This window comes from Nematolebias whitei, chromosome 2 (genome assembly GCF_014905685.2).
Source record: "Nematolebias whitei isolate Nwh7 chromosome 2, NemWhi1, whole genome shotgun sequence".
NCBI lineage: Eukaryota > Metazoa > Chordata > Actinopteri > Cyprinodontiformes > Rivulidae > Nematolebias > Nematolebias whitei.
The window spans coordinates 8,345,807-8,399,387 of record NC_056499.1 but is presented as its reverse complement, the minus strand read 5'-3'; the positions used below and the strand labels follow the sequence as shown (position 1 = coordinate 8,399,387).

Sequence of the window (53,581 nt, the reverse complement as noted above, 5' to 3'; positions counted from 1 at the left end):
TGGATGGATGGATGGATGGATGGATGGATGGATGGATGGATGGATGGTCCCAGAGTCTGGAGGAAGAGTGGAGAAGTCCAAAATACACGTTGTTTGAAGTCCAGAGTGAAGTTTCTGCAGTCATGTCAAGTCAAGGTTCTTTAATGTCATTCGCACCACATGTGGTACATGTGGTGGAACAAAACTGGGTACACAGGGTCCCAGTTACATCCAACAAAAGTATAAAATGTAAAGAAAAACAATAATAAGCTCTAAGATGGTTTAGGTCCACATCCTCTGCTGGTGTTGGTCCACTGTGTTTTCTGAAGTCCACAGTCCACAGCATCTAGTAGGACATTTTAGAGACTTCATGCTTTTTTCTGCTGATCAGCTTCATGGAGATGATTTTATTTTCCAGCAAAACTTGGCATCGGCCCACAGTGACAAAGGTACCAAAAGCTGGATGTGGGATATTCTAATCGAGTTTTTGGTTTGTCATCATCTGTAAGCCCAAATCATCAAAATCACAAGAAATAAAGTCTAGAAGTATTTTACTCTATGTCTAATGAATCTAAGCAATATATGAGTTCACTTTCTGAAATGAATGACAAAAAATATATAGATTTGTTTTCTGGATAAAATAATGTATTTTAGATGCATCTATAAAAGTATAATGTACTGAGTTTAACATGTACTCAGTGCATTTAAAAATTATGACTAAAAAGGTTTGACCACCTGCATGTTTGCTTTAAAAAACATGTTACAGTTGCATTTTGTTACCGTTCGCCTGAAAGACTTTAATGAAACTCTCAGAAATCGTCTGTACATCTACAACAGCTAAGTTCATGATGGCTGCCACAGCTAACCAAGACATTTACAGGAAATGAGCCAAATTCTGGTGTGGTACCTGAGATATAGCATGAGATTGTGCGTAATTTTACTTTTAATGCTTGACCAAAATTGGCTTTAAATTTATAATTGCTCAACATAAAAAAAAAAAAAATCTTAAAACTCTGGCATGAAAGGTGACAAGAGTGCAAAAACATGAATAAAATAAGAAGAATAATGAATAAAATAATATATATATTTTTTTTAATTACAGATAAATATGATGTACAGAGTTCTACAGGGGAATTAAGTTGATGAGCCACACAATGACGATCTGGGAGAGAGTTGTGGAAGCAAGACTTTGACGAGCGGTGACTATCTGTGAGCAGCAGTATGGTTTCATCCCAAGTAAGGGCACCACAGATGTTATCTTTGCTTTGAGGATGCTGATGGAGAAGTACAGAGAGAGTCAGAAAGAACTCCATTGTGTCTTTGCGGATTTAGAAAAAGCATATGACAGGGTGCCGAGGGAGGAGGTGTGGTGTTGCATGAGGATATACTGAGTGGCAGAGAAGTATGTTAGACTGGTACAGGACATGGATGAGGACAGCAGGACAGTGGTGAGATGTACTGTAGGAGTGACAGATAGCTTCAAGGTGGAGGTAGGACTGCATCAAGGATCGGCTCTGAGCCCCTTCTTGTTTGCTCTGGTGATGGACCGACTAACAGATGAGGTCAGGCAGGAATCATTGTGATCTGTGGTCAGAACAGGCAACAGGTGGAAGAGAACTTGGAGAGGTGGAGTATGCACTTGAAAGAAGAGGAATAAAAGTCAGCCCTAGTATGACAGAGTACATGTGTGTGAATGAGAGGGAGGCTGGTGGAACAGTGAGGCTACAAGGAGCAGAGGTCACAAAGGTGCAGGACTTAAAGTACTCGGGGTCCACTGTCCAGGAAAATGGGGAGTGTGGTAAAGAGGTGAAGAAGAGAGTCCAGGCAGGATGGAGTGGATGGAGAAAAGTTTCAGGAGTGATTTTTGACTTAAGGGTTTCAGCAAACGTCAAAGGAAAAGTTTACAAGACAGTGGTGAGACCAGCTATGTTGTATAGTCTGGAGACAGAGACATGGACAAAAAGACAGGAGACAGAAAAGGAAGTGGCAGAAATGAAGATGTTGAGGTTCTCCTTAGGAGTGACAAGTATGAATAAGATTAGGGATGAGATCATCAGAGGTGCAGCACAGGTTGAAGGACTGGGAGGTAAAGTCTGAGGCCAGACTGAGATGGTTTGGACATGTCCAGAGGAGGGACAGTGGTTATATTGGTAGAGGGATTAGAAATGCAGCTACCAGGAAAAAGACAAAAAGGAGATATATGGATTAAGTTAGAGAGGACATGGAGGTAGTTGGAGTGAGGACAGAGGATGCAGAGGACAGAATGAGATGGAGGATGACTCACTGTGGAGACCCCTGAAGAGCGAAAAGCGGAAAGAAGAAGTTTCCTAAAGAAGAATTTTTACGTGATATTGGTATTGAAAATATTATATACAAAAGTGTTTTTTCTTTTGTTGTTTTTAAATCAGCCTAAGCGTCCTTGAAACTCCCTCCCTTTGGTTATTTCTGTGGTTGTGATGAAATGGTGCCAGTGGAAACACATTGTGCAGCATTTAGATTCGATCCATCACACTCCGCTCACACTGCTACACTTAAACTGACTCCTTTTTTTTTTAACAATGAAAAAAGTATTTTCACTGTTCAGATAGTCTAATCTTTTATTCTGGTGTTGGAGTCACTTTCTTTTCATTTCTTCTGGAATATTTTTATTGGATCTGGAGCATAATGGGAAGCTGATTAGTTGTTGATGTTGCTGCTGACGACGACTGTGATGATGGAGGCTGTAATTGAAAACTGAGTATTCCGCGGAGAGAAGCATCACATTACTCTTCACCTCGCTGTGGACTGGTCCCAGGGGGACGCAGAAATGGAAAATATGGGAGAGAAATGCTTCATGTGAAGGCAAATCAGATTGTTGTCAATGTCCGTTTCCCTCTCAACCCAAGAACAGAACAGCGTTACAGCAGCCCCTACTGGTCCTAAAGAGGAAAAAATAAACATCTCACCTCTGATGAGGGGATGGTCTAAAAAAAAAAAAAAAAAACACCTTTCCACGAGTAAAATAATCATATTTCATCTCTGTGTTGTGATGTTTTCTTTTCTCTTTCTTTCATTCTTTTTTTTTTTTTTTTTTTTTTTATTGTTGGACCTGTTGCCTCAGAGAGGAGACAGCTGTTACAGAAGAGGCACAGCCAAAAACTTAAAATAAAACACTTCCCTTTCATTTTAAATTATGAAATATGTACGTGCACACAGGGCACAGAGCATTTGTTTTGCATTATTTGTTTTGAAAATCAATTAATTAATTGATATTTTAACGTAAAGCCATATGAAATTAAAGACCAAGCATATATTGAAGGAACGCATGCCAGAGTTTTACTTCAGTGTTTAGAGTAAATGTACACTATCTTAGTATTTGATATGTTGAGTAAATTATAGCCAATACTATGTCAGCAGGAACAGTATATTAGCAGCCATCTTAATTTGGGATGACTTTAAATGTTATTCAGCTGTTGATGTATCCCAAATGATTTGTTTTTAAATGTTGATGCTGAGCAAAGAATAGAGCTTACTATATGTGTTGAGCATGAGTCTCAGCTACTACCACAGTAACTTTTGTCTGAATTACTGTACAGCTGTTTGTGTGGTTTTAAGTCAGTTGGCCATTGTAGCCACCTTGAATTGGAACGACTAATATTTAATCACTTGTTAAGAGAGATTAGTTTAATGATTACTTTGAGTTTTACCACATCGTCGGATGGCTTTTGAGATATTTTGCTAACAGTTATAAGTGACGTGAAAAGTTGAAACAGAAGTTATAAGTTAAGATCTTACCTAAAGTTTAGTGCTCAGTGTAAATGTGGAGCATGACTCACAGCTATTACTACACTAACTAGTGATGTGTCCTTCTGTGTCGAGGCTTCGAAGCATGTGTCGAGTAATCCAGGAGGAACTATGTGGAGCGTTTATCGAGGCGCGTATTGATGACGCATGTAGTGACGTTCGAGGTCTCGTTAGCGGGCCGTACCCCGTGACTGATTCAGGAACTGGCTCGTTTGTATGCGCGAGATTTGAAATATAAGGGGCAGACAGAAAAATCCATCATCACCATCATCATAAAGACATATTAAGATCATTTGCAGATCAAATTTAGACTATTTGAGGTCCTCACAAACATGATTTCTTTTTTCTTTTGTTCAAATTACAGCTTCGCAAACTAGTTATGTTATTATAATCCATCTACTTGTTTTACATTTATAGTCCACTTGATGGCACAGTAGAGCAAATGAAGCACCATGGCACATCGGATCATGAGTCGAGCTGTTTAATGGAAATCCTCAGTGCTTCACGAAGCTTCATCTCGCCATCACTAACACTAACTCAATATCTGTTTAATTGGATCAGTTGTATTCATGTTTGTGTTTCTTAAGGTAAGCTGACTGTGGTGGCCATCTTGAATTAGGTCCAAAATTGTAATCAGATCTAGATGTACACCCAATGAATGTTTATTATTAGTGGTTCATGAGATATTTTGCTAACAGATAGATTTACTGATAAAAATAAATCTCACACATTCAATTAGCTCTGTGTCGTAATAGGGCTGGTGGAGGTAAACCCGGTGGTGCAGGCAGGCAACGTAGCAGACTCAGGAGATTATAAAATAGGGTATTTATTATCAAGAATTCAAAAAGACTGATGGTGCAGCAAAACTTACATGGAATCACAAGCAGCAGCTGGGACATCACCAGTGGACAGTATTCAATGCCAGGACAAAGGACTAACATAGAGACACAGACTTATATACAGTGACTAATGAGACAAAACACCTGTTAGGACACACAGCTGAAACACATCAGGGAACATGACAAACCAGGAAACCAGGGAGTGCGGGAACAGACACACAACACTAGATGGAGGTATACACTAGGAAAACACAAACCCTATAGAAAACAGAAACTGAGGATAAGAAGGACGCAATACATAAACATGGGGCAGCAAGGTGGCACAACTGGTAGAGCTGCTGCCTCTCAGCATGCAGGTCCTTGGTTCAAATTCTGGTCCGAGGGCGTCTCTGGGTGGAGCTTGCATGTTCTCGCTGTGCATGTGTGGGTTTTATTGGAATTCATCCACTGGTTCATAAAATATTCTGACAACAGTACAGACATATATAAACAAGGACATGGTTGGCGAGTGATAATGTATCAGTTTGAAGGACAAACGTGAAGCAGAATGTCCACCTATATATCCATTCTATGTATCTTTGAATTCTGATGATTTCTTGCCTTTAAGCTGTTATATTCATACCCATCTGCAATTGTGGTATGTGTTAGGGAGGGTGAGGAGGGGGAATACAGGGGTCTGGTGAAGGACTTTGTTGGGTAGTCCCAACAGAATAAGCTTTTGCTGAATGCCACTAAAACCAAGGAGGTAGTGCTGGATTTCAGGGCCATCTCTTGAACTCGGTCTTCTCTCATCAGCAAAGTTCAGTGAGCACCAGACTCCATTTGTTGAGGTGCTCTACTGAGAGACTAAATAACTTGTTTGTCCCTTGTGCCATTAGGCTGTATAATTCGGCCACTCCTGGCAAGAACTAGAGAAGCTAGCTGGTCATGTCCCCTAACATAGTTGTTGCTTGACCTCCACTTTTAGTGTTGTTTTATTTATTTATATATTTTTAATACTCCGTTTTTTTTTTTTTTTTAACTGGTGGGTTGTTATCTTATTGTTTGTATGAATGGAAGCTACAGACAGCCACATAGTTTGCTTCGGGATCAATAAAATATCTTTCTATCTGATCACAACAGACTCATGTTCAGGCTGCTGTTTAATACACAGTATCATATTATATTATTATTGTTTATCATATACCTTGATTCCTTGTTTACTGTTTCTTTTTTATACTTTATATTATTGCTATTTTTGGGGGTGTAACTGGGACCTTGAGTACAGTAGTCCCTCGGTACTTCATGGTTCGACTTTCGCGGACTCACTGTTTGGCGGGTTTCCAACGTGAGATTGTACACGACACACGATTGGCTGATTGATGGAAGGCGACCAACCAGAGTATTGAGCTCTGTATCCTGGGCTCAGTAACCATAGCATCAGTTTGTCTGCTCTCTTTCGCTGTGCTCTTTTAGAGCGTTTAAAGCGTTTAGAATATTCCAACATTTTTCAGTCAGGTCATCTGGAGTTTCTATTTTTTTGTGCTGAAACGTTTCGCCTTCAATCCGGAAGGCTTCATCAGTCAAGGAAACACACAACACAAAACTGATTCTTCCCCCAACAGTTTACTCCAAAGTGGAACAAACCAGTTATGTTGGTGCTAAGATGGTCTCTTTGTCACGCCCCCTCCTCCATTGCCGACCCTCTTCCTTGTTGACAGTCGTGTCAAACTGGTTGCTTATTGAGCATGGACTTTGTAATTTCGAATATTGTTAAAAAACATTGCAAGCCGATTTTCACCTATTGCAGGGATGTATGGAACGTAACCCCCATGATAAATGAGGGACCACTGTACACAATTTCGCTCCACCACATGTACCACATGCAATGCAAATGACAATAAAGAACCTTGAATGGTAAAAAAAAAATTATAATAATAATAAATAAATAAAAATGCAGTTTTGGAGACGTCATTCATTGACATCAGTCTTAATTGTGCATAATGAGCAGACATCACACCACCTTCTAATCATTCTGGGTGAATCATCTCAGGATCTGTGATCAATGTTGTTGCTGAGTTGTTCCCCTGGGTCTTACTTCCACTAATCTTGCTTTTTATCTGATCAATACCTGAGTATGTGTAGCAAACCCTCAAAAAAAACAAAACAATGAACCATCCCTTTTCTGAAGTCTGTCCCCCTTAAGATCCATTTTGAATCCAACATGTAAACTTTTTTTTTAAGTATTTTAAACAACAAACACCACCGAGGACAAAGTCGTGGACAGGGTGGGACAAATGCACAATATTGTCATATTCTAACAACTCTAGAGCAATTAAAAATTAAAAATACATTTAAAAAATAACCCTTTTATATGTGAAATTATTATTTTTCTTCAATTCAACCATTATTTATACAGGTTAGTCTCACAGAGTCTCGAGGACTCATTTACAAGAGATACCTGTTTTAAACAAAGAATGATGACAACAGTAGACAATTATTTTTTTTTTTAAAAAGCTTATAAATTGAAAAATAAATGGAAGAAATTATTTTAAAAAACAAAACAAAAACAGCTACATTATAAAGTGATATAAAATACTAAAAACAGGAACATCTGGAACATTCCCACATGTGTTGAAACGGAGCAGAATGGAGATGGCTAACTGTTTTTTTTTTTCAGTTTTCATAAATAAAAACAGAATTTTTATCACCAGAAAGACAAAGCAATGAGGTTTCTGCCCGTCTGTGTGTCTGTACACTGTTAGCAAAATATCTCATGGGTCATTGAACGTATTTTAATAAAACTCACAGAAAGTGATCATCTATATATCTTTTTATGTAAGCTCAATTCAAAGATGGCTGTCACAGCAAAGCGACCTTATCAAACACAAAAATGTCTTTAGATCTTTGTTGACATGAAGCTAACTTTGGATGGTAGTAGTTGACAGTCATTCACAACAGATGCACTGTCAACTAATCATAAGGAATGTGAGAAATTATATGCATGAAACAGCATGATGGTATTTTTCTGACTACAACTACAACCCTGTCATTCATCAGAAAAAGACTATTTTAGTTTCAAACTCTAACATGAAAGGTGGCGGGTGATATGCATTTCTTCAAGGAATTGGCCTTTAAATTTGAAAATGTGTTATGCTCTTGTAAAGTCTCATAACCTGATGAAAATCTGAAAATAGTTTTGAAGCATGTTTTCATAATAACAAGTCCAATTTTCTTTGCTCATAACTCGAAGGTGCATGAAGATTATTGATTATTCGTTAAATTTGCATCTGTGTCCTGCACCTAATTTTACTTGACAATTATGGGAATCCATCGTTGCCTTTGTTTCCTTGGTGAAGCAAATCCTCGGGCATTCGGCAGGAAATTGGATCGGAGTGAGCATGAAGTTAATGCAGGATGAGACTCGTCCAGCAACTTCTCATTATGCTTTCTGGTGTGTGTAGCATGAGATAAAAACACTTTTCCACTGATACCAAGGGGGTTTATGTGTGGAAATGAAATTGTCACGAGCCATCCTTCATCTCCTCAGAATAAAAGATAGGAAATCCACCTTTGAAATACGCCCTCATTTCTTTCTTCACAGTTCTTTAGATGCAGATAGGGAATGTGAAGAAAATAAAACTAGGAAAAGCACATTTTTTACACCTTCTTTTTTTGAATGTTTGATTTGCTGTTTGTGTATTTAAATGTTTAAAATTGTTTCAAACTGAGGATTTCCTGCCAGATTTTATGAGAACAACTTATTTCCTAACATTCCTTAAATAAATGCTTAACTTCTGTTGTAATTTTGCTTAATATCAGTAAAAATGGCTGAATTAGAGCCACTTTTGTGGGTGCTAAAGTAGCTTTGCTGTTTTGGCCATCTTGATCAGACTCTAAAAGATAATCAGTTGTAGATTTATTTTGATTGTTACATTCTGAAAGTTTCGTTAGCATTCATCTTTTGGTTCTTAGAGATAATTTAATAACATACAACGATCTGCCTTTATTCTTTTGCAGCAGGTGATAAAACACAGAGGAACTGAACTGAGGAGGATCATCTGTTGCATTTCAAATAATGTGTAGAGACTTATCTGCTGCACAAACGTCACTGAAACAATAGGTATTCAGGTTTTTCTACTTGTGGACAGGCCTGTAGCTATGGAAAATGTGCTATGTCTATACTTTGTTTTGTTTGTTGTACAATTTTAGTCAATTTTAGTGGAAAAATGCAGCTTTTGGGAATTGATTTGATCAATATTCAAAGTATTTGTTGTTGTTTGGAGCTTAAAGCATCTTTATTGAAGAATATAAATAAAAAAAGCACATATACTATAAGGATTTTGTTAAGCTGTTTGTCATTACAAGGAAAAAATAATCTCACAATTTGTTTATTGTGAATTTAATTTATTTGTATTCATGTTTAATTAATTGTGTATATATATATATATATATATATATATATATATATATATATATATGAGCATACTAATGGATCAGCGTCAAGTAATCTCAATTTATATTTGTATAAACTCCATGAGTATTTCAGAAGTCCTTTAATATCTTATTACAGTATATTGTTTTTCAGCCTCACACATTCAGTTTCCATTAGATGTTTTTCTCTCACAGACCACCAGGGGCTTGTAATCAAACTTTTACTTCCCTTCAAAAGTTTGCAGCACTTTCATGTGGGCGTGGCCTTTTCCTCTTCTCTTCAGCTGATAAGTGACAGCTGTCAGAGGTGGGAGTCAGCAGCAGGCGTGTTCCCTGATCAGACAGGTTTAGCTGCTGCTGTGGAGCTGAAGCTGCCTCAGGTTGGACTTTATTACTTCTTCCATGAAACAGAAAACACTTTTTCCTCATGTCTTCTTGCTTCGGTTGAACTTCTTTGAAAGGCTTGCTGCCTGCACTCTGGAATTAATGAGCTGTTGCCTGTTTTTGCCCTTTAATTAGAGCTGCTGGGTCTCTTGCTTGTTGAGGAGATTGAGATGGAGTGGCGCCGGCAGAGCAGCCTCAGCTGTGCGGAGGCCTTCACGGAGGCTCGACGCTGGATTCAGGTCTGTTCACTTCTCATCACTTGCTTGGATTCTCTGCAGCTTCCCGTGCTGCTGCTCACTTTGTGTCTGTGCAGACAGCTGGGATGAAATGGCTCAAGGTTTATGCAGCTCATTGTGGAGTCAGGAAGTGAAAGCTCACATGAGTCTTGCTGCTTTGCTTCAAACCTTTCAGCTGCAGCTCTTCAGCTCTGTTTAGCTCAACACGAGCTCACTTTGCACACTTATCTTTGAGAGCAGATGCAAACCCCCTCATGATAAGACTCAATTACAAGTTTGACAGAAAGGCCTCAGTGTGTTTCAGATAAAACTGATTTGAATGCAGGATTCAAATGAAGAGAAGGCCAATGTTTAAGTAAGAAAATCCATTTTCTGTTGTATGAGTTGCTGAATGAAGCTGAAACTGAGTTGCTAAATGTAAAATGAGCAACATATTAAAAGCTAAAAGCAACAAAGGACTTTGTGAACTCTTTAATTTGCAAAACAGAGGCTTAAACCTAAGCAAGCATGCTGGAACAGAGTTTAAATAATGCATTTGAAGGAATCTAAATGCATTTATATGGGGCAAATGATTATAAGATTATAAATTAAGTTCCAGCCACCAAAAGTTACATCGCCCATCTTGTAAACGAGCCAAAGGTTTTTGATTTTACGATTGACTGAAGTAGCACACGCTTTACAGAAGTGGTTAGATTTGTAAATACAACTTAAAGGAAAGATATTAAAACAGGAAAACATTTTGTGTGAATGCTGAGTGAGCATTCACACAAAATGAAGTACCAATTTGATACGTCGTGTCTTGATGTCTGCCTGTGAGGGACGAGCAGAACTTGCAGAGGAAGCTTGTACAGGATCTCTGCACGCTCTCGTGCCACACATCATTAGGTAAGATGTGACACTCTTTGGAGGATGTGGTTTATTTTATTTTTTTTACAGCAAAACATTCATTAAATATTTCAGCCTGCTTCTGCTCATTCATTTCTGAAGTTTTGTCTTCCTCCAAAATATAACCAATGCATGCAGAGTATGGAGCGTAGATGGCGGCGTGTCAATCAGCCCTAAATGGAACCATTAACGTCACTTGTGTCGGAATAGATCATGAGTTTTTGTCCAGGGCGCTCTTGGCAGGGAGCCATGCCAATTTTACCCGTCTATTTTCCTGCTCTGACAGATGAAAGGATGGGGAACAATGATGAGAGCTGTGTGTTTGACAGGAGTGCAGCAAGGCATGCTGATTCTCAAATTGTTTCATACGTTCCTGCTTGTGCCAGATGACAATGTAAATGTGGTATCGCAGATATCCCCAGCTACAGACAGCAGGATAATGGGCCTCCAGAATCCATACATGCTAACTATTTATCGTTAGCGCAGCTGCGAGTATGTGGAAATGTTTGCACAAGGACCTGCTCCCCCTCAGAATTAGACTCGGTCTCTGATGCGTTCATATAAAAAGACGATTTGGTGAAAGCAAAGTGTTCACCAAGTGTTTCCTGCTGTGCAGCGGTGCTTTTCTTTTCAGGGAGAGGAAACATCTTTCATGCAATCCTATGATTTAATCGGGCAGAAACTAAATAATTATACTTTTTTATTTTATTTTTTTTTTATTAAACAAAACAAAATGACAACCAAAAGGAGAGTCAAAAATAAATAAATAAAAATTAAACGGCTAGATTATAAGGCTGTGTAGAAAACTAAAAACAGGAACATGTCTGCATTGTTTTTTTCAGAATAAACTTTATCATTGTATCGAGATACAACAAGAACATGTATGTACAGTCATCCGAAAGATGGGTGGAGAGCACGAAGCTGCAACTATGAATGTGCTTATTATTCAGAATAATATTTTGCTTGGATGAGAAAAGTGAACTTAACAGATGTTTAAAAGCCACTTGGAGAGGTCAAGGTCGAGAGCTTCAGATCTTTTTGCAAGATATTCCATGAAACGGGAGCGGAGTAGGAAAAGGTTCAGTCCACACACTGAGGGAACACTGCAGGTAATAATGTCCTGAGAGCGCACGCTGTAGCTGCACTCACGCAGAGACATGTAGGAGGAGATGTATGAAGGCAGCAGACCAAGAAGTGATTTAAAGATGAAAATGTACCAGTGGGAGAGTCTGCGTGAAGTTAATGATGTCCAGTTAACCAGTGAATACTGGGTGCAGTGGTGGGTACAGTAGTTACAGCCAGTTATGAATCTTAAAGCACCGTGATAGACGGCATCTGCAGGGTGCTTGTAGGAGCGGTCCTATAGATGTCATCACCCTAGTCAATGGAGGGAAGGAAAGTCATAGTTACAAGGTGTTTCCTAGTATTCAGCCAGCTGAATTTTAAAATGGCTGTCGCAGCCAAGTGACCTTCAAAAATGCACAGTGGCTCTAATTCACATTGTAATTTGAATTAGTTCTACAGATGTGCTGAAATTGGTTTACATCTGGTAAGTGCCATCACTTGACAGGAAGTCTCATAGTTTGGCATGAAGTTGTGCATATAACATATTTTATAAAGTCTGACCAAAACCCCTCCAAGTATGTTCCTTTTCACCGTAAATTTTGAAGATGGAGGGTGATATGCATTCCTTCAAAGAGTGCAAGGCCTTTTGTCTAAACTGCGAGTGTTGAAATGAATCTTTTGGAAAAGCTGACTTATGGCATTTACTGTATTTGTAGATGAATGTTAAGGAATGGTTTGTGTGTGTGTGTGTGGGGTGGGGGGGGGGGGGGGGTGAAACCATCCAAAGTCTGGCTGTTCCACAGTAGCACATTGTTTAGCTGCGTTAACCTTGCTCTACATTGTTTGACTGATTCCACAGAGAAGCATCCATGTATGCCCAGTTCAACTAAAACTGAACTGTGATTGTGGATTCCTGGGGGGACTAATTAGTGAGAAGAACAGCCTTTTGGGGCCCTCGGATAGTCGTAGAAGCAGACTTTAATAGTCCCATTTTTATGTCCTCATTACAAAGCCCTTTCGCCCGGAGTTTGCTCTTGATGAAATAAAATCATGGTGCCTATTTTTATTTTATTTTGCCCAAAAATTTTTTAACGTGTGGCTATGATCGTCTGCATAAATGTCTTTTATTCTTTTTGCCTTGCAATCGTGTGGGTTTTTATTTTTATTTTTTGTACCTAAATGAAAATGTTTCTTGTTTTCCAGCTTTTTGAGGTAAAACTCAGAGGTTGAGTTACTAATTGTTTTTCAGATGATAAAGGTGTGTAATGACTGAGCTTCACATCATTCTCATCCTGTCTTTGCTAGTAACAGCACATTTGATGGGTTTGCATCAACTGTCCCAGTTGGTCTGTATAAACTAACATCTGGTTCTTGATACTAGTTATCATTTGCCACCACAAGGAAAATTTTGTCAATTACCGAAATTATCTTGTGAACCATTGGATGAATTTTAATGAACTATCGTAGAATAGGAATTAGCTTTATCATTGTACCAAACTACAATGAGATTGTTCGTACAGTCGTCCGAAAGATTGGTGGAGCGCATCATTGCTGCTGCTGCTACTGGTTTGCGGCCCCTTATCCACTTTCAGAAAACCTTTTTATTTTTATTTTTTTTAAGATGGAAAAGTGGAAAACGCCATGATAGGATAGTGGTATTACAAAAAAATATATCTTGTCATATTAGGACACGATTTAAGACCTCAAAAAACCTCTACCAGCAAGAGCTTTTTTTTTTTTTTTTATAAACTCATTACATATACGTTTGACGATGGTGTGATGTGTCCATGAAGCACTTCCAGATAGTCCTGATTAAGATGTTGGCCAGCTGGCGCAGTTCTGATGAGCCTTCACAGAAGTTCTGGGGGATGCAGTAGACAAAGCTTTTCTTTAGTTTACACAAATCTCAAGAGAAACTTGATAAGTTGGCCTGCTTCCAAGGCCAAACGGGGGAGTCAGATAAGATGGATAGATAGATAAATTTTATTTTTTCCAGCCTTGAGTCCTGCTGGTACTTTCAAGATCCAAAAATGGCCAAATTTGGGGGCATTCCACTGGTCCGTGCTTATGAGCCCCCTCCAATGTCATCTCCAACATGCTGGCGAGTCCTAGAAGCCACAGGTGGCCTGCAATCCTCACAAATGGCTTCCATCTTACGTTTTAGCTTGTAAATCAGCTGATTTTGAGTACTCTAAGCGCAAACCAAAATAGTTTGCTTTACTGTACAGCTGCAACTAGTTTAATTTTGAGTTCAACTCAATGCAAGATGGCTGCCACCGCCAAAAGACTCTTTTGAAATCCCACTAATGCCATAACTTGGTGAATTTTACGGACGTAAAGCTAAAACCTGTGGTGTGGCAGAAGCTGAGGAAGCTTGAGTTTTATTCAGGGTTTGACCAAAATGACTTCACCTCATTTCTTGACACAATTTTACAATTCTGGCATGAAGGATAGCAGGCCATGTGTGGTACTAGTTTTTTATTTTTATTTATTTTTTATTTATGCAGTGGAGGGATTGATTTTTCCCTTTTCTAGTCAAAGAAACTTAAACACAAACTGAGATGAAGGGGGTTTGGATTAAAGTATTATCCCTTTTTTATTTTTATCTTGTCTTTTTATTAGGAAGTGACCGGGAAATCCTTCGGTTGCAATGACTTCCGTGCAGCCTTGGCGAATGGAGTCCTTCTTTGCGAGTGAGTACTGCAACTCCAGAAAATTGCTGCAACTCGCATCTGAGGTGCACACTTAAAGAAATAAAATGGTCGTACAGACCCTTAGATTAGTAACTTTTTTTTTTAAATGTATATTTATTTGACTTGCACATATGAACCAATGTTTAAACTATTTATTCAAATTTGCACTCTTGTGTTCCTGAACAATGAGGTTATATTCTACTCTTTTTTTTTTTATCCTCTCCGGTGAATTAATTTCCAACAAATCACATTCTAAATTAACTTTCATAACATTAACTACAAAAAAAAAAATCATACAATAAACATTACGTTGGTCCAATCCAACCCTTGTTGGCGGCAAATGGTTGAAGAATAAAAAATTTGAATTAATTCTGTACAGGCTCTGAACATTTGCAGCTGGAAATGTTCTGTTTGGTAATGGTTTGTTTTTTCTGTGAAGCCTAATCAACCAGTTGAAACCTGGCCTCATCAAGCGGGTGAACAGGCTCTCCACTCCAATCGCTGGCCTGGTGAGTGACACTTCTTCTTCTGATGTGTGCGTCTGCAAATATAATCACAGCGAATGGGAGAAAAGCACCTGCTAGCCAGGAAGTGTTGACGCATTGTGTGGTTTCCTGTTAAGGCACCAAGAAACAAGGTGCCTCTAGTCTGAATGAACTTTAAACTGCATTTAGTGTGATAACCATCCAAACTGCTGAACATGGAAACTTATGTTGAGCATTAATACAGATGGAGATTTTTTTTATTATTATTATTTTGGATTCATGCTGCGTTTCAGTGGTTCCATACAAGCATAATTGCCAAAACTGCCCAAAGCAAGAGTAGAGGATCAATTTCGATCTCCCCAAAGATACCACAAACTACTGGAGCATAACGGTAAATGCAGACGAGCTGACTGGGGTGGAGACGTGGGAGCTGCAGATACTGCTGACGTTTTACAGGACCACACCAGTGGTTCACGTTTTAATAATTTATAAGTGGGTGCAAATTTTTATTTTTTTTTTTTCAAAATTTTTGAATAGCAGTTAATGCATTTGGCAAATTGGAATTTGTTTTGAAACGAGTTTAGATTTATTTATATTTGGGTTTTGTGGAGAGGTTGTGAACAGTTAATATCTTACCTGTTGCGGATGGCTATTTCTAGTTTTAAGTCTGATCAAAATGAAAAGTTAATGACTAGTCTGACCACTACCAACACATTTTGTGCAGGAAACCCTTTAAAGATACTTTAATACTCGTCAAATTGGAATATTTGACAGTCAAACTCTGAGGCTCGTGTTGCTAGTTGGAGTTCATTTTCTTTTATTCACCCATCCAACAGATCAATGTAAAAGAGGATGCCTGTGTCCTGACGGTGAAGTTGAGCCATCATTTGCATTTTACAATCTTTTAATAATAATTTATGATGGTGTAAAGCCACTGATCCCTCGATGTGTTTCTTTTCATTTTAAGGGGGTGGGGTTATAGATGAATAGAAAATGAGGAAACAACTTGGCATGTCACTACTTGGAGCCAGTGTTTTTTATTTTATTTAGTTATGGTTGCGTTGGTCTTGCAGTTTACACATTTTAAGTAGACTTAATTTTTTGAAAATTACTATTTAATTACTAATTACAGTAATCTTTAAACTGTTTTTGTTTAATTTTATAGAAACTTTATTTTATAAACCTTTACATTGCTGTCATTTTCATAATACATTTATTTTACCAGAAATTGTATTAAAATCCTGGCTAAACCATAAGTGCTACAGCTAGCTGCTGCTGTCATCACATGCCTTTTCAAATAAACAGAAGTCAGTGTAAATAATAATGTAACATTAAACTGGCAAAGGTTTGGAAATGTTTTTTCTAACTGAGGTTGTTCAGAGCTATCTACAACGGGTAAGACGTCTATGATTCTATAAAACCAGTTTCAAAAGATCTGAACTACCATACTTGCTGCCGTACACGCTGCACTGCCGTATAAAGTCGCATCAGTCCAAAAATGTCGAATAAAGTGTGTGTGGGGGGAAAAACATAAATAAGTCGCTTCGCCATATAAGTCACATCTATTGTCACCACTGACCACCTGGAAACGTGGGCCGGTGTTGTGCCAAAAATCGATTGGCTGCCAAATGGCAGGAACGTGCACAGGAGGACTTTAACAAGAATTTAACAAGATCAACACTTAAAAACAGTTATTTGTTTGCTCGAAATTATAGCAAATGTTTTTCTCAGTTGACTTTTTCCTTAATAAATGCACTTTAATGCTCAAATTAGCTGCATTTTGCCTGGGTGGCGCGACATAATGCAGCTGATTTGATGTTTGCTCCAGGAGTTCAGAGAGACGAAGGTGTCTCACATGGCAAGTCTCATTAAAAGCCACGTTTACCTATTAATGAGACACTTGGCTTGCCATATAAATTGGCCATCTAGGGGCTGCAGATGTTAATGTTGAATATTTTTCATGCCAGAATAAATGAAATGGTCAGATCTCATCATCCAAAAATTGTTATAAATATGGGGGGTGGGGTGGGGGTGGGGGTGATGTATATTAGTCGCGTCAGTGTATAAGTTGCAGGACTTGCAAATTTATGCAAAAAGGTGTGACTTTTAAATCTGCAAATATGGCAACTTTAAGTAGTTGACCATCTCCATCAGCTGCATCCTGCTTCCGAAAATCTAACAATGGCTCAGACCCACATTATTCAAGATGGCAATGTTTTATGTTCAGTTAATCTTTACTTAAGTTTTCTGTTAAAAGGCGAGTATATTAACCAAAAAATGTTTTTTTTTCTTCTAGAGCTTTTTGTTGTGTTGACACTTTTTGAAGTAAACTAAAAGATCTGTTCTTATTCCGTGCCTGGAGCAGAGTGAGAGGAATTTTTCAAATGGCCAATTTTGTCAATTCCTAATTAATGGTAATTGGCTCTGTGTTTAAAATCTGCTGTGTCTGGCGAACTTATAATTACAGATAAATCAGTATTTATTGACAAGTGCTCCCAGTCCTAATGGAGCTGCATTTAACACGACTCGCAATTTGCTTTGGATGATGCAGATGCAAGTGTTCAGTTTTTGCTGTGGGCATTTTGCAGCCTCACTCAATATGAGCTCATTCCAGCTGTTCTGCAGCCATTTTTTTTTTTAACTGTTTTTTTTTTTTTTTTTTTGCACACTTTTTAGGATAACGTGAATGTTTTTCTGAAAGCCTGTGGGAAACTTGGCCTAAATGAGTCTCAGCTGTTTCATCCAGGTGACCTTCAGGACCTGTCCACTCGAGTGACACTCAGGTGATGTGGTTATCAGTAGAGTCAACATGCTAATACATGTGTAGGAGACAAAGGTCCTGTGTTTAGGGATTTTAATCTATAAAATGCACAACTTTTTTAAGAGCTCATAAAACTGACAAGATACCTGAATGTAATGACGAAACACTTTTTGGTTTTAGAATTTTATTATAAGGCCTGTACTGGTAAAGGTAAATAAAATGAGCTGCTTTGCATTGATAATGGTATTTGCCTGACTGCACTTTTATCTAAAAGTTCTTTTCTATAAAACCTGATAAATAGTTGATTTATTGGCAATTTGCAAATGAGAAACACACAGCTCTATTGCTCAGTGTTTAACTGGATGCATATTTATTGCTCTGTAAGAGAGCATTTGAAATCAGACGTTATAAAGAGAAGTGCCATACCATTTTTAAATCTTTAATTTTTTTTTTCTTTAGGCGGGATGAAAGCCAGAGACGAGTGAAAAATGTAAGTTTCTATGTATTTTTCCTCCAATTTGGTGTTCTATTACAATGTTTGATGATCCAGACTTCCTTGTAAAAAGTTTTACCATTGCACTGCACACAATTCTACTGCACTGTCAGCTCTGCACACCAGGTGATGCCTCAAGGTGGTACATGCACGTGTGTGTATATGTTGACGACACTCTACATTGTTGTTGTAGCTATAGCCTCAAGTAGAGCGTGTCAATACACCAAAGTTCAGGTTCATTAATCCAGGTAAAAATCCAGCAATGTTCAGTCGGGTCATCTGTACAGTTTCTTTTATTGCTGAGCCGTTTTGGTTTGGTGGGCTCCACAGACTGAAGTCCTTTTTGTATGAAGGACGAAACGTCTCGGCAACAAAAGAAACCAGATCCAGATGATCTAACTGAACATTGTTGGAGCGTGTCAATAGTTTCTCAAGGTTTGTGATGGAGATGAAGAGGAGATCACTGAGAGGACATCTCATAAACTAATAAATACAATAGTTGCCGGGGTTTTTTAACGCAACTTAAACTTTTGCTTTGCTCAAAAGTTTTGAATCTACTTGAGCTGTGCAGGGAGTTGGTGCTGCTGCTACAGATGCTGGAGAATCTGGACAAAGGTCCAAACTAATCAGATTTTTCTTTGTGCATTTTCTGCTGCCAGCTCAGACATTTGAACTCGTCCATGCAAAGCTCAGGCTGGATGTGCAGAAACACTACCGCAGCTTTTAGATGTATGCATCCAAAGTAAAATAACGGTGGTTAAAAGATAAAAGGCAGAGAACCATTTTCAGTACTTTTTTTTTATTTTTTTTTTTTATTTTTATTTTTTATTTAAATTTATTTATTTTTTGCTAATTATTATCACTATTGCTTTGAGCCACAGTGTTTAAAGCAACCTTTGATGCCGTGTTCTTCTAATTGCTCAATTTTTGGTCCTAAAAGCATTATTTGCTCGGGGAAAGACGAACATTCTTCACCTTTTACATTATTTAGGTTTTTTTTATTTTAAATTGAAAGTGTTTGTCTTTAGTTTTCAGGATATTTTTACTTTTATGTAGAGGAAGAAATATTTGTGGTTCAATGCGTTGACTGAATGTTCTCTGGTCTCGTAGGTGCTTATCACCATATACTGGCTGGGTCGTAAGGCTCAACTAGACCCAGTTTACTCTGGTCCTCAACTTGATTACAAGTCCTTCGAGGGTCTGTTAGGTTTGGCTTTGTCCAAGGTGAGACACTTTCTGGCCTTCAGTTTTTTTATTGTATTGTTTGTTTTTTTTCCTGTCTGTATTGACCTTGTCTTCTAAAACCAGGCTCTAGAAGAAGGCAGTAATGTGTTTGTGAAGGATGGGGGATACAAAGAGTACCACTCCTCAGAGGGAGAGTTATGTCAGGATTTAAGACCGAGTTCTGTTGGAGGGAACTCTGAGGACTGCTTCGAGTCTCTGGACACCCGCGCTCTCCGCCTAAATGAAGAAGGTGTGTGTGCGTTCTGTTCTTTTTCCTCGTAAATAAGCTGTCAGATCTGTCCTTCAGCATGAGGCCTGAAGTCCTTATGGTGGTTCTGCAGTGAAATGAAACCACTTCATGTTGGTCAGGGTGACACATTTGTCCGTTTTTTAAAAAATTGCTTCATGTTTAATGTGCTTAATTTAATTTTAAGTCATTATTTTATATGGCAGTCCTTTTTAGCTCAGTTTATCATTTGCCTGCATGTAACTGTGCCAGGCTCCGCGCACGTCAGTGTTTCATTGTGGCAAGTTCCACACTGGGGTGCTAAAAATGTGTAATGGGAGAAGGTATAATACTTGGCTTGATGCTCCCTGGAGGCTCAGCTGTGAACCAACTGATCCAGAAAAGGTTTCTTTCTTCAGTTCTCTTTGCTTTTGGATTTCCTTCCAGCTTTCGCATTATTTTTTATTTTTATTATTTTTTGTATGTCTGTAATTTTCAGGTTGTGGAAGTGACGCTGAAGCTGAGCAGGTGTTCAAGATGGATAATCCGTGTCTCTCGGCCCAGCAAAACAAAGGCATCATCCCACCTCCGCTTGGAAGAAAACAAGGACGGGAGGAGGCTGCAGGGGCCACTGCGACTCCACTCCCCAGGTACAGAAAACGTGTTCACACGCTGCTGCGAACTCGCTTATCCAGAGCTGACCTTGCACCAGAGAACTGGCTGCTGTTTGCTTCTTTTCACTGCCTGTATTGGATTTGCTGCTGGTTTTACAACCTGTTTCAACTGTGTGTGTGTGTAACGGCATGCTTGTGAGTGCAATGATTAACAAACTGTTTAGTGTTTAATCCTGTTGACGAATCACGGCTTCAGCAACTGAACGAGCACAAACTCACCTGTTGGGCGTCGTTCTGTGATCAGAGGTCTCGTTTACGGTAAATTTAGTTTAGCTTGGTACTGGCTCACTTTGGGACAGGTTTTTTTTTTTTGTTGCTCCCTGGTTTAAAAAAAAAAAAAAGCTTTAATTTATTACAAGCCTCTTTAGTGGCTGCTTTGAATCAAAGTTAACGGAGTACGTTGGGCTCAGTTCGGGCTTTTTAAAGTTGGCTCTTAAGTTTTGTTTATCCTGTGCATGATTTTTAGTCGTCTGTATTTGTCAGTTGGAAGCTGCGGAGTGGTGCTGCGGAGTGGTGGTGCAGAGGTTGGCGAAGGTGGGCCTGTGATCGGGAGATTGCCGGTTCAACTCCCTGTACTGACATCAAAACGTGGGTGGGATAGGTGAAGCACCCACACCTGCCTCCACCCTCATTTGCCCCATGCTGGGCCCTTGAGCAAGGCCCTTAAACCCCACAATCTGCACCCAAGATAACGGCTCTCTGCTCCACACAGAGGGCTGTGGTTGCGTCAGGAAGGACATCTGGCGTAAAAATAATCGCCAAGTCTTCGTGTGACTTAGTTCGCTGTGGTGACCCCTGAAGAAGGAAGAATCTGGGGGGGTGGGGGGTTGTCAGTGGGACTCGTACCTGATCCCTCCACAATCTGCTCAAATGTGTACAGTGGTACGATGTATAAAAAGAATAATTTGCAGCCCGACTGACAAAACTGGATCATTGGGTGGAAGTTTCTCCATTTTAAGCATCAGTTGGATGCTCCACTCAAATCCACCTGCAAAAGTGGCGTCTGCTCACTTTGACTAAAGAGAGGTCAAAATGAGATGAATTCAGTGAATCCTCTGATTATGTTTAGTCTTTGGTTGTTACCAGTTGTTGTTTCTAGTATTTTCCCCGTTGGGTCATGTCGGCAGGTCGGATCTAATGGGTCCTTCTCAGTTTAAGGTAAACCCTTTACCCTCCATTATACCCTCGGTGCTCTCTCTTCTAGCTGTGTCATAGCCGGACTGGAAGAAAAGAGATGCGTCCAAACTGTAAACATTGAGGGGGAAATAAGACTGTATGTTCTGAGGAAATGTAAAAAGACTGCTGTCATGCAGGCACCAGAGGGCCACAAATATTGTTGGAATTTTTGCTATTATTTATATTGGTAATAAAAATAAATAAATTTAAAAAAAAAACAGTGCATCATTGCCACTTAAGTGGCATTTAAAATAATGGACCTGGGAATCGATTAGACTGTGGTGCCGCGGACATAAACTAACAAGTGTTTAGTGCACTTGGAAGGCCAGCCAAACCTAAAACTAATACTTGGGAATGAAGAAACAAATGTCTATACATGTAGATCACACTGATCAAAAAACAATTACTTGTTGTGCTCTTTCTAGAATAACTGGCATCTTTGGAAGGATATTAACATTGATGCTTCAGGCTTTTAACCTCGTTTGACAGCCATTTCTTAACCTCAGATCCCAATACTCTACTACTTTAAGGCAAAAGAACATTATTTAACCCTAAACTCTTCCGTAACACTTGTATTCCCCACATTTAATAACCACGCCACCTAACAACTTTGAGCTCTTTCTTTCGGCTCATTAAGATCTAAATGCAAGCCTTCGTGATCAGACATGAGGTGTACCACTCTATACTGCAGAGCTCTAGATTCCCCGTCGTCTCCATCACCAAAGACTCCCGAGAGCGCCATCAGCGAGGAGCTTTTTCTGGAAGCTCAGTGCGAAGACGATTCAGATGATCAAACGGAGGCAGACCCAATCCTTGATGATTTGTATTTCCGGCGCGTCCAGCAGACCCTCCATCAGACGTCCTTCAACCCCGACTTCGACCGCTTTTTGCCTCGATACTGGACACCCGAAGAGGAAAGTCGAGTCCGCAGGATCTACCTCGGCTCCCAGAAACGACCCTGGTATCGTAAAATGCTTGGTCTAAGGTCTGTTATTTTTAAAACTGACGTGAAGCTAATACGAGACAAAACTGGAGCTACAGTTTTGTTCTGTTTGGTTAAGGGTTACAAATTATATAACAAGTTGGGAAGTGGCTGCATTTGCAGGCTAAAGTGTGAGCTAACATGTTTGTGTACCCATGGCGCATGAAGTTCTAATTTTGTGTTTTTATACTAAAATGACCCATGAAACCGTGGCATGCTTTATGCATCCTGTTTTGTTAATGATTGTGTGTGATCTTGTTAAGAAATTGTGCTTTACTATGCTAAAACATTCAAACTAAACTAATTTGCTCATTCAATTAGCTAGTGCAGTAATAGAATGTAGATAAACTTGTCATTTTAATTTCTTCATGTAACATTTTGTCATGTACTGTTAATTATGCTGCGTTTGTTTCATGCAGATCCTCTTTTTTTTGTTTCTGTTTTTGACTGTAGCCAGAAAGCGTCGGCTTTTGAAGAGTTGGGCTTGATTTCCCAACATGCATCACCTGCTACATCAGGAGAAGCTCAGAACCCTGGACGTCTCTCCAAGCCTGAACTAAAAGTCCCTCATGGGGCCCATATTCCTAATTACATGCCACACATGACGGCGGCCTGAAGCTGCGACATGTTATCTCAGTGTCTCGTTTTTAGGAAATCACTCCAATTCTTTGCAGACTAAAATATTTTACGATTAGGTTGTTGTTCCTTCATGCTGCATGTTTTTATTTATACTTTCACCTTTTTGTGCTGATAATGTGAAAGACATTTTAACAGCGACATGCTGAGTGACTCACTGCTTCCTAATTGTTAAACATGACTCGTGAATCGTCTCTGTAGCCATAACAGAAACACGTTATTTATAACGGCTTTTTTTTTTCCCCCCCTTGGCACTGTTTTCCAGTTTGCTGCTGTGAGACATTGAGTGTTAAAAAATAAATTTGTCACTGCAGGCTAATAAATTGTCAAACGGTCTAATATTTATGCTGCACAATGTTAAACAAATCCACCAGCCTTCATATTCTGGTTTTAAATTATGAGGCCCTGAAGCATTTCACAGCTGCCATAAGGTGTGTGTGTGTGTGTGTGTGTGTGTGTGTGTGTGTGTGGGGGGGTGGGGGGGGGGGTTTTATCTTTATACTTGTCTTGCATTTAATGATTGTGATTCAGTTGCCTCAGCTTCTTGGTTTTAAATTGGTGTTTGTTTGCACTGATTCATTTTTCTGGTTCTGTAGAACATATGAAATCCAGGTGAGACCGGTTCCGGTCAACCCTGGCTGGATTTGGTGAGTCCTACGTGTATTTGAGGTTGCTTTCACTTTCAGCGCGTCTGCTTTGTTGCTGCTTCTTCTGAGGGGTATTCTATGAAGCAAAATTACCAGAACTGTACTTTTCTTCTTTCAGCCTGCCTTGACAAAACTTAAAACACGTGAGATGAAGGGTACTACTATAGTGGTTCTGACTGTACTTTCAAATAAGCATTTTGACTTTTTTTTTTTTTTTTTTTTTTTTTTTTGACATCTCTGAGAAACGCTTCATCCCCCATCCAGAGGACTTAGTTTGCAAGTTGGTCATCAGGCCTAAAACATTTGATTGTTGTACACGATTGTTTTAGATTGTGTTTTAAGCCTCCCTTTTTAGAGATTACAGCAGGAGGTTGGCTTGAAACGCTGCACTGACTGCTACCTATGGGACAGATCTGATTGGTAGACTGAGGAAGTACTCTGGATGGGGGATGAAATGTTTCTCACTTAGACTAATCCAGATGACATAATTAAACTTTTTTTTTTTTGTCATCTACCTGGATGATGAAGCTTAACACTTTTTTATTTTTATTTTTTTTTTACATTTATTTAATTTTGTGACTAAATTTTAGACACTCATCAAAAAGCGAACATCCGTACGTCTGTCTGCACATCCACACATTTTCTCTTGTCCCAACCATAATTTTTGATCTGCAAAAGATAATGTAAAACTTCACACACACATGCATCACCAGACGGCGTGTTGCGCACACATTTCATCCACACCGCTCAAAGTTAAAACAAGGTCTTTGCGTGTCCCGACCATTTCTATAGGTTGTCGACGGGCGTATAATGTGCCATATATGCTGTACACTTGTAAAATAAAATGTCAACATTTAACTAACGACTAATGTGGTGCACTGACTTGAGATTTTTAATTTATTTGACATTTTTATTTTTAAATTCTTGCAGAACTAGTAACAAACGTGTCTGATTCTCAGCCTGTAAAGAACCAAATCAGTGACTGGACTCTGAACTCATCACCAGCTTGAGTGGCCTGGACAACTCTAAAATTGATTCTGAACTTGGACTTGAAGCTGGACATGGTTGGCAAAGCAGAAAGTCTTTCTTCATAGTATACCCCTCCCATGTTTTTTTTATTTTACATTACATGCACCACAAGAGATTTTTCCTTTAAACTTTATTTGGCTTTTCATAAAGATGTGAGTGCCCAATTAGTTTTTTTCTGAGCTGCGACTCAACAGAACAATTTCCAGCAGACTTCAGCATTGTTTGCAATCAGTCTTGTGTACTCAACTTGTTACTCTTTGTATTATACCTCCTGCTGAACACTGCTGTTTAAATGTCACACCTGACATCGTCTGTTGCCCACATCTGTGCTGTTATCTGTTACTGTACAAGTTGTGGCTGTTGTTGTGCAGACAGCAGCATCTGTTGCCATTTATCCTGCTGTTGTGCTTGACTGGCATGTTGCTCGCTGCTTACACTTAGCCGAGGATTTTGGTGTTTGAATGCAAAATATGCTCTCTGAGCTGTGAGCTTGCAGCCTGTTTTGTTTGTGAGTCAGACATGGAGCATGCAGAGCATCAAGCATGTTGTCTATGCTTGTGCGTACAGTTGTGCAGGGAAACCATGGATCATGCTTTGCTTCGTTGTGTTGGAGTGTCACTTTTTAGGCAGTATTGATCTGCAATATAAATGTCTTTGTGGTGCAAAAATAACAATTTGCAAAATGCCAAGACCTCTTTATTTAAAAAAAAAAAAAAAAATCATTTTGATGTTTTTCCCAACATGCAACGTATCATTTGCTTTTCTTGTCAATGCATTTTGTAGAAACATGCTGGCCCAGAGGTGCAAAACCAAAGAGCAACGTCTTTTGCCCTCTGTCATCTGCATTTCTGTGTTCTTTCCTTTTGTTTTTCCCAAACCAGGAGCAAATCCCTCAGTGACATCCCGATGGTGTACCCTGTGCGTAAAGTTTCAAATGGAAACCCCATTTATAACAAAGGACAGGACGCCGGCCTGGCCAGGGGCTGGAGCCAAGACGGTGAAAGGAAGCGTAGTGTCGCTGCCAAGGACGGTGAAGCTCAGTGGCAGGAGGCAAGTCAGTTCTGACAAAACGGCTCATTATGAGTCTATTTTTGTACTTCAGGACATCTTTGAGGGTATCCTTTCTCTCTGCACACCAGAGCAATTTCTTTTCAGGTTTTAGCTGTCCTCAAAGTAAAATTTTGATCCATAAACCTATAATTGGTGTGGTATTGGCAATATTTAAATGTGCTTCTTTCAGCAACACCCCCCACCCCACCCACGCACACACACGATCTCCAATTGAAATATCTGAGATTAAATTTTAAGATTTACAGGAGAATTAAAAAGTATATTACTATGATGTGACTGTTACATTCTTGCAGGCAGCAGTGTTGGATTAAAATTTGTTTCAGGATTTGACAAAGTGGAAGAATCGTCGCAGGAGCACCAATACTGAGCACTACAGGAAGTCCCAGCACAGAGAGCACGTCATTAATCAGATGGCCAATGGCGCTGTGACGAGCCATGAGACATGTCGAGCACAGAGCTGTCCAACAAAGAGGTGTGTGAGATTGAAAATTAAACTTGAAAACGGTAATTGTGGTGTTGCAAAGGTGTGTGTGTGTGTGTGTGGCGTACAGTAGTCCCTCGTTTATTAAGGGGGATCCGTACCCTGAAGACCAGCGATAAGTGAAAACTACGAAGTAGGATTAGTAGTACAAGTAGTTTTTATTTTGGTATTTATAAATTAAGGCACTTTAAACCCTTCCCACACTCCTGCAATATTCTAAACAATGTTTCTAAACATTAAACGCACCAAAACGTCACAGGATATCATGACTTCAGCTCCCTGCCTCCTCTGCTCTTTGTCACCTGCAAGTGCTCTTGGCCACGCCCACTTCTCCCCTCTGCACGGAGAACAGCTGATCAGCTGCAGCAGGAAGTTTATCCTGCAGTATGGGCAGCACAAAGGTGCAGCAGGTACTAAATGATTTTAAAATTATTTAAAATTAAATTGCCATGCCAATCGTGCAGCTCAATCAGCCAATTGTTATGTCCAATCTTGTTTTGAAAAACCGCGATAGACCGAGTTCGCGATAAACGAACCGCGAAGTAGCGAGGGACTACTGTACTGCCACGGCTTTAGAAAAACTCTAGTAAGATGAATCCTTCCGTGTTTTTGGTTTTAATCACAAGGTCTCCTCTCTTCAAAGCTTCTCCAGAGACCAGTTGCCATGGCAACACAGTGCTGCTCCTCGTCTTTACTCCACCTCGTCTCCATCAAGACCCCAGAGTTCTGATCTCAGACCTCGCAGTCGAGCTTCGCTGGCCTGCAGCTACGCCATGGAGGACACTTTAAGCTCCAAGACCCACACTCGGGTGCCATTAAATAATTCCTGTTTTTCTTCTGACTTTCAGTGGATACGTTAGTTTTTCTGCAAGTGAAGTTTTATGAAGCATCCAAGTACAGTCCGTACTTTTACACAGGCAGTCAGAAGAATTGTAGACTGAACTTGCTTGGCTGATCAGGCTGTCGTTTTTGCAGAAGAAAAATTTAAACGTTTTGATGCTTTTTCTATAGCTAATCTTTATTCTGTCTTCTCAGGGATCTCCTGTGGGAGCCGTGCCAACCTCTGCTGGGAGCATCTTTGAAGAAAAGACCCACTTTGCAGCTTTGGCCTCAGATGGATCAAGAGTTGCCACACCTTCTCTGAATCACCCTTTCACTTCCCAGACAAAAATCTTCATCCATTCTCCACCTGAGCAGGCCCAGACACGAAACATTTTAACTAATAAAGTCCCTTTTGTTGTTATGGAAAATTCAAACGTCTGTGGACGATCAAACGGCAGCCTGGATCCTGCTCCATCGATGTCGAGTCATGAAACACATCCAGCCAAGGAGTTCAAAGGGAAATCTTTTTGTCCAAATCCAGTTAATGAAGCAGAAGTTGATGCAACTGAGCATTTGAAGGATCAGATCCACAAAGCTCAAGAAGAAAGCCAGAACTTGGATTGGGATTCAGCAATGGCTTACAGAACCCAGCAGGCTGCAGAGGGCTCCAAACACGTGTCCAGTCCTGTGTCCTGGTCCCGTTCAGCCAGTTTTCCCCGTGGTTTCCGTCGGTCTGAGGGTTCCCCCCGCATCTCTTCTGCAATCACAGCCAGACCGTTTGGGACCATGCAGTCCAGGATGTCCTTGGCACCGAGACTTTACAGCGTGAGTTTCTTGTTCTTGTTACCACGGCAACTGCTCTGTCACTACAAGCATTAAAGATGTGTCAAAATGAACACAAACATTCTGAGCATACCCCTCAAAGTTGTAGTTTGTCACCATTTCCTTCCAGTAATTAGCATTTTCGCTGGTCATGTCTTTGTACCAGTATCTGTATCAGGCCTAATACCAGCCACAAGTACTTTTTACTAGTATTCACAAAAAAAAAAAAAAAAAAAAAAAACCTGATATTTGGGACATATATAACTTTTTTTTTATTTTTATCTTTGATGTCCTTTTCTCTTCTGCGTTACAAATAATCTGGGACAAAAAAATACTTATTATGCAAGGACTAATTCTGCCATATTCATTCTCTATATTTGCAAGTACTCAAACTGAAGTATTTATACCCTGGAAGAAAAAAAAAAATTAGTATTGAGACATGCCTAATTTTCAGCACATGCATAAATTTTAATTGCAGAAAGATCGTTATGAAATGAGGAAGATGTGGAAATGTCTATAAAAGCAGCCATTGTTCTGGTAACTAGATTTGGGGAGTGGTGGAGCAGAGGTTGGAAGACGAGTCTGTGATCAGAAGGGCCGCCGGTTCAACTCCCAATACAGACGACATCAAAATGTGGGTGGGAAAGGTGTAGCATCCACATCTGCCTCCACCCTCATTTGTCCCACTCTGGGCCTTTGAGCAAGGAAGGCCCTTAAGCCCCAACATCTGCGTCTCGGGGCGCCCCATAGCAGCTCTCTGCTCCACACAGAGGGCTGTGGTAGCTCGGTCTGTGGTTGTCAGGAAGGACATTCAGCGTAAAAAAATATTGCTAAGTGTTTGTGCGAGTTACTTTTGCTGTGGCGACCTCTGAAGAAGGGAACAGCCGAAAAAAGAGGGGGGGATAAAAAAAATGTTCTGCTGACTAGCTCACATTGAATTGAGTGTTGCAGACAATTACATCAACCTTTTTACAAACATGTCAATTTGCCTAGAACACATGGTGAAACAAGGTGTTTTTTTTTTAAATGTTCACTTTAGTGAGAAAATTAGATTTTTATTTTCTGCAAATGCCTTCTAAACAAAAAAAAATGCTCTTTTCCTGGGGATGAAAGGTGCAACAGAAGCTAAGGGCTTAAGGGCCTTGTCATTCCCCAATCTGTTGTGGAACCTGATCCGTAGTGTAGCTCATTTGCACATGCGCTTAAAGGACTATTTCAGGCCCCATTGATCGCTTTTGAATACGCTAGATTAATAAGAGCGGTCTTAATTTACTTAAAAAAGTATGTGCTCTATCTCTGCCGATTTTTCATGTTGCTAATTTACGCCACTCGTATTTCCGTTAAATATGCAGCTTCAACACAGAGTGGCACTGTTTCACTTTGGAAATAACTTGTTCTGTATCTTGCAGGGTTTTTCTCATTCAGCTCGGGGTCGGGTCAAATGTGTCGCATCATCTCAACCAATGATTTGTAACAGAAATACGAGTGGCATAAATTAGCTACATTAACAATAGACGAGATGGAGCACGCAATTTTCCTAGTAGATTAAGACAAGTTTATATTCATAAGCAACCGCGATCCGTGCGACCCGGAAGTACACCATGGATCGTGCTCCTGTAATGAATTGGGAAATGACGGGCCTCAAGTAAGGCCCATACCACACCCCACAAACATCTGCTCCTCCAGGTGACCTAGATGGCAACCCTCTGCTCCACATGTGGGCTGTGGTAGCTCGGCTGCATCGGGAAGAAAACATTTGCCTAAATTGTTTGCTTTTGCTGACTGTAATAACTCCTGAAGAAAAAAAAAAAATCAGTATTTGTAGCGACATGGCTGTAACCTCCACAAAACCTTCTTTACTGGATATATTAATAAAATGCATCTAGTATAAAAAATGGCAAATTCAATGCATCAGTTGAATATTAAGCATATTCTCATTTTTAAAAAAGTTTAATATCTTACATATTGTGTTTATTTTAGTTTTACTGGATGGCATTTTATAACTCAAGATGCAGAAGTGACCAAGCCATCCAAATGATTGAGTTTAGGTGTGGTTGTATTCGAGTGAAGTTGTTGCCCTCTTTCAGCAACACAACTTTTCTCCACAGTGGAGTCACAAGGATTACACTCGACTGTCTTATTCTCACTCTGACTATTGATGTTTTTGAACCAGCTGTTTTTCATCAGCAATGACACATTTTAGTTCTGGTTGTGCAAATCAAACATGTCGGTCTCTCTGCGTGAGCTCTCCTCGTTTCTGTTCATCTCCAGGTTGACAGTCCGGGTTTGCTGTCAAACGGCGAGAAATACTATTCTCTTCCTGAGTCTTCAAAGTCGTCAATCAAAAGACAGACTGCAGCTGCCAATCTGAGGGACCAGTACCAGGCATCGATCCGACGGAAGAAGGCTAACCAGGCCAGGCAGGACAGCTCAGAGAGGAGACGGGAAGTCCACAGGTCCTCCCCCCAAACCCAGACTTTACTTCAGCCTCGTTCAAGCCTGCAGTCCTTCCACAACAAAAGCTCGACTCTCTCATGTAAAGCAGGAACTGACTACTCTAAGGTATATTTATGCACCACGCGTCATCTCTGCACTGTAAAACTTTTAAAATGAGCAATGTTTTAAATTGGTTTTGGTTGATCAAATTGCTCTTGTGGGCATTATTAAATTTTTAATTTTTGTTACGATCTCTGCTCATCCCCCCCAAAAGAAACGACACCTGCACGCACGGAGAGAAATATTCAAGTTTAATTACTAAACCAAAGTGTTTTTTAGCAGATGCACCAATTTCACTTTTTGAAATGACTATCTGAAAAGAGCAGTAAAAGAAAATGGGGGCGGGGGGGACTATTAGGGAAAAAAAGATTTTTGCTTCATTTAATGAGTGCGCAGTAAAAAAAAAATCAAAAAAAAAATAAATAAATAAATAATAAAATAATAATGAGTGCGCAGTAATTGCAATAAAAATCAGTGTTTTTGCAAAAGTCACAGCAGATTACATTCCTGGGTAACTGCAATTCAATGAAATACACACATTTCTCTGGGATTCTGAGTATTTTCCAGATACACACTTTTATTCTGCAGTAATAAACGAACTGTTTAATGTGACTGTAATCCAGCTCCAAGCCTGCTCACAAAGTTTTCAGAATGTGCACATTTGACTGAAACAGTGACTCGGTGCTTAAAAACTGGGGTCACAATGTCAAAATGCTTAACATCTGTTGAGCAGTGAGGCCATTTTTGTTCATCTTAACTTTGGCCAGCAGGGGTCGCTCTCTAAGCCACGTTTCTTATCCAAATAGTTTTCTTTACATGCTCTGTATTCATAAATCTAAACGAACTGGCTGAAGCAAAATGTGATTTCCTCATCATTTCCCACAGTTGGAGACTCGATGGCGGCCCTTTTTCAATGACCTCTTGCTGTGCTCCATTTTAACGGTTGTGCTTTATTGGCACCTGAGTGGGGAAAATTAGGTCTACTGGCTCTTTATCTTCAAGCATATTTTTATTAACAGCCACATTTTTGATAAGCATCCACTGATATTAAGATGGTGGATGTATCTGCTGCTGCAGGTACATTTAGATTTTAGCCTTAAAGTAGTCTGAGAGCTCAACAACTTTCAGGGGAGTTTTTACTGCACAAATGCAGCAGTCTGAAGCAGTAATGCTTTCATTTAATAAAAATAATAAGACGCCCTCCTCACTAAAATTTAGAGGATTTCTTGCCGGAGCTGCATTTTATGCTCTGAACAATTTTGAGTTCATAAAACCTGAAGGGCAAAAGGAAATGTCAATTTTATTGTTTTTGTGTTCTTTGCTGCAAACGACTTGTCAGTTATACTGTAGACCCTATACTACAGCCTTTTATTTTTAAGCTTTTAAAGTTGCATACATTCAGACAAATGATCGGCTATAATGAACAAACTGCCTCTGCTGCACACCTGAAAGAAGAAAAGTCCTTAAGAGTCTGTGCTGCTGCTTTAACGAGTCAAACTGAAGTCCTCGTAACCATTTAACTTGTTCGGTTCTATAGTCACATCTCTCCTTACAGCATCATTGATGCACCTTCACCCAAATAAAACAAATATAAACTTGTTGACTTTATTTTACTGTTTTTCTTAATACATTACATGATTTATATTCAGGCTGTGCAATTAAATAATTTTTTAGTTTATTTCAATCATGTAAAATTACTACAAGAAAGATGAATATTTAAGATTTTCACGTATTCCACTTTACGAGTGCTCCCTTTTTTGCCTTACCCTAAATAAGGTGCACCCCCACGCCAAATAACGCACACACTTAGACCTGTCTAAAGCTTTTGACACTGTAGACCATGACATAAGATGTCATAAGTTCTCGGAAATTGGTTGTTCAGTATCTTTTTAGATTGGAGGCAATGTGTTCAACATAATAGTACTACTTTCACTTATCTGTTAACAATGGTGTACCACAAGGCTCAGTCTTGGGACCCACCCTCTTCACGGTCTACATAAGTAATGTAGATCAATGTCAGATCATTCCTGACCTAGCCTTACATTTTTATGCTGACGACAGTTGTTTACTGTCAAGCTAAAACAGTTAAGGTTTTCCGGCTTTTGCAATCTGCTGTTGACATCATCCAGTCAGATTTGATCAGTCTCAAACTTGTGCTAAACGCTGACACAACCAAAGGGATGTTGTTTTCAAACAGGAAGTCTGTCCCAGCAGTCCTTCTGTTTTCTCTTCGAATCATGTTCCTGTAGAGTTTGTCAATTCTTACAAATACTTGGGCATTTTGGTCAATTCGCATCTCTTTTAAGCCCCATGTTGAAATTTATATGTTTTTTATAATGACTATTATTATTATTTGTTTAAAAACCGATATCTCTTGTAAATGAGTCCTTGAGGCTCATTGAGGCTAACCTGTATAAAATGTTGAATGAATTAAACGTTCAATAAGATGACGCAAAAAAATCATTGTAAGGAAATTCTCTTCACTCTTTGAGTAAATGAAGTGTTGAGAGGATGTTGATTTGTCGTAACCTAAATCTACAGACGTGTTGCTGAATGTGCAACATTGACAAAGGAAAAAACTGAGATCATTCAACGTATTGGTTACTACACGTATGTAGTGGGTTTCTAATTTCTACCAGGAAGTAGAGGACATCAGATCACATGGTGGTGTGTGTGTGTTTCAGGTTGATCATAGTGACATGAGGGTGAGCCTGACTCTTAAACCCAACAGTGTTCCAGACTTCGGTTTCCAAACTCACTGGGACTCCTCAGGGTTGAGGGTAATATGCATCCAACCTGGTAAGAATATAATTTTATAAATCTCCAGAACAATATTGGTGAAATGGTCTTGAAAATGATCAGAATAAAAAATTGGTGATTTAACTGTTTCTTTAGAACAGCAGGAACATGTGATGGGTAAAAGCGGAGTGGAGAGGCACAGGGAATGTTTGCGGACCAGTTTAAGACTAAACTGCCTTGCTTCTGAAAAGGACTAACTACATTTGTATATTTTTTTAAGAGGCTCAATTTGAAAACGAGCTCAGCTGGTTAGAAGTGTATCGTGTACAAATGACTCTTGAGCAGTTTTCAGGCATTTTGTGGATCAGAAACCTAATAAATGTTGCCACTGACCTAAAACTCACCCATAAATAATTTAGAAGCTTCAGGGGTGTCACTTACTTGAAGCTTTGTAGTTTGCCTCACTGGCCTGCTTCTCAGTTTAGACCAGTAACAACCCCCCCTCACACACACACACACACCCCCCTTCTCTCACATTTCCTGATGCCCGTTTGTTCCACAGCTAGTCCAGCAGAGTGTTGCCAGCTGTGTGTGGACGATGAGATCGTGGCAGTCGACGGCGTTGCCGTGGCACACCTGACCTACAACCAGTGGAGGAATAAGATGGCCTCTTCCCTGCAAACTGGAAGCCTGACCATGGACATTCGACGCTATGGGATCAAGGGTAAAAATTTGTTTTCTCGAACATCATATCCGTGTGGACTAGTCTTAGTTTTACTTGTGTGACTCAGATTGGAGCAGCAGCACAGAGTCTCATCCACACCAGCCTGCTCAGAGCAGGATGACTCTTAACTTGACGTCTGCTGCGCCCGTTCTAATTGGTTACCCTGATCTTCACGCCAACACCGCGGCTTCCACAACCACACAACTGGAAAAGTCTAACTGGCAGACAGCCGATGTGAGTTTTTTTTTTATGTTTTTTAAATCCAAATCAATACCAAATGATGGCTCAAAGATTATTAAATATTTTACGTATGCAGGTAACTCAAGATAAAGTCCTGGACGGGGTTTTCTCTGAGAGCTCTGGGTCAGTCAGGAATAAAGGTATAATGATTTAAAAACTGCCATTAAAGAGTTACTCATGTACTTAATGATTTTATATTGTGTTTTATCTTTTTTTTTATTTATTTTTTTTAATGTAGAATCTAATGCTACCAGGCAAAATCAGAAAAAGAGAGAAGAATTTTTTAATGAGAAAGGTAAAACCAGAACCACCAGTGGCTTCTTGTATGTTTGCTTTAGTGGCAGGAGCTTGGCCTGGTTGAGGTGGTATTTCACTGAGCTGTGACTGTTTGTGAACTAGTTCAGGGGAAATTTCAGAATTTATTTATTTTTTGTTTCTCCCCCTTTACAGCCTCACTGAAATGTTTACAACCATCTTTAGTGGTGCTTGAACGTTTGTGAACCCTTTTTATAATTTTCTATATTTCTGCATAAATATGACTTAAAACATCATCAGATTTTCACACAAGTCCTAAAAGTAGAAAAAGAAAACCCAGTTAAACAGATGAGACAAAAATATTATACTTGGTCATTTATTTGATGGTTCACAAACTTTCCAGCACCTCTGCATGAGCAGTTTTGAAAACTGCAACCTATTTTTGTGCAAGACTTGCACAACTATTTTCTGGCTTTCACGTTTCTGATTAAATCTGCTGGAATACACTGTAGAAATTAATTTAAATTTGGATGTTTTTTTTTTTCTCTAAATATTTCAGCGTGGCTTTTAGGCTTGGACATTTGTCTCAGCTGTTTTCTGTTTTTAAACTGGAGCTGAATCCAAATCGGCTTTAATGCTTTGGGATGGGCTGGAGAAGTCGACAACATTTTAAAAGGTTTGAAACGGTTTCTAGAGGCCTTTGACGTTTTCTTAAGTGGTCAAGTTGTTTCGGAGATTTTAACATGTTCAAACTAGGGCTGGGCGATATAGACCAAAATTAACATCTCAATACTTTTTAGATAAATCTCGATACACGATATATCTTTTTTTTTTTCTGTCCAAAAGTATTAAAAAAAATCTTTTTCAGAGTCGAAGCTTTGTCTTAATTGTCACACAGGCACATTTATTAAACAATTGTAACTGTACAAAACGTCTAAAAAATGAACTATTTACATATATTAATAATAAACCTCTTCAGCTGTCGCATTCATGACGTGGGTAAGCGTGTGTGAAGCAGCACGTGTGGGACTGTTTGTATTCAGTGAGGGAGAAGGATGGGCTGCGTGCAGTCTAATGATACTCGACGGTTGCGATAGAGCCAATTTAACCATCGTAAATTGAAAAACTTGCAATACATAAAGTATATTCGATACATCGCCCAGCACTAGTTCAAACTAGAGCTGCATTCGGGCCTAAAAAAATCCGGCCTGCCCCGAACTTGTAGTTCCTCCCCCACCAAACCCAACCAAGACCCGATGAATTAACTGTAATTATCGGCCCGAACGCAGAAAAATAACTTTTTTTTAATTATTTTTATTATTATTAAGCTTTTACTACTTTTGTAAGCGAATCAGTTTGACATGATAGTTTTTAAAAACATATTTCAAAGAAAGGAAGATATGAGGTTTGTTTCACCAAATGGATATTAACATACAAAATGAATAGCCTAAAAAATAAACTCTACAGATTTTACAGAATGGTATTTCATGCATTATTTGGGAAAAATATAGAACAAGGCTATTTTACTTGAATGTGCTGCTCGCTTCAGATTTTGTAGATGCTGCTACTTCATGGCAGATCAGGTGCAGAGACGCACGCGGCCGGTGACCAGCTCATCCATCTGAGCTTAACTGGCCTTTTTTTTTTAACCTCCTTTTTCAACTGGCCAGTTGGACCTGCCTCCTCCTCTACAAGTACATTAACAGTTTTATATTGCGCATTCTTGTTTAAATTTCTTTGTGCTGTATGATTCGTAAAACCGTATTAAAAGCCCAAGACCGGCCCGTCCATCCAGCACATTAGTTTGACTCAAAACCCGGCGCGAATTTCGTGACTGGTGTGGGCCCGGGTTAGAAATTACAGCTCTAGTTCAAACCTCGAGTGACTCCTTCATGAATATTGTTCACAAACCATTCACTGCTCAGTGAGATACCGACTTTAGCTTTTGTCTTTTGAAAAGTGATGGTTGCTGTGATAGGCCTACAGGTGCGCTGCTTTAAAAAATGTGTTAAATAAAGCATTTAAAAAAACAAGCAGAAGATCCAACATGCTGGTATTTCATGCAAATTCAAGCAAAAAGCAGCTTTTGCCTTTTGTGCAGCACTTTGAGCCAGCTTCCCAAACAATTACAGAGCTGACAGCACTGATTACCATTAATAGGCACCCCCTGATGTGTGCAATAGTTGCCTTGTTTACGGTCACTTCCTATGTTCACTGTGGTGTGCTAATGTTCATGGTAAACGGGGGTTATTTGATGGATTTTTGTGGTCTGTGAGAGTTTCTGGGTCTAACGTCTGTCCCGCAACGGCTTCTCTCTCCAGGCTCTGCAGGAATCAGCTCATGGGTTTATTTGTGTGGTAAATGTTTGCTCGGTGTGTCTTCTGTTTGCTTGCAGCAGCTTGCTGGCTATTAGTTTGCAGAGCACTGTTTGTTGAGTATCAGCAAGTGAACAAACAAGATTGGTGTTTGTCAAAATGCTGCATGGATACTTTTAATTTGTTGTTGCTCTTTAGTGAACAGTTTGCTTTTTCTTTTTTCTGCATTTTCCTTGTGGCATCTCTGAGCTGGATGATGCATGAACCAGTGAGCTGATTCACATTAAGCCTGGCTGTTAGGATTATAATCCTAAATCACATGGAGTGAATATCACCTGCTATGTTTCTTACCTGTTTTTAATTTGTCCATTTACAACATAAGAAATAAAATAAACAAAACAAATTCATAAAAGAATGAAAAGGGTGCAGAGAGAAGAAAATTCTTATAAGATCTGCCCCTTATTTAATTTTTTTTTAATATAAAATCAAACAACTCAGGCTTGATCAATCCCCAAAGTGAAAACAAACATCAGGCATCCTTGACATGGCACCATACTTTCCTAACAATTTTAATATAATCTTTTTTTTTTTTTTAAACGTATAAATTGTTTTTAGAAGTTTTTTTATGGTGATATCAAGGCAAGGACTTTTATATTTATTTTTTTAAACAAATATTAAATTAATATTTGGGGATAATTTTTTAGCTTTATACATGACTTGCAAAAAACTATATTCAACCTAATCATGAAATTTTAATGTCAACTGATGAAATTTGTTGGTGTACCACAGCACTTCCTACTAATTCTTATAGCTCTTTTTTGTAAACTAAAAATAGGATTTGTAATTGCTTTGCACGCTTTTCTTTGTCATTCAAAAACTATTTTACTTTATTCACTAATGCAATTGATTTTTGCTATTTTTAAGTAATTTCCATGAGCTTTCCATGTCAGCTTCTCATCAATAATGACAACCCAAACTTTTATTTAACTATGAATTTCAATACTGTCTATTTTAAATGGGACTTCGATCATTTTATTTCTATTACTAAATATCATGTAGTTGTTTTTTTTCTCCATATTTAATAATAACTTAGACGTGCACAACTGATTCCAACTTGATACTTTCTGGAAGTTTCAGTCAAATGGGATTTACCTGTCTAAATAAAGGTTGAATGAAATTCATGCAGTGAGTTATGGTACAGAGAAGCAAACGCAGACACGGTCACGTCAGAGTTTGTGGCGGGCGATAACTACGGTCTATAAAACTCTGCTGCTCAACCAGTTTTGAGTTTGGGCAACAATGGAAGATGCAAGACAAAACTCAAGCGTGATCCGTGTTCATGCAGTGTTCTGCTTTTTCCACAGTTTGTCTTGTTGCTGTGTCTCCCTGATCTTTGTGTGAGGGATGTTTGATCAGCAGTAAATGATGTCACTCAGCTTTTACCATCTTTATTTAAAAAAAAAATATTCAAAATTTCATTTTACTGACTGATCTTTCCTTGCAGGAGGCTCAGAATCTGCCATATCGGATGTAAGTTGTCACATTACTGGATCAGTGTGTGGATCTCTGCTCATATTTAACTTCTCTGTGTGAGTGTGTGAACTTGTGTGTGTCAGCTCCAGGTGCCCTCCCTGAGCCCCTCCACCTGCAGCTTTTCATGGGACCTCGACGAGGATCGCAAGCGTCAGGAGAAGTGGCAGGAAGAGCAGGAGCGCCTCCTGCAGGTCTGCACCTCCACACCAACACTGGCTGCCACAGTGAGCCACATGTTGGTGAACAGAACTTGTTTTTCGTTTAGGAGCAGTACCAGAGGGATCAGGAGAGGCTGGAGGAGGAGTGGAGACGGGCGCAGCAGGATGCAGTGGAAGGCAGGACGCTGCAGGTAACGAAAAGCTGCCTTTCTATAGACGGTTGCTTTTTACTTGCAGAACTTGGATCTTGTCTTTATATGTTCTGACTCAAACATCTGCACAAACATATTCAAGATGAAATATTTGACTCCTTGAATATAATTTACTGGAACATGTTCTGCGATGGAGTTAAAGTCACAGCAGTCTGCTCGTATAAATGGTGTTAAATGATTATTTTATATGCACATGTTTCTGTTCAGGGCCCTGAGATGATTCTGTTGTGACTTGGTGCTATAAATAAACTGAACTGAATAAAGAATTTTAATGTTTTGCATAAATAAACCCTTAAATTGTCACAAATCAACGGCGTAGTTTAATAAATCTTTAGAATTAAATTAATTATAAATCTGAACAATGGCTGTGTTTAATTCCTGAACGGTATCGTGTGTAATTTCTGAATCAGTAATTGGATTTTTATTTTATTATTATTATTTTTTTACAAAAAGCATTTGATTTGTAATGAAAAATAAATTGTGAAGCTTTTAAAGTCTTTAAATCAGTAAAGTTACAAGTATTTACTGAGCATGTTTTTTTGTTTCAATCTTTTTTTTTATTTTTTTATTTTTTTTTTATAAAAGATGGCTGTTAAGCTTCAACTTCAATGCTTTTGTTAGATATTGGTATTTTCAGTGTAATTTCAAAAGTTTTTTTTTTTTATTTCTCTCATTCAACTCGTCCACTTGGAGGAATTTTTTTATTTTTTTCCAACATTTAGCACAAGTTAAACTCCTGAATGCCGGAGTATTCCTTCAACGTAAACGGCTTACCTCCTGTCCTTTTTTGAATAGAATAATTTGTTCTGACGGGTCGGCACGGACTCTGTTCTGTTATTTGGAGAAGCGCTGAAGGTGTTGATGTAATATTTCTCTGTGGTCCAGTTTTTGGTGAAATCAAAGCTGCAAAAACTGTCTTTAGAATTTGCTGACGATGCTTATTTTAGCTTTTTTATTCTCAGCTTCTTGTGCCTCAGTGAAGCACAAAGACCCAACCATCATACTCCCACCACCATAGTTCACTACTGAATTGATCATTCCTCGTGAAGCCATCATGGCTAACCAATTCCCTTTATTGCACAGACACACAGGAAGTGGTGTTGAAATTATTTTAATGTTGGCATCCAGAGCTTTTTGAATTTCCATACATAAGTCTACTTTTACAGATATGAAGTTAAAACTTTGAACAATCCATTAATTCATTTGGCTAAAAACAAGCTGTCCACTCAGGTCTGCCATTAAATTAACCGTCAACACTAGTTTCAAGTTAATTTTTAATTGACCTGCTAATTCTAGAGACTAAAGCTTTTACCACTCGCATGTAAAAGGATGTTTTTTGAATAAAAATTAAGGTTTTGCTTGATTTCACTTGAATAGAGTTAATAAATGCATTTCTTCTGTTCTAAAATTTGATTTGTTTTTTTATAAAATTCAGAGTGAAGATGGTTCATATTCTTTGTAACCACATTTTTCATGTCTTCAAAGGAGAATGCATTCGAGGTGACCGGTGGTTCTGAGAGTTTTGCCACTTCTCTGTTTGATGCGAACGGACTGATGAAGAAAACTCAAGATGACGAGCAAAGACCCAACGGAGAGGATCTGAACCAAGTTGGATTAAAACATCAGAGTGTTGGTAACGGAACACAGGACGACCAGATTACTGAGAAAGATTGGTAAGAAAGGCTTCATGTCCTGAGAATGCATGTAATCTAGACTGTGCACGGTATCAATGCTCATGTGGCTGCTTCTGCTTTGGACCGGGCCTTCTTGCTGCTAACACTGAACTTCAGGGCTGAGGGCTCCTCTGGTCTCACTCGGTTGTCCCCTGCACACAGGTCAGATAAAGCTTAGCTTTGTTTCCATTTCTTTCTGTGCTTTGGTTTAACAATTTTAATGGGGTTATCACTTAAGTTTAAAATAACTAGCATAATTTTTATTTTTTTTTTAAATGCAGATGCTATGTTTTCTTCTTTACTCTGGTTTGGCTTCACAGAAATAATAATGTGAGGTCTGTGTCTCTAACAGGGCACTGTCCTCATCTACGCCAGCATTATCTGGACCCTGCAAGCAAATCAAAGGTTAAGTTACCTTCCTGTCATATCATTTGTCTTCTCTTCTGAAGATGTGCTGAGTCAAATCTACACTTTTCAGGTGATGAGAGGAAAAGATTTGGATGGCCCTTGTCCAAGGCTGAGCGAGAGCGGCAGCAGATTTTGGAGGAGATGAAGAAACGGACTCAGCTTCTGACCGACAACAGCTGGATACGTCAACACGGCAACTGTCCCCAGAAGGAGCCCATCGATGCTGGTGCTCCCATGAAGAGGTGGGCTCAGTATCTGTACCACATCCAAACTGGGGTTTAAGTTTGGCGTATTGCATACATCTGTTCTTGGTTTGCAGATATGATTCTTTGAATAACCTGGATTCGTTGTATCCAAACCTGGCTGCAATACTTTCTTACCCTCGCCCTCATTCGGCTGCCGGAAGTTATGTAATCCCAAGCAGGAACGCTGCGTCCCGCTACAGCACTGGATCCATGTCTTCTAAAAGAAACGTGGACTCGTCTCACTACGCCAGGTACACGATTCATGTGTATGAAGTTCTCTGTTTTGTGCTTGATTTGAAACATTCTGGACTCACAGTACGAACATGTGCTGCCCCAGGATGGTCAGTGGCTCGAGGACTTGCTGTGTGTGTGAGCGAGTCCTGGGTAGTGGGGCAGCCATGGTCATAGAGACCCTTAGTCTCTACTTCCACCTGACCTGTTTCCAGGTGAGAGGTTCTGATCAGGTTCAGGTATGGGTCAATGTGGTTGCATTTCTGGCTCCATCAGCTGAAGGTGCTTAATTTGGGGAATGTCATCAACAAAAATGTAAATGCAACATTTTACTTTTGATTCCATGAGCTGAACTCAAAGATCAAACTTTTTCTATGCACACTCCCCCCCACCCCACCCCCAAATATATTAACGAATGTGTGTAAATCTGTTGAGTGCTTCTTTGCTAAGATAAAACATCCACCTCACAGGTGTGGCATATCAACAAGGTGCTGATAGACAGAATGATTATTGCACATGTGTGCATTAGGCTGACCACAATAAAAGGCCACTAGTTTAAAATGTCCAGTTTTCTCACTACACAACCACAGATGTTGCAGGTTTTGAGGGAGTGTGCAGTTACGCTGACTGCAGGAATGTCCACCAGAGCTGTTGCACATGAATTGACCGTTCATTTCTTTACCATAAGCCGTCTCAAAGGGCGTTTCAGAGAATTTGTCATAACATCCAACTGGACTCACAACCACAGAGCATGTGTAACCACACCAGTCCAGGACCTCCACATCCAGCATCTTCACCTCCAAGACTGTCTGAGACCAGCCAGCTGCTGCATAACTATATTTCTGCACAAATCCTCAAACTGTCTCGGAAGTCCATCTGCTTGTTCATCTGCACAGTCTCCACCTGACTGCAGTTCACCATCATAACTGACTTGAGTGAGCAAATGCTCACATTTGATGGAGCATGGCACATTGAGGTGTTTTCTTCCCCGGATGAATTCTGGTTTTCACTGTACATGGCAGACGGCAGACTGTGTGCATGGTTGTGTGGGTGAGCAGTTTGCTCATGTCCACATGAATCGAGAGGCCCACGGTGGCAGTGGTGTTATAATATGGGCAGGTGTTATGAACAACAGAGGGGCTGGTGTGGCTACACGTGGTCTGTGATTGAGTCCAGTTGGATGTTCTGCCAAATGCTCTGAACCTGGACATTCCTGCAGTCTGCATACCAACTGCACACTCCCTCAAAACATGTGACATCTGTGGCTTTGCTGTGATAAAACTGCATTTTACAGAGTGGCCTTTTATTGTGGTCAGCCTAAAGCAGACCTGTTCAATACTCCTGTCTAATCAGCATATTTTTATGCCACACCTGTGAGGTGGGTGGATCATCTCGGCAAAAAGGTGCTCACTAACCGATTTACACAAATTTGAACAATATTTGAAACCAAAAGGCCAACTGTGTACATAAAGTGTTACCGGTAGATCTTTGACTTCAGATCATGAAAAATGGCGGCAAGTAAGTGTTTCATTTATACATTTCTTCAGTGTAGGAGGCTTGCATTTGTCCTGAGTGAGTCATGCTTTTGTATTTGCTTCATGGTGCTTTGGGACCTGTCTAAAGCCAGTCTGTCACCTGGCTACAACTGTTTGACTAATTGTTTCAAGATTTAGAGAAAATGGTTTGATTTTCGGTGCAATCTCAATTAATTTTGAGTATTGAATTACTTTTTTTTTTTTTTTTTTTATAAATGACTTGTGTCCACAGCTTGTAGAACTGTATTCTTGGCCAATTCACTAACTGTTCAATGGCTCACAAATTACAGAAATTACTGTAATTTCCAGATTATAAGCTGCTGCTTTTTTCACACTTGTCGAACACCGCAACATATACAAAGCTGCGACTTACTTGTGGGTTTTCTTTTTTTTACGAGCTAACGTGCTTCATGCTGCCAAAACATTTAGCCTCGTCACACCCGAGCACTCTCATAGCAGACCACTACACATCTCACAAGGACCCACCAGTCCTCCTGACTCAAGAAGACTACCTAACCGATCAAAGTGGACCATGGTTTCATTGGTCCAATGACCATTGGTCCACATCATACTCTCCTCCCCGTTGTGCCCCCTTGGGACACAACTAAGCATTTGCAGCCACTCGAAATAAGTGTGAATCGTGCATTAGTGTGGCACTCCAAGCTCGGTGGGAGACTTGGATGACTAGCGGTTAGAAATCTTCCAAAATTGGCCACATGCAAAGAGCAAGTTTTGCTCCAGTCTGCCTGTGGATCCTGGCAGTGGAGCAGTGTTAAAAAAAAAAAAAAAAAAAAAAAAAAAAACGGGTTTCTAAAGGCAATTGCGTGATTAAGAGCTGCACAAGCTCAAAGGTGCAGTGTACAGGCAGGGGGGGAAAAAAGTACTGTATGTTACCAGTATGTATTTAGTTAAAAAAAACTAACGAGATATTTACACATAAGGATTACAAACAATGTGGACACCCGCAGCTTATAGACGAGTGCAGCCTATATATGTACAATTATTATATTTCTTTGTAAACATAGTGGGTGCAGCTTATATGCAGGTGTGCTCAATAGTCCAAAAATTAGGGTAAATGGAAAGTGTTTGCAGAGTTACTGCAGACGTCTGGAAGCTGCTGCAAACTTCATAGAACAGTCTGTCTTGCAGTTTGTTTGGAACATGCTCCAATTCCACAACAGATGCTGGCCTTGCACCTTGCATGAGGAGACTGAGAACACCTGTGAACATTTTAGACACTTGAAACTTTCTTATGAATGCTTGTTAAAAATTGGCACTCGGGTTGTGTACTGGGCCAAGCTTCAGTCTGGTTTTCTGCACAGGTGATTCTTACAGATGCGTTTGTGTTTGAATTTCTACTCTTGTGCACCGTATTGGCTCAGTAAGGGAATGTGGCCCTCTGTCATGCTTTGCTTTTAGATGCTAATTGCAAAAGCCTCAGTGACGGGGATAAATCTGCCATGGGTTCATTAACATGTAGCCAAGAAAATCACCTCTTTGTTCCAGATGAGTTCCACACAGGCGAACATGCATGCACTAATTATTGTAAAATGCTTTCATGTGGGAAATGGAGCTTCTTTTGAATTCTGTGTTTGGGTGGCGGACGATCCAGTGGAGTGATTTTTGACACTAAAAGCCTTTATTAAAGGTCAGACTTTTTTTTTTTTTACTACAATCACTTTCTCACTTTTCAATCTTCCCCTCAGTGTGTGGGCTGCAGCAGACACCTCAGAGGAACGGAGACTGGAGTCCAGGTCCGAGTCAGAAAAAGGAAGCCCTATTGTGACGGCTGCTATTTCCAGCTCAAGTGTAAGTATTAGTGTTTGTAAGAATCTGATCCTGGCTGAAAATCATGTACCTCACCATTTCTGTGCTACATGCCTTTATTGTCCCCTGTTGCAAAGCGAAAAGTGGAGATTGGAAATCCCGTCTGTCCACCTTGAATGGCGTGATGCCTTGAAAGATGAGCGAGATGCCAATTTTGATTTTGTCGTTTATACATTTAGACAAAAATCTCTTTCAAAAACTGGGTTGGATTTCCCCAGTGGAGAAATAAATCATCTAGATTTTTCCCAACACACATGTGAGCAGAGAGATGCCATCTAAGGTGTCTGGGGAGTAGCTGGTGAGTTAAGGGCCTTGCTCAAGGGCTCAGTGTGGAGCACATTTTAATCTGTCCAGGGAGTTTAGTGTAGTTTAGTGTATTTCTTTGTTAGATCCTTAGTACTGTTTTACAATTTATATTTTTGCTATAGTTATATGTAGCTGGGACCCTGTGTACACAATTTTGTTCCACCTCATGCACCACGTGATGCAAACGACAATACAGAACCTTGAGTTGAACCAGTAAACTTCAGATCACAGGCTCACTTTCTCTAAACTCTGCAACACCACTAACTCCTTAAATTTATGGTGGCCTAAACCACCATTGGCCACCCCCTGGCTCCGCCCTTGCACCTGGTCATGGATAAAATTACCCCCTCAGCAGGATCGTCGCTGTGTGCCGCCTCAGACGAGCAAAAATCAAAGCTACCTCTGTTCGTGTACAGTGGAACACCTCCCCCCTTCACCACAAACATTAAGATTTGCATTCTCTGTTCATTTGGTTAAAAAAAAAATCTTAAACGCTCCCCTCAAACTGAAAACCTTCCATCAGTGACCGGGGGACACGAGTGGACCACTTGTTTACTTACTGTGATGGTGCAGATCCGTTTTGTTTTTTAATTTGTATTTGTATTCATTTTTTTGCCACTGGTGTTGTATAAAACATTTTTAAAATGCTGTTATACTGCTATATTTAGACAGTTACTACTCCTGGTGCTACTAGTACTAATTATGCTTTCTCATTACAGCCACTGGTACCATGTGACCAACACGACGTGCTCAACATTGAAGAGTAAACGGAACGACTCGCGGCCACTGCTGAAGAAAACTGTGGAAAACGATACTCATAAAGCCAAACCATGATTTTTACTTTTTTGTTGGTTCTAATAAACTAAGATGCAGAATTAAAACTATTTGATAACAAGCAAAGTAGATCTTAACGGTTGATTTTTATCAGGTAGATTGTATTTAGCTTCTTTGCCTTTAATTTAGGTTATATAGATATAATATATGAAATCAGAAGTTAACTGTATTGCTATAATTTTGTTTTTGAAGTTGCTATTTATCACATCTGTGTGCTCTCTTCAGTCTTTACTCGGCCGTGCATTAAATGTATCAGATTAAGAGATGCTCAATGTAATCCAGAGACATTTAAACGTGCACTGCAGCACTTTCTGTTCACTTGGAAAGTCACAAAGTGCAGATTAGGATGAGTCAATTATGTATAGAATGCATTCTTTTCCTCACTTTAATTGAAATGTGTTTATTTTATTCTTTTTTTGTAAATAAAGTGCACTAAACTGAGAATGGTCGTTTATTCATTTGTGCACCACATGGTGGCAGCCTTGGCCTCATTGTGAAACACACTGCTGCAGGAAATGACATTTATAAAATGCCAAAAACAAAAAGGGGTCACTGTTTGACTAATGGCTAATCTTTCAATCTTTGCATTGTAAAATAAACATGCATTTATATTGTCATGAACTATTTTCTGCAGCGTGTGCTAAAGAGTTTACCCGAGTGCTGTGGACTCTTAACAGTCAAACTGAGTGAAAACGAGCTGAAGAGTCCAGATCAAAAGAAGGAAGTGTGCAATTACTGAAATGTCAACTGAACTGCCTGCTCAAGTCGAGCCAAGAAGTTGCACATCTTTGTCGTGCTCCAGTTTGTTGTGTAATGCAACAACCCTGAGGTTGTGTAATGCATCATTTCTTAGAACTATAACGGGACTGGTTTCTGCTCGTTTCTTTTGTTGTTACATGTGAGGAGCGTCTGCTTGAACTGGTTGAGGCATAACGCTGCAGTTTGTCAGGAAAACTATCTGAACTGATAAGTGTGGGGAAAAAAAGTTTTCTTGTAAAACAAAGTTTTCTAAAACGTTTTACCTGCAAATCCTCGTTTTCAGAGCAGAAGTCTGAACATGCAGCTTCAAAAATCTTTCATTTTAACTAAATTCTATAGGGTAGATTTTTATTTTACAAATTGGGAAAATCATAAATTAGCTAATCCATAAAACCATTTTAAGAGAATCCAACATTTTTCAGTCAGGTCATCTGGACAGTTTCTTCTTTTATTTTTTTTGTGCTGAAATGTTTCGCCTTTGGTCCGGAAGCGTTCATCAGACAAACTCACAACAAAACCGATTCTTCCCCCAACAGCTTACTCCAAAGTGGAACAAGCCAGTTCCGCTTGTGATAAAGGCTGTAAACAAGGAAGAGGGCCAGCAATGTAGGAGGGGGCGTCCCAAAGAGACCATCTTAGCACAAGCAGAACTGGTTTGTTCCACTTTGGAGTGAGCTGTTGGGGGAAGAATCAATTATGTTGTGTGTTTCCTTGACTGGTGAAGCCTTCCGGACCGAAGGCGAAACGTTTCAGCACAAAAAAAAAAAATTGTCCAGATGACCTGACTGAAAAATGTTGGATTGTATACCTGGATTATTGATGGACTTTGTTGTTCATTTTAAGAGAAGTTTATGGTGAGCTGATGGCTCGTCTGTTCAGGGTCTGTTCAGGGTCAAGACCAAAGTGCCGCCTTTATACAGCTGCAGTCTAGTCTTTAACATTTACATCTGCCTGTCTTAGGTTGTTTTCACACTAGATAGTCCGGTAGACCCGGTTCGGTTCGGGACCAATATTCATGACCTTTAGTTTACATTTGAGCTGGTGCGTTTGCATTCACCCTGCACTGTGCAGTCGAGTCAACCTGTTGAACTAACCTATTCCCCTGCTCGCCTGTGGGGGCGCTGCACCAAGAACTACTGAAAGAAACGACACAAAAACCTCAAGACACGTCTTCTTCTGTAAATAAAAATAAAAACGAAGTGGCATAAAGTTATATTTTGTCATTTTTCAAAAATGGACTTAGCATGAGCAGAAGATGTGGCAGAAGACCATGGAGAATATTGTTTTTCCACACAAGTCAGCTGATGGCTCCATATAAGGTCAGAGAAATGCGTGTTTGTCCTGCGGAGCAGGGCCCGGTCGTTTACATTCACACTGTACTCGAACCGCGCTGGAGTTGGCTTATACCGGACCGAGACCTAGGTTTTAGCACGGGCCAGAGTTCGCCTTTTTGTTCGAGTTCGATGGTGCGTTCACACCTCCCCAAACGAACCGGACATTCTAGGAAAACGAGCTAGAGTTCGATGAAAGCGGACTAAACGGGGCTAGTGTGAATGTACCCCAACATTTACATCTGCCTGTCTTAGATTAGTTATTCCTGAAGAAATATTAACATAATGCCCTAAAGCTGCACAGAAAGTGCTACAGCTAGCTGCTGTTATCCGTTTTTGTAAAACGTGTTTTTTGTTGCACGTTTATACAAGGTTTTTTTTATTTTTTTTTATGAGGGTCATGTAAAACTAAAAGCACTGGAATGACATGTTTGACACTCAAGTCATTTTTAAGATTAATTAAACAATTTATCCGCACTAAAGCTATTTAACAGCTTTCTACAACAGGTAAGATGTTCTTTAATGTCGGGTTCTCAATGTACCAATCTTAAGGCCTTGGAGTCTCAGAACATGAAAAACGGACCGTAAAATTACCTGCAATTTAAAATTGAAATCAAATTTATTTTATTCAAAGTGAAGCTATCCCATTTTTGTGTTCATCTCCTGCAAATCAAATAAGTCACTGTCTTGTTAAATTAGTGCAAGATCAAATTTCCAAATGATGCAGATCAGTAAGTGAAATTTTAGTTTATTTATAGTTTCAAGGACTTGAGTACTGACTGAACAGTTTATTTCCTGTTACTTTTTGACCCTTTTATATGCTGACTGAAATTGCACCATGTGAGCTGCTAAGGTTTTAATTTCGGGTATGAAATCCCCCCCCCCCCCCGCCCCCCCCAAAAAAAAAAAAATTACTGACTACAGTATAAAAATATATTTAATATATTTTAAATATTTAATATATAAAATGTATATTATGTCTGACTACCCAATTAAAACTGTTAATTGGTTGTAGTTCATCTTGGTTGAAAAATATTTTTGAAAGTTTTGCACAAAAACAATATTGTGCTGCAGGGTAAGATGTGAAGTGACTCACAGGAAAGAAAGGTCAAAGCTACAAAAGGGAAGACGGTTCACTGTCCTCAGACTTCAGCAGAGAAGTGCTCGATTTTGAAATGACTGCTAACGATCTGAAAGTGTAGACTTTTGTGATTTATTGGACAAATTCTACAAAAATGTGGAAATTAAACTTCACATTTACCGGCAGCGTTCATTGATCTGCTTCCACGTATTCACGGCATTCAACTCAGAAGTCAGAGCTTCTAAAGGCAGCATTATGTCCAAAACAAGGAAGTGGTTTAATGCAAATTCTGCACGAAGTAAATCCAAATGATCTTTCCAACATTTATCTCTGTGCAGTTTTTATTCTGCCACAGTCCAGCATGGGAGCACGAGAGGAGAGAATGCAGCAATGTTACAGTATATAGATGGAAAAATAAAATTCTGGTCACAGCCACAGTTCTCTGGTGTTTGGATGTCTCTGTGGACACGCATTGATCATTCTGCACTCTCAGCCTAGCAGAGATATTTTTACTGTTGTCTGTGACCTGGACTTTTATAACCGAGAGCTCACTTCCTCAAAGGCAGAGGCATTTTTCAGTTTGACATCCTCCATCTGTTCAGGATGACACTGGTGACTCTGGCTCGACCCATTAAAATACCACAAGCACCGTTTGCTGAGAACAGCAGAGGGTCAAACAGAACAAGCAGACATTTATTCAAGTCTACCACCGGTCGTGTGGACCTCGTTTCCAGAGCAGCCTCGAACATTCCTTTCAGTCCAATAGATCATCGATCTTACTACTTTTTTTTTTATCTTGTGAGGTTTTTCCAATAACTAATCAAGTTTCCACTTCTCCTTTAGCCAATATAGACAGACTTTGGTACAACCCCAAACCATAATGAGTAACGCCTAATTAAAGCTAGAACGCAAATACGGCCGAGGTATGTTTTCAATCTGAGAGGTCGGGTTTGAGCATGGCTGCAGTTACTGAGGGGAAAAATACTAACCCTGCTATTTACTCAATAATCTGAAGAATGTTTAGAGCTTAATCTTTGGGTTTTAAGGAAATTATTTGTTCGTCACATGAGAGGAGCCCAGAAGTGTCACAAAAACTCTTTTTGGAGAAAGGAAATGATTCATCTTTTTAAACTCCTCCCTCACAGTTTGTGTGAGAAGCTCTTTGTTCACTATTAATAATAAAAGTTTCCTGATAACCATGTCTGGGATACTATAGAACAAATCTTTGGCGTTTCCCACCAGTTTTCAATCGTAATGTGTTTAAAAAGGATCCTGACTAGAAGATCAAGCCGACACGTTACAGTTTATGAAATCTTCACAGGAAACCATGATTTAAGCCACAAGTGAGGCACAAACCTTTTTTTTTAGCTCATTCTTTCGTAACATGAGCTGAAATAAAGACGCTGGGCGGGTCTGAGCCGTACAGTTTTCTGAGGGTCCTGTGGGAGAAACATCTCTGCTGTAACATTATCCAGAGCCTAAACAGACGTGGGATGTTCAGCTCGTGGGACAGTCAGGCCGGCTGATGGAATGTGCTTACCGCGCCTCACTCGAGCTGTAATCACAATTAAATGTTGTGTTTTCTGTCCTTTTTCATTTAATGCTTTATAGTGCATGTTACGTCTTTGATTTGACTCTGAGGTTGCATTTATGGGAAATATGGAGTATTCTAATGTGCCTGCAGTTGCTGAGGAAATGTAATCGATGCTGCAGGCTTTATTTTGCACGTTTATTTGCACACATTCAATATTTCCTCCCAAAAGGAAATTCCACCCTGAATTGTTTTTACTGGTGAGTTGCTGGTTTAAATGACAGACATAAAGCAGAACAGTTCACATCATGTTATTCTAGTTTATCTTTAATAGAATTATTGTTAACCTAAATTAGTTTTTCCTAAATAATTGTCCAAAAACACACGGCGACATAAAGAGGCAAACAGTTTTACTCAGATTTGGTTGCACAATATCTGACAACAGGATATTTAAAGTACGTTTTTGCTCGGGTTTGCTGTATCTTCCATATTATTATTATTATTTTTTTAATTAGTTAAAAAGCAGTACCTAAAAGTAAAAGATGGGTGATAATGTTTGCACCTGTTTGTGTATTTATGTTGGTCTTGAATCACTGGACAGAGTTTAATTAAACTTTTATCCATCCAGACCTTTCTCCTGCCGTCACTGTGAGAGAAGTGACGCACATCTGGCACATGTGGCAAGAATGAAACTTTCAAAAAGTCCCAAATAAATAATGAGCTGCACTTAATGTGGTAGTATCTGACTTATCCCCCCACATACACCAACAGACTGAATAATCACACACAGGTTGTACATAACGTTTTCAAGATTTGACCAGAGCAACTTTCTCAATAACACTTTAAACAATGTTGGGCCTTTAATTTCATCTTGAGTGTGCTCACGATAAAAGCTGGAGGTTGACCAATGTTTCATTTATTTTTATTTATTTTATTAACCTTTTATTTAACCAGGCGATTTCTATTGAGATCACAGATCTCTTTCGCAAGAGAGGCCTGAAGGCAGCGTAACATGCATGTTTTTAGTCTGTGGGAGTAAACTGGAGTACCCAGAGAAAATCCACACATGCACGAGAGGAACATGCAAACTCCAACCAGAAAGACCCCAGGTCCAACCGGGGATTGAACCCAGGATCTTCTTGCTGTGAGGCAACAGCGCTAACCACTGATCCATCGTGCTACCAATTGCTGCTGTTGTAATATTATTTGGATGTTTGCATCATGACTCAAACTATTCTTCTGCGTTTTCTAAAATCCATCTTCAGTTTCGTCTGTCAAACAACATATTTATTTTTGTTTGTTTGTTTTGCCAGACACAGTTTTTATTTAGTTTTTCTTTTAACATGCTCGGCCCATCAACCTCCCATTTTGACTTTTTTTTTTTTTATTCAGGTACTTGTGCAAGATTTTTCTTTTGAAGGTTGCATAATCAGGTCTTTGTGTTTCTTGTGAATTTTATTTTATTTATTTTTTAATTCTGAACACATACCAATGTTTTTAAAGTTAAACAGGGTTAGTGAATGCAAGACTGCAGTGTTCAAGAGATTATTTTGTTTAATTGGTAAAAACGTGTCATACCTCATTATTAAAAAAGGCTACAGCAGGTGTAAGCTATAACTCTGGGTTCAGTCGCTGTTCTCCAACGAAATACGTTAAAGTTAATTTTATACCTGGATTATTGAGCATGGACTTTGTTGTTTTCAACCAGTTTGACATGACTGTCAACAAGGAAGAGGGCCAGCAATGGAGGAGGGGGTGTACCAAAGAGACCATCTTATCATAAGCAGAACTGGTTTGTTCCAATTTGGAGTAAGCTGTTGGGGGAAGAATCCGTTTTGTTGTGTTTCCTCGACTGATGAAGCCTTCTGGATCGAAGGCGAAACGTTTCAGCACAAAAAAAAAGAAACTGTCCAGATGACCTGACTGAAAAATGTTGGGTTAAAGTAAGTTATGCAACATCTTATACTTCATAGAAAATAAAAAAAGGTGAAACTGATGTGACCCTAATAGAAATCCTGAAGGTCTCGCACTTGATGAGTATGATGGGATGAATCATGTGTAGACTCTGAATTAGGTTTTCTTTCACGTCTTGCCCTTTCAAACAGCCTTAAGAGGAAGGGAGGGCGAGGGGATCTGCACTTCTTGTGAAAGGAAACCTGCTGCAGCATCAGCAGGGGAGGAGGATGCTCCCTCTCTTCCCCTCTATTCCCTGCAGCTGATTGATGCTGGCAGCCCTTTTTGTAAGTTTACCAGCACAGTGCAAGGCTCGGCTTTCTCACTGGGAGCAGTGGCAACCTCCGGTTTGCTGCTGGGAGCTGAGAGCAGCTCAGCAGAGACTCGCGACATTTACGCTCTCCCTCAACCTCACCAAAATGAAAAGCTGCACCCGGCAGACGAGAAGGAATAGATGTGTGGTTGGAGACGTCCAAGAAAAAGACTTAAATGAGTCGGTAGAGGCGTCACAGCTACACCTGGCTTTTGTCTTTCTTTTGGCTGTGCAACTTTCAGCAGTTTCAAAAATAAACAAGTCCCATGCAACGAACAAAACACTGAAAGCAACATTCAGAGAAATATCTAAACAGCTCATGACGGTTTTATGTTCCTCAGCCAGCTGCTGTGAAGTTAATTTATGAATTGATTCTTGTTTATCACGGGTTTTGCAAAAGCAATAAAACAGCCTGTTGCTGAAGTACACAAGAGACTCCAAGTTTTTTCTAGTAGAATGGGGGGAGGGGGGTTTAGATCTTTAATTTGTGAAACTCATGTAGAACCAACTTCCCAATTATTTCCGTGCCTCACAGACACTCTGCCTACTTTTAGGATTATGTTTAAGAATGTACTTTTCGATAAATCCTATAGTTAGGTTAGCTTGGGTTTCCCGAGTCATCCTTTGGTCCTGCTGCTACATATTTAAACTGCTGGTAGACAAACTGACTGTATTTATTTACTCTACTGTTAATTCTCACTCTTCTTTCCATATTTGTATTTGTTCATTTCCATCATTAACCAGTTTTTCTTTGTTTTCTTCCCAAATAAACTACACCTAGACCATAGAAACTGTATGAAGACCATATACTATCCCTAGAAAATAGAAACTTCACCTAGACAATGGAAACTTCCCTTGGACCATATAAACTACACCAGAACTATAGAAACTACAATGAAACTGTAAAAACTACACATGGATCATAGAAACTACACCTGGACCGTAAAAACTATACCTGGACCATAGAAACTACACTTGGACCATAGAAACTACATCTAGACCATGGAAACTTCACCTGAACCATAGAAACTACACCTAGACAATGGAAACTTCCGTTGGACCATTGAAAATACACC

General features: G+C 39.5%; 1 protein-coding gene across 1 annotated transcript; it reads left to right on the top strand.

Annotated features, from left to right (window-relative positions):
* The first annotated feature begins 9,568 nt into the window (after window positions 1–9,568).
* Window positions 9,569–45,470, top strand: LOC119428844 (LIM domain only protein 7). The gene is made up of 29 exons (XM_037696537.1): window positions 9,569–9,637; window positions 14,207–14,277; window positions 14,717–14,786; window positions 17,439–17,545; window positions 17,983–18,013; window positions 19,127–19,240; window positions 19,325–19,490; window positions 19,966–20,116; window positions 23,531–23,581; window positions 25,492–25,660; window positions 26,005–26,153; window positions 26,806–26,971; window positions 27,198–27,809; window positions 30,078–30,368; window positions 32,987–33,101; window positions 33,604–33,765; window positions 33,833–33,999; window positions 34,082–34,145; window positions 34,244–34,300; window positions 38,080–38,105; window positions 38,192–38,299; window positions 38,374–38,457; window positions 39,964–40,151; window positions 40,269–40,313; window positions 40,504–40,556; window positions 40,630–40,801; window positions 40,879–41,055; window positions 44,277–44,379; window positions 45,423–45,470. Exons 1-29 carry the CDS (start codon window positions 9,569–9,571, stop codon window positions 45,468–45,470), a joined length of 3,786 nt encoding a protein of 1,261 aa, XP_037552465.1.
* The last annotated feature ends 8,111 nt before the right edge of the window (window positions 45,471–53,581 follow it).

What these genes read in the sequence shown, in the direction of transcription:
- LOC119428844 (XM_037696537.1), top strand. Translation starts at nt 9,569, where the DNA reads ATGGAGTGGCGCCGGCAGAGCAGCCTCAGCTGTGCGGAGGCCTTCACG. An exon ending in CAGAGCTGTCCAACAAAGAG is followed by an intron (nt 26,154 to 26,805) that starts GTGTGTGAGATT and finishes CTCTCTTCAAAG; the next exon opens with CTTCTCCAGAGACCAGTTGC. An exon ending in AGCAGGAGCGCCTCCTGCAG is followed by an intron (nt 38,300 to 38,373) that starts GTCTGCACCTCC and finishes TTTTTCGTTTAG; the next exon opens with GAGCAGTACCAGAGGGATCA.